Source organism: Simochromis diagramma, unplaced genomic scaffold (genome assembly GCF_900408965.1).
Source record: "Simochromis diagramma unplaced genomic scaffold, fSimDia1.1 OVJJ01000682.1, whole genome shotgun sequence".
Taxonomy (NCBI): domain Eukaryota; kingdom Metazoa; phylum Chordata; class Actinopteri; order Cichliformes; family Cichlidae; genus Simochromis; species Simochromis diagramma.
This window is the reverse complement of record NW_024387359.1, coordinates 2,228,561-2,300,649: the sequence shown is the minus strand read 5'-3', so window position 1 is coordinate 2,300,649 and position 72,089 is coordinate 2,228,561. Positions and strand designations below refer to the sequence as shown.

The following is a 72,089-nucleotide window of genomic DNA, read 5'->3' as shown; positions in this document are numbered from 1 at the left end:
TTACAATTTCCACCTCGCCTACCGCCCTGGTTCCAAGAACGCTAAGGCAGATGCTCTCTCCAGACAGTTTGCCCAGGACAGCCTCACGTCAGACCCCGGACCTATCCTACTTTCTCATCGCTTTGCTGCCCCCCTTCGGTGGCCCCTGGAGGACTCTATCCGGGATGCCCTGACCGCCGAACCACCTCCGCCTGACACCCCTGCTGGGAGGCTCTATGTACCATCCCTCTCCCAGCCTCTCATCCGGCTATCACCCTCAGACCAATGGGCAGGTTGAACGGACCAATCAACAGCTGGGGCGCTTTTTGAGGTGCTTCGTCTCCGCCCAACCGTCGCTCTGGCCTCATTACCTGCTGTGGGCTGAGCTGTCTCATAACCTTCACGTCTCTTCTGCCACCGGTCTCTCGCCCTTTGAAATCTGTCATGGTTTCCATCCTCCTATCTTCAGCCATCAGGAGGTGGAGGTTGACGTGCCTGCTGCTGAACGGATGGTCCGCCGCTGTCATCAGGCCTGGATCAAGGCACGGGCTGCCATTTCCCGGGCCAACGCTCTGTACACCAAGCAGCATCGTCGCCACCACCGCACGGGTCATCCTTTTCAGCCGGGGGATCGCGTCTGGCTCTCCACAAGGCACCTGAGGCTCCGCACCGAGTCCAAGAAGCTCGCTCCCAGGTTCGTTGGTCCGTACGAGATCACTGCCCAGCTCAACCCCGTGACTTATCGTCTCAGGCTTCCATCCGCCATGAAGGTCCATCCGGTTGTCCACGTCTCGCAGCTTAAACAGCACGTTACTTCCTCGCTGGCGCCTTCCCCCCCGCCCAGGTTCGTCAATGGGGATCCTGTCTACACTGTTCGGCGGATCTTGGACTCCCGTCCCCGGGGTCGAGGGGTCCAGTATCTTGTGGACTGGGCTGGCTACGGTCCTGAGGAGCGCTCCTGGGTGCCATCCCGCTTCATCTTGGATCCCTCCCTCATCTCGGATTTCCACCGCAGACATCGTTCTCTTCATGTCAGGAGCTCAGAAACCTTGCCGACGTCAGTCTCCGCCTGCCTCAGCAACTGTGAGTGTTTTCCCTCTTGATTCCTTTTCTCATCCAGGCTCCGCTCGCTCTCCGTCTGTAACGCCAGTTCCGAAGCCACGCTTCGTGCACTGATCGTTACTAGAATAACTGCGTGCCTGTTCCAACCCATCGCTAGCCTTCGCCGCGTTTGGGTCTAGCCAGCACAGGCACGCGGGCACGCCGAATTACTGTGTAATTCGCCCGATCGTGACAGAAATTTCATCACTTCAAAAAACTGTATCTAAATACAAAGTATTTGGTATTTATCATTTTGCCAAGATCTGGAAGAGGACCCAGATTCTCACCCTCAAATGAGACCCTGTTATGAAGTGGAAACTGCTAGAACACCAATGTCACCCTTAAAGAAAACAGACCCTCACTCCAAAATTGACATCTTCAAGTTTGACTGAAATTTGCACCATATGGTTTCTGGAGAAAAGTACTAGACAAAGATTTAGATATTAGCCAAAATTATAAGGTAGCCTAGAGGAGTAAATATTAAGTTTCCAAACCTATGAACACTGACCAACTGTTAAACATGGTAGAGGCATCATCACGCTCTGGGGCTGTTTTGCTTTCAGTGCTGCTTGTACATTGCAAGTACAAGTCGATTGAATAATGAAGAAGGAGGATTACCTCCAAGCTTCACTTCAAATCAACAACTAGAGGTTTGAAACTTGGACACTTGGGTGTTCAAACAGAACAATGATCCCAAACACATTAAAAAAAGGCTGATATTAAAGTTCTAGAATGGCCTTCCCAAAGCCTCGACCCTAAACCTATTGAAATTTGTGGACTATTCTTTAAAGCTGGGTCTGTGCCAGAAAGCCAGCCAGTTTAAATAAACTTTACAAATTATGCCAAGAAGAGCTGGTCTAATATCTATCCAGAGTTATGCCACAACCTTAGTGATATCTATCAAAGATCTGGTTGGGCTAAGTGATTTTAATCAAATATTAGTGAGGGTATATATTTGTTTTTTATGCTTTGTGGATGAGAGAAACTCCAAAATAAATCCAAACCAATTCTTGTTTTTTTGTTTTTAAAATAATTAATGTACAATCGTTCCACCCTAGAAATCATTTAACGCCCCAAATTACTATGATATTCATTCTAATTAAAAGTGTATGGAAACTTCTGACCACAACTAGCAAACAAAGTTTTTTCTGTGATGAACACCTGAACAAGTGCATTTTTAAAATAGACTTTAGCAAACAAATTATTAACTATACATATTGCATATTATTACTCTACCACACCACCACATGCAGTTTCATTGAATCTCTCCTTGATTAGCAGTTCTTGTTTTTTTTTTTATCTGTGACCACTGGTGAGTTATTTATTTCCACATCCTGATATCTTACAACTAGACTGTTCAGTAGCAGAAGGATAAACTGAGTCAGTGTTCATTTCTATCTTTATCGAAAATTCTACCTCTATTGTACCTTCAGCACATTTTTGTGAACAGTGCTCTTCATCTTATGGATCGTGAACCTTGAGGCTGCCACCCCCGTCTTCATTTCCAGCTGTTCTTGGAGTCTGAAGTCTTTTTTCTCCCATGTCTTTGGCGAGAACAGAAGATGCTTTTTTTGTTTGTAGTTTTATAAATAAGCATGTGTTTTTCTATTTGTTGGTCCAGGTGTCCTTGTCCTTAGGTTAACTTAATGTAATTAATGTAATGTAAACGTGATTACATGTTGCTTTGACTGATGTGCCCTTCCTATGCTTTCGCCCACACTTGTCTCAGTGCATTAAGTTTCAAATGACACTTACTCACACATCCACTCGACAGCATCTTTACACCTACACATGCGCACATGTCATTAGCAGTGCTTATAATTAGTACACAGGCAGGTTTGTGGAGAGTAGAGAGCTTCAAAGATGTTATTTTCCTCTTTGATAATCACTGGTCTTCCATTTATTCCTGTGATGGGAAGACATGAAAGAAGAGATGAAGGTGGAGCCCCAAAGCATTTTTCAGCATCATCATCATCAGATTCATGTTGCTTTGTGCTTCTAAGTTTTCAGTTCCTCTATGCAATCAATCTCCAATATAACAACACTTAAACAGCCAAGTGTCATAATGGATAAATACTGCTGTGAAGTTTGCTTGTAAACTCTGCATTAAAGGACCAGGTAATACGCACATGAAACAAAACATAATGTGAATTTGTTCCAATCAGATCATCTATGAAGCTAACATAAATAAATAAATAAAATATCAAACTCTCCTGCCTCAATATGAATGCGTGCGTCATTTTTTTTCCTCCAAGGGGCAAAGTGACTTGACACTTTGGCATTTACAGAAGGTTTGTAGACAAAAGTATCTGCTCTCCTTGGGGCTTGACCATGTGACGCACAAAAGATCACAGGGCCAAGGTAAATCAGGCTGTTGTCATGGAACTTTGCAGGTTAGGCAAAATGAATAGGTATCAAAAATAGCATTTTATCTGCCTCACTGACTGCATTTATATGATTATCTGTTTAACAACTGACAAAAGACATCTCACACTGCTGTTGCTGGGAACATCAAGAAATGCATATATTTCCAGTAATTATTTTTTTTCAGACATAGATTAAATCCTGGTGGGATTCACAACATTAAAAATACCTCGTAACCCCTCCTTTCTACCACTTTGAGCTTATTCCCTTCATCTCACAGTCTTTCAGTCACCTCCTTGTCTCCAACACTTTACCCCTGTGTGTTAAGAAATGTAATTAACCTTGTTTTAACCTATTATTCCACAGGCCCTTCCTCCTGTTCCTTAATATCCCTCAGCGATACCTTGAGCTTTTGATGCTGCTTGATGAGAAGATGGGGAAAAAAGTCAGAAATAACTCAAACAAAAAAAAGCTGTGTGTTGAAAATTCCAAAATTAAACCACGTTTTTAGATGGTGGCCAAATTCTTGGAATTTTTATCGGAAGGGAATTCTCCATTCACTCTCATTGGGTGCTAGAAATGATCTGACACTGCTTTTTTAGCAGGTTTGAAATCAGTAATAAGTTCTGTTAAAATTAATGTTTTAATTCTAATCTTAAAATCATAATCAAAACTAGTAAAATTTATAATTTTCAACAAATTTTAGTCATGTTAATTCCAAACTGCCATACAATTATTAGTTTTCATGAATCAATTGGTCTTGTTTCGAAGTACTTATTCAGTAGTTTGGAAGTTAAAGCAAAACCAAGCAATTATCTACCTCTCAAAATACATTTTTCAGAGGTGTGTATGTGTTAAGTAAGAGCAGGATTATGAGTGGAGTGTGTAATTACACGGAATACAAAGCAGTGCATCCTGATGCATTCTAAAGTAGACCTTGCTAACAACCTGCTTTGTTTTTTTACCTATAAAATTATGCACCCACCAGGGCGTATAATTAGAAATCAATTAAACTCCATATCACACATCCAACTAAATTACTCAGAACAATTTTGCAGTGTATTATCGAAGTGTACAGCCCAAGGGTGTAATATTGAGAGTTTTGGAAAAGATTGCAAAAAAGTGAAGTGCATTTAGAAGAGCCTTTGAGAACACTTATTTGCATATATTAAGCCCTATATAAATGAGAGTTTACAGTATTTCACTAAACCATTGTGGTTGTGCTGCCATACAGACGCATGTGAACGCACACAAACACACTTTTTAATACATGCTTACAGTGCAGCTAGTATACCGGTAGTTGTCATATTATGCGTCTGTCTATCTGCCATCATATGTGACCAACACCAACGTGCTGGTTTGTGTACTGTACTTTGGCTGGTACATGGATGCTTGTTTTATCAAGAAGATATTGCCAAGATGAAAGATACACTAAGGCGTGTGGAATTCAGAGTTTCAAGACCAGTTTGGTTTGAGCCATTAGCACTGAGTACTCAAGTGACACAGCATGTTGACATGGTGATACTGCTTGTTTGATCCTCTCAAAATTGTCTCTGGATTCATTTCTTTTAACGCTGAAGCAGCTAATTACAAGATTACATTGCACAGAATCTTGGGCTGACAGGGTGAGGTTATAAGTATGAGTTGAAATTGATATGATGAAAAATGAGTCTGCAATGTGGTGTATGATCCAAAAAGACCAAGGACACCTGATTTTAATTTTAATAATGCCGCTTCATAGATTTCTTTCTGGGCACCCAAATAATACCCAAATTGGATGATTCTTTGCATCTTTCACCAAATTTGCTATATAGAAGCTCTGACTTAGAATTTTGTCAAGTTTTACAAATAACTCATGTCATATGAATCTGTGAGAGCCCTGTAAGACTTTTGAATTCATACATATATTAACTAAGCTACATTTATTTGTGAACTGGAGGTGGTTAATCTGATTTTCTTGTAGGAGAATGTAGTTTTACACAGACTTGCTGTCCACATCTGCAATCTTGTTATTCTACCAGTACTTTATATTTAGTGGCATGGGACTGTTCTGTGACCATCCAGCTGTTGTGTGCTTGGCCATACAAGGAAATTGTTGACTTGGGCATTGAGATCTGCCCATTCGCTGGCTCCTAGTGACTCTCTGGAATCCTAGAACTTATACTAGCTTAGTGAAGCTATGTTCGTAGACTTCAGACACCTTTATATCTTCTCTGTAGTGTCAAGCGCTTTGGGGTCCTTAGGGACTAAGTAAAGTGCTATACAAATACAGGCCATTTACCATTTACCATCTCTAGATCTAAAAAAGAAATACAGTCATGTCAAAAAAGAAGCTTTATGGGGATTTTATGCAGTCCTGTGAAAAACTAAAAAGAAGTTCAGAGCTAAGCAAATGCACTTGACTAACTGATTATGAGCAAGTGTATAAAGAAGCCTTTATAAAGGCAGACATTTTGGCAATTTTCTGGAGAGAACATGCAGTGCATGACTGTGCAATGCTCAAGGAAACTGCTAAAAGGCTAACAGCTACATTTCAGCCTCTACAGGCCTCAGTCAGAAAGTTAAATCCTTGATGGTAAAGCCATAGTAGAGCACTTGAAAGGAGTCATGGTTGGTATTACAATCAGTTTATTATGCACGCAGTGGCACACAGGACAGAAATCTCTTCATCTGTCCTCTTACTATTTCTCCATTCACTGTTTCCACCCACTCACCTCTCACCCTGCATATTGTTTTTGATTGATCAATGACTTGGTGACGTTCATGAAAAGAAAAAGGGAACATAAGAGAAAAGGTGAGATGATAATCATGGTAAAATGTATGACTTTATATACCTACATGATGATTTCTGAACAGAGCTCATGATGTTACTACAGGTGACAGGTGTTGTGTGTCTTGATATTAGATTTTTTTTATTTTATTCACTTCAACCCTTACATTAAACAACAGCTGCTGGATAGAAATGCAAATGCATCTGCATTTTTATTTGACTAAGAGGGATGTCCTTCCAAGCTTCTTCCTTGCTCAATGAGATTTCTACCATAATGGTTATTTCTAAAAGCTGAGGAGAGGAGTGCTCATTCACTGAAGTTCATAATGGCCCTTCTCTAGCCGTGCAGAATAGGATGAGTTTTTGGGGATTGCTTATTCTCTCTGCCCAGACTTTTGCATTGAACTCTTTTACCCTCCAACGTTTTTTGGAGAATCATGAGTCACTGACACTTTTTAAAAGGAACAGATATAAAGACGCTGAGTGCAGACAGAGGAGGAGTGGCACTTTCTGAAGAAGTGGGTATGCTCTGAACTCAAACCATGAATATTTTTGTTTTAGACAGACCATCCAGGAAAGGATAAGTGTCCAGTGTTATAAACAGTGACACATAAGACTGCTCTTTCATTAAGTTCAATCAAGTTCCTCCAGTGAGGACATTTGTTGCATATTTTGCTCTCAGTGTATGAAAATTGGACCATTCTCTCACCATGCAAGTCTGTGGACCTTTTTTTTTTTTTTACAAGCTTTCTCTTTGTGGACCTGATTTGAAAATCACAGTATAACCATGAATATGTCACAATTATAAGATTAAAAACATTAGGAAATTGTATTAGTCCTATAATGTCAACACCTGGCATATGTTGGTAATTTATATTTTTATAATTTATGAAGTCCAGCCCTTAAAAAACGCTTTCAATATATTTTGAAGTTTTAGTTAAGGAGGAAAACTGGGTGGCTAACAGCATTGATTTACCTACATTGTTTGTCAACGTTCACGCTGATAATCAAATAAAAATGCATACATTCATGCTGTTATTTAAAGTAAACCAAAAGTATGGGTAGGCAGCAGAGAATATTTCTTTTTCATTGCATTGCCAAGTTGTGACCCACCGTCTCTTCTGCTTGGTTTATCCTGATAGTCATACACTGGTCCAGTCACTAGTCCTTATGGCTAAATCCAACCAACAAGCCACTCAGAGGCGTTGGGTTCTTCATGTGCATCAGATGGAAGAAAGATATATGTAATTCCTGGATATGTATGTCATATAATACTGAGTGTAGACATGCAAAAAAGCTGTGCAAGCACATATAGACAAGCACACAGTGTGATTAAAATGTAAAGTAATGGAAAGTCAAGCGGACAATTATCTTATTTTAGCTCATATTAATTATTTATTTCCCTTTTCCTGTTCCCTTACACATATGCCTTTGTTACTGTCTCTGTAATACAAAAAAAAATGAATAAACTAAAAATATAAGTTATTGATTGCCTTAAATCTGTGACTTGGATTATTATTACTTCAAAATGGCTCTTCTGCTTTATGCTGGGGCTAATGTAGCCAAGAGCCAACTCCCTAAAACAAACAAACAAACAAACAAACAAACAAATCCTTGCAGCCATAAACACATCTTCTTCATTAACCATTTGAACTGCAAAAGTTATTGATTACTCTAAATTATTCACCCAAGAAACACCAACATTTATTTAAATACACATTTTAAAAAATAAAGAACTTATATGATATATATGATATAAATACAGGCCATTTACCAGGCCATTTACCATGATAAATCATTTAAAAGTAATGTCTTTAATGATTTGAAAGAAAAAAACATAGTAATCAAAAAGTGCAGTCAGCTGTGAAATATAGAAGCAAAAAAGGAAGAGACAAAACAACTTTTGCTGGAATGAATAGATGTTATGCCGAAATCCAATATTCTTCTATTACATCTAAGATAAGACAGGAAACAACCAACATCTTTACCGTGTTGTCAAACGCATTTGCTTATCGATTTACTCTGATGAGAAAACTATACATGAACCTGTGATATAAAAAATACCACACTATGAGACTTGATTTGTCATGTACTCTGTGCAGCTAGCAATGCTGAACCCAAAAGTGCAGACTAATGGAGGCAAAAAAGGTGAACTCAAAATGCAGTTTTAATACTGGACACAAGGAAAACTAACTAAACTGAAGAATACAAATAAACTAAGGCAGGCAGATGGAACACACAGTGAGGTATGATGCAAATCACAACATAGACCAAGAAAAACACAGGGTTTAAATACACAGAGGGAGCAAACAGGGAATGGGGGACAGGAGGGAAACACAGCTGGGACAAATCAGGCCTAACAAGACAAGGGAAGCAAACTAGAAACACTGACATGAGACACAGACTTTCAAAGTAAAACAGGAAACATAACACAGAGACACGGACTTGACGAGCAGACAGGGGCAGATGGAGCAACTATGCAACACAGACAGAAACCAGAAGACTAAAAACTCTAACATTGAACCCAAAAGACTAGAAATGATAAATAATGACAAAATCAAAGTTAAATAATCATGCAAAACTTCAAAACTCTGGGTCAACGACCCAGGTATTCTAACATGATTAGCCTAACACATTCTGTTTGCAGGAGAAGCTTAATGTTCATCAATATAAGTGTAGTGTAGTGTACTTTAGTGTTGTAAGATAATTAGTGTTTAGTCTTTGAATTTTATTTGCTAGTATCAAGGTAGCAATGGTCCTAATCATATATAAACTCTGTGGTATAAAACATTTTTGAGTAACTGCTACGGGTGCTGACTATCTTCGGTTGCTTACTCTTGGCTTTGTGCAGGTATATGTTGGTAACATAAAACCAGTTCTGTGTTTGTGTGCTTTGGTGTCTCTGTGGGTGTGTTAAAAGCTTATCAAAGAAGAGGTGGTTTGTGTTGCCTCAACAGGAAGTTGTAAGTTTTGTTGTAGTCACCTGTTTTATATCGGCAAAAATTGAGAAGTTCTATGAAACTTTAACAACAGAATATTTTTTTTTGCTGAACCAAAGTACAGCTTGTGGCTTTGCAGAGCAATGCCACACTGAAACTGGTCTAGTTCTCATAGGAAAAATGAGATATGAATATAAATAGTCAGTCTGTTGAGAAGGTGAAATTGAGGTCTTTTATGTGATTTAATAGCAAGATGGAACAAACAAAGGTTCAAGCACCAGAAGATCTGTCCATGTGTTCACAAGATTTTTTTTGAAAAGGATGTGGAAAGATACTTTCCCATTTTGAGTGTGTAGCAAAACCTTTAGAATGGCCTAAATATGCTTGAACATCATTGTTGCTATGTGTCCAGGAAAAGAACACCCCAACAAGGCTGTTAAAACAGCCATTTGAATTCTTACTGAGGAATTTAGAAATTATGTTCCTGTGGCGGTTGATAAAGTAGCTCTCAGTGACAAACATGAAACTAAAAGCTATGTTTTCTCTCGTACTGTATTCTAAAATTAGCCAGAAAGGTTCTGTTTCTTCAAGGTCAATTATAAAAGCTCTGAATGCTAGCAGTGGGAACTCTGAATGATCTGTTTTTATGATAAAAAGCCAGGTGATTTCATAGCTGACTGTAATGCTCTTAATAAGAAACAAAATAAATGGCCTCTATTTTATATAGCGCTTTACTAGTCCTTAAGGACCCCAAAGCACTTTACATATCCAGTCATCCACACATTCACACACTGGTGATGGCAGCTACATTGTAGCCACAGCCACCCTGGGGAACACTGACAGAGGTGAGGCTGACGGACACTGGCGCCACCGGGCCCTCTGACCACCACCAGTAGGCAACGGGTGAAGTGTCTTGCCCAAGGACACAACGACCGAGACTGTCCAAGCCGGGGCTCGAACCGGCAACCTTCTGATTACAAGGCGAACTCCCAACTCTTGAGCCACGATCGACCCATACTGTTAAGTCTGTGGGATTGATGGCTCCAGTGCAATGTCAGACACCCATGGTAGAAAGTAGTTTCATTTGTTCACCTTAGGCTATCTCTGTTAACATAATAACTGATCTAGTACAGGAAAAACTAGCCTCAGGTCAAGTGCTGGTGAAGGTGCTTTCAGAGGCACCTCAAAAAGGAATGCCTCCATGGCTAAGTAAAATTTCAGTATGGACCTAAGACAAGTAATTAAAGCCATGCAGCAACATATTAAACACTAACCTTGTGTTGTGGATGAAGTTATTTTCACAATCAAGCCTCCATCACCATGGCAAGATCAAAAAGATGGTCTTGTGTAGGGATGGGTATCATTTAGGTTTTATCCGATACCGGTGCCAAACCAGAACTTTTGAAACGGTGCCGGTGCTTAAACGGTGCTCGAACCGGTGCTTAAAGAATGGAGAACACAAACTTTGTCCACAAACCTCTTATGTTTTTATTTGTAGCAGTCTCTTTTTTTCTGCAAAATGATAACCAAGTTAACCTTTTTTGTTGATACAACATACCTCCTTTGGTTGGAACCAACCGGTGCTTAAACAATGCAAAACACAAACTTTGTCATAAAACCTCTCATGTTTAGCTCATGTTTAGCTCATGTTTGGGGTGAGGATGATCATGAGAAAGGTGGTCGATCAGACTAAAAGGACACAAGAGGAGCTTGGTAATGATCTTAAGGCAGCTGGGACCACAAACACTAAGAACACCTTCTGTAAAACAACGCTGTGATGGACTGAAGCACCTGTTTGTCAGTGAACTTCTAAATTATTTAGCGAAGTTATTTTGGTCAGATGAAACCGAAATCAAGCTTTTTGGCATCAACTTAAGCCACCCTTTTGGGGAAAGAGAAATGGTGAGTATGAGCTAAAAAATACCATCCCCATGGTTAAGCACGGAGGTAGAAATATTATTCTTTGGTGCTGTCTCCAGACATCAGTCCAATAAAATAAATAAATAAATAAATGAAAATCGGTGGAGGGAGATGAGACCTGGAGGCTTCACAAAGTCATGTCAGAAAGGACCAAAAACTATCTGGAATTAAGGCAGTTATGTAGCCAAAACCAATAGTAACTATCAAGGTATAACTAATGAATTGGCTGGTGAGAGTATACTCATAATTTTCTCACATTTTACAGGTCAAGTCATGAAAATAATAAACCTGGGGTGTATTTTGCAGTCTTAACAGAAGCTGCTTTTGTACATTAGCACTTCAGAGGATTTAGGCACTGCACAACTGTTTTTTAGTGAAGTTGCAGCTTTAACCAGCAGCTTCTTTTCAAACTTCTCCCCGGGAGCCAAATTTCAGCCCTCCCTTACTCTCATCTTACGTCTAAACCCAGCAGCTTGCGATTGTAGCACGTCACGGAACCTTCGCCGGATACGTACCGTGGACTATTATACGGAAATGCTCACTATTGTCCGTAGGATGCAAAGCCACTATTGATCTCAGTCTGCCTATTGCTCCTGCACCCTCCCTCTCCCCCTCGCTCCCCATCACAGACACACACATACACTCACACACTCACTCACGCTTCCTACCTCCCATCAGCATCCCTGGGCTTTCTTGGACTGCAGCAGAGAAACCGCTGCATCGAAGAAGACAAGAGGAGAAAAAAAATAGAAAGAAGAAAAAAGAAAGAAAGAATTAATCTAGGCTCGTTGCTCACTACCTCCGTGGCCGTGTAGAACGCAAATCAAGGAACGGACACTTCAGAGTCTTCGAGTTCGTTTCGATGCACTAGAAATTGTAAGCATTTATTCATTTGTCTCACTGAATATCAGCAACTATAAGTTCATCTTCTCCATCACCCACGCTTTAGTCTGGATAACTGTCATTAACGGTAAGAGGAAATTTCGTATTCACCTGCTGCTTAAAAAAATTGCAGTAGAAAAAATAAAATGCTCCGCGCTCATGATTGACGGGAAAGTTGGGCAACTTTCGAAGTCGCCCAGCGCGAGCATCTTAAGCTGTGCTTAGAATTAGAAATCCACACCACAGAACTGTGTTTGATCAGAGTAGCTCCTCATTTTCTTGATGATCAGAGCAGATTCTGAGGCGTGTCAGCTTTTGCCTGCTGCCAAAGTTTTATTGATTATTATTATTATTTTTAAATATCTTTTTATGTCTAGTCTTTTTTCATCGTGGAGCAATGCTGCGACTTTTTGCTATGCGTGTGTGTGTCCATGGAAAGGGTGATGGGGTAGGGGGTGCTACCATCCTGACGCGATCATTGGTCATAGAAAAAGCGAGTCGGTGCACGCACGGCGAGGCAACCCCGAGCTTCCCCCTCCGCTTAGCGCGCACGAGCAGCCGGAGTGAAATCTGCAGTAAGATGCGCACAGAGAGAGAGACGACGAGGGGAGGGGGGGAGATAGGTTCATCCATTAATCAGGAGTCAGTGCTCGATGCGGTGTGAGGAGAGCAATCTAACTGTACAGCGTAGTGCGACGTCGTCTCGCAAGGGAGCATTGAAAGGACTGCCCGAAATCTAATTATGGGACGCCACTTGCGTCAGAGGGCCGCGCGGTGATTGATGTTCCTTCCCGCTCGTGCTCTGCGCTATACTCACCCGGTGGCGCCGCCGCGTAGAAGCCGCAGTAGTAAAAACGCTGCAAGTGGAACAAAGAGGAAAGTGACAGATGAGTTTTGCATAAAGCTTTCCCAAACTTCCCCATTCATCCTTCTGGAAATTGTGACCAGGTGTTCGCTTCGAGGCAGTTCTCTTGACCGGATAAATGTTCCATTTGAATAGATATTTGTCAAACACCCAAGTCAGTAAATTGATGTTTGCTTTAGGCCCGTGTGCCTCCGTGTTTGGTTTAGCACGCGAGATGGCAATGAAAACATCCATTCATCTATTCACATTAGTCGTTTTCACTTCTTTGTTAATCTCAATTTTCATCTCTGTTTGAGGACAGTACGCACAAAGGAGGGTTTGGCTTGCATGTCTGCGGCACACGTCTCACAGATGGTGGGGGCAGAAAGTCAGGATACAATCTGTCAGGCGGTCACCAGCCTGTAGAGAGCAGGGCAGGTAACATCAAGCGATTCATATGTGGACATAAGTGAAGAATGTCTCCCTCAATTATTTAGTAGCGCTTCATGATTATGTCTTCTTTTAACTGGATTCAGTGTTCAGTATGCCAACAAAGGTGGGAGAGTCCTTTGTAAAATTCGCTTCATTTGCTGAGATAAGTGATGTGAAGCCACCTTCATGTCTAATGCTTCAGCAGCTCATCGTTTTACTGTGTGGAGGTTAATTGAAATCATAATGAGTTAAAATGTTTCCACCTGACCAAATGTTTTCTAGTATCCCTGGCCTAATTAATGTGTCACGTATAGGACAATGAATTTGTTTCATATAGCACAAGAAGGTACAACAGCAAGATACCAGGAAGAACTGGAGTGACTATAGAGATCTGACTTTATTCAGAAGCTGAGCTGAACAAACACACTCACACCCGGTCTGTTGCTTTGAACTTCACTGGCTTGTTGAAAATGAATATTTAAGTTGGAAATTTTTTTCTGAGAGGCACTGTGCAATTTGCTGAGAACAAAATGATGCAACAGCAGTCATCATCCATCCACTGAGGGCTGGATTAAAAAATCCCACTAAAAAGTTAAAGGGTGTTCCAGTGTCCCCTTTTTGAGCAGCATAAGGAGAGAAACAAACAAATATAAAGTGGTGGATTCTGACATGTTGACAAAGCCTAAAAATACAGAAAGTTCAACTGAGCATTGCACTGATCATGACAACAGACACACACGATTCAAACTTCTACAGAGGGACCTCTACAGCAGCTGGCCAAGCTCCAGCAGTCAGTAAACCTTCACAACTGTCAACTGGCCTTTTGGGATTCTGATCAAAGGAGTCAAGTGGGGTTTGCTTGTAAGTTTTTAGTTATTTCCACTCCCTCTGTGTTCTGTGGCAAATACTCACTTGTGGCCTCTAAAATTTGCTATGTAGTGGTTTGATCACACTGCATCTTTTGTGTCAATTTTAGGGAAAACTACAACGGAGAGATATCCCTCTAACGTTCTATTAGAAAACAACCAGGTGTTAAATGTACACATAGATTAGAGGTGTGCTAGAACATGGCATAATGTTTCATAATTTTCTGAGGTCAATAGGGATTGAAACGGTTTATACCTTCTTCTTTTTTTGCTTTGGCGACAGTTGTGAGGTTTCCTTCAGGCTTTGCTAAGCTTCATACACCTTTCATGCAATACAGTTACAGTACTGTTAATGCTGGTAAAGCATGTAGTTTTTAGATGTCTCAGTGAGTCAGGAAAAAAAGTTACTGAGTGTAGAAAATTGAACAGTCTTCTATAGAAAGCACATTCTCCTGTTACATTTTTGTCCTGCTAATTTTAATAATATTCAGGAGAATTACCAACTCTGATCAGTGCTTTAAAATTTTTAATCTCTGTCTCCTACAGGCAGCAAATCCAAATTCAAGGCTTACTTTACCTACCCATCGTACCACTATAAAAGTACTCATATTGCATGTCTACATGTGGAACCACATGGGAGGTTCTGAAGTATTTCTGTCAAAATTCAAACTTCTCTTGTGAAGCATCTGCAGAGCTTGGCATGTTATTTTATTCACATGATGTGCATGAACAAATGTTCACTGCAGCCATCTGTGGGCACCGTAGAGAGCCTGTAGGGCTTTGCACATACCGCTTACACTCACATATTGTCAGCCAGCATGTCGCATGCACTCACTGGATCTTATGCTCAACAAAATGTTGCTGATTTTGATATTATCAACAATGAATTATAGTTTCAAATTGAATAATATACTGCTGAAAATTGCTTCTTCCTTTTACCTTGTGTCATAAGAATATCTCTTACTGAGTCTCATAGCAAGCACCTCCAAAGTGGACCTGTGTGTGCTTGCAGGCATCTAGTGTTTTCGTGTGTGTTTGCCAGTGATTAATGAATGTTGCTGGATGGCGTCAGCGGGCCATGACAGCTCGACTGCAAGGAAATCATTTCTTCACCCTCCGCGGACTGCTGATTCAGAACTTGCAGGAATTTTGCTGATTGCTAAAATCACAACATGAGAGTTGTTGTAATAATAACCCCAATAACTGCGTCACAGCAGAAGGCATGGGGAGTCGCCATCAGAAAGAAAATAGAAGTGGCCATAAGCGATTTTAGCTGTTTATTGGAGGAAATGCCAAGGTTGTTGGTTGAAGTGTGGTATAACCATGGGTAATTTCTGACATCAGCAATATGTGTATGTGAGGAAATGGATTAAAGATTGCTTCAAAAAGAGACTGGACATTTGGACCAGACTTTTAAGAATTATCTCTGTAGCCCAAACTATATTGAAAGACTTCTAAATGTCAGCATTAATGGCCATTTGCATAAGGAGGAGAACGGTTAGCCTATCATGAATAATGAAATGTCAACAGAAGAGGCATATCTTTCATATTCTGCATTACCATCAAGATGATGACTTTGAAATTCTTGGCGCACTTGGATAAGCGAGATGAGAGATGGAAGAGGGAAAGAGAGGGAGAAAAAAGGAGGAGGTGAAGAGAGATTGAGAGCCAGAGCGAAAGGAAAGTAGAGATTAGCATGGAGACCAGGGAGTACACGCAGACCCAGGTGTCTGTTATACAAAATTATCCATTTCCCTCTTATATAAAAAGTTCTCTGAGCATTGCTGGACAGTTAGTTGATTGGCTATTTTCTTCTTGACCATTTGGTGCGGAAACTCTCAGAGCATATCATGAGGTTTATCACACATTTCGACCTTTAGTCAGAGGCATCAAGTGCTCAGTTTGGAGGAGCAGTGTGGTTAAAAATGAGGGGAAGTTTGGAAGGAGGAATGTGCTTCTGTACTCACAGTGGTATGCTCAATGGAAGCTCTTTTGTGCATTATAAAAGCACAGAATGTCATAGTTGACCAATAATGTTTGATGTAAATCCGAGTGTTACTATGAGGTCCTTCACTATATAGTATCTTGTTTGATTTATATAGGGATCTTATATAAATAACTAAATATGTAGTTATTTAGTTATTAAACAGGATGCTAAGGTCTGACAAGATAATCTACATAATCTGTTTCAAACCACATTGTGATCTGCCCTTAGATATTTCTAGTTATGGCTAAAGTAGTTTTGTTATTTTGAAATGCACCCTGCATCTACTACTTCAGTAGCTAGGTACATTAGTTTAGCTTGCCACCATCTTTTACCTCAGAAGTCAAATGTTGGAGCTGAGAACAACGTCAAGCCTGAGTTCGCTGTGTTCCAATAATAATAGTAAGAAAAAAAGCCAATGTTTTGCTTGCATTACCAAGAGTACAATGCAGTATTTGTTTTTTGGGCTCAAAAAGAATGCTTCAGCAAGTTTATAGATAGAACCTGTCCAGTGCTCTGTATGTGGTGTGTTAAACAAGTTACTAATACACAGCAGTGGTAGTACAGTGTTTTGGTGGTAAGACCAACTTAATGGGGGCTTCTAGCTGAAAATTCTGACTGTGAATTTGGAATTTCCTGCTTCCCACCTCAAATGGGACAAATTACATTTACAAAAGTTCTCTCCAAAGACTAAAAATACATTGCTGATCCAGAGAGTAATGGATGTTTGGCCCAAACCAAATCGACTATCGATCTATAGGTTTGAATGACTATGTTGACTCAGGCTAAGTCTGGGTGATAGGTATGTTGGGACATTGAGTCCACATCTGGTCTACGTAATATTTGCCATAACACATGTCTACACAAAACAGTAACATACCTGAGCCTGAAACTGTGAGGACCGATTCATCAGATAGATTAGATATTCCAACATCTAACCTTGTAGAATTTTTCACTTCCCACTTCAGGTTGTAATCCATCTGTTTGTTTGTTTGTTTTTTACTGTAGGACACATGGAAGCAGTGTAAATTATGTAGTTGTCCTGTAGCCACAGAATTAGTGTTGTATCTTTGGGAATTGTTGGGGGGGGGGGTAATCACCTGCCTGTGCACAAAGTTAGTTAGGGCACTTTCGCCACATCATTTGACTGCTGCATTGCACCAAAATCTGCTTCACGTCGTTGTGGAGCTCCGGCGCTTGTGTTCAAATGACAGAGTCCGACTGATGCTTTATCTAATGCTGCAGAGCAAAGGTGGTAGAAGCACAATACATCAACCTGCCATGGTCAATAGGGTACTTCACCCAGTCTTAACACATCACTGTATGCTTTCCACCCAAGAGACTTCACACAGAAATGCAGAAGTGTGTTAAGGTTTTCATCTGCTCTTAGACAAAATCATTTCACATTACTGTGTGACTGCAATGTATTGTCTTACTGATATGGGTACTAGAATCTACAAGGAAGTACTTACAATTTGCTTCTAATGCTTCTAATTAAAATAAAAAGAGTGTAGCCAGATAAATTACTCTTTCAGGTTGTTTGCGATTACTAGTATTTTTGTTAAGTAGATGCCAGTGACTGCTCTTTTTCTCGAGGCCAGCATTGAAGTTAAGAAAAATAAAGCAGTATTTGATTAATCGAGGATTTATTTACCATTAAACAAACTCAGTCGACGAGCCTTCTTTCTCACATACCTGGCTTGTCAAACACCACTTGACCATTTGTTCAGTGTGGACTCTATAGCATATAGTGATGCTAAAGTGGCTTTGGAATGGAAAGTGATGGCCCAGAGGCTTTCTCGTGTTTCTCTTGCAGCAGTGTTTGGGTACAGTGACTGCTGGGTGCTCATATGGCTTGGCCTTGTGGGTTGACAGGTCTTCTGAAATGCCCCACCAGTGTCATAGTACAGAGTCCCCTAAGGAGAGTCAGTCATACTAGCTGACATGTAATCCCAGCCTAGAAACATGAGCCAGAAACAAATCACCTTTGACATAAAACAGAGCGACAAAAGCCACATTTTCAAGGATGTATTGTTTTTGAATGCATAACAGAAATACATATAGTTATGGATATCTTTTCAGAACAATAAAGTTTATTCTGATTAAACAAAAATGTAAACTGCATGTATAAAAACATATACTAAATACAAAGCAAACCTGACATACAGAACAGAAAACAATGCAACAGACGTGGTGCTGAAATGCAATATGCACTCAGCATTGTGAAATTATAATTCTAACATGTTAATGCCAACAAAACAAAACAGGCTTAAAAATAAATTTTGATCAATCAAATCACAGCGCCATGCAAAGAAAGTATCAATAATGCTCAAGATATACATTAATCAGCCACCGCATTAAAGCCACTGACAGGTGCAGTGAATGAAATTGACAGTCTCATTTCAGTGCAGTGTTCTGCAGTGGAAACCTTGAGCTCCTGGATGCATGTAGATGTGCCAAATTCCACTTTGTCATATCCACACCCACTGAAATATTGTCGCAAATCAAGCCCACACCCATATGGCAGTGAGACTCTTTGATGACAGTGGCCTCTGTAAGGAGGGCAGTGCATACCAGCAAACTGCGAAATCTGCTCATAAATGGCTTGAGGAAAATCACAAAGAGCCCAAGGCAATTACTTGGTGTTCAAATTCCCCCAGATTTCAGTCCACCCATGACATCCATGATGGAAAAGGCCTGCTGCTAGTAGCCAAGATTCTGACACACAAGGGAATCATTCCATCACAAATCATTTTTTTTTTCATATTTTAACAAGCCAATTATCAGATATTTTTTATATATCTGTCCCAAGTTACAAACCCTGATTCATTTTGACGGTAAGAGTGACCAGTGAAAATTGGGCTTTTATCTTTAATAGTTTTTTAGATATTCATTCACATTCAATCTGGCATCTGGCCATTTTTCAAAAAAGAAAAAAAATCTTAAAAACTATTTAATATATGAAAATAAAACTTCACATCAGTCATTTTATATAGTCAAACTTTGGGCCATAACATTTTTATGCAAATTGGAGATGTCTGAGCAATGCTGCATATAAATTTAATAAATTGTTTCACATTTTCTGAAATACGCAATATGGGCAAAAATATTGAGCCACATTTCTTAAGCTTTGAGTTCAGATGTATAAAATTAAGCACCCATAGACAGGCAGACTGCATGGCTTTGGTTTCAAAAAGCTCACCGAATTTGATTGTGGGATGCTGCCACTCCAACAAGTTAGTTTGTGACATGTCTTGGAAATATTTAGGAATTACATCAACATGGGCATGAAGTAGCAGGTCATGTAAAGTCACCAAGCACAGAGACATGCATAAATTCACCAACACAGCTGATTCACTCCAAAACTTCCTCTGGCATTAACGTCAGCACAACAGCTGTGTGCTGGAAACTTCAACATACTTTCTATGGCCAAGCAAATCCTACAGGTGTAATGTGTATGTGGCCCAGTACTTTGTCATTTAGTGTAAGTGCAGGGACCACAAACACCTAGTTACAGTTTTCTAGCCACTGTTGTCAACACATCATACTTCATGAGTTGGTCATTATGTTTAGAATACTGCTGTCATGCCATCAACAAACTAATAATGTGTGAACAGATCATGTCTGAGAACTGAGTACAAAGCACTATACAATATACTCTAGAAATACTTCAAGGACCTGAGTTGTAATTAAATGAAACTCTGACAGCAAGCACACCACTATACTTATTGTATTGCTTATTTGTGCACTTGCTTGGACATTGGTTTCTTGATGGGCTCATACAAATAGCTTTTTTTTTTTTTTGCTATGTAGTTCAAACCATAAATAGGAGCATATTTCAGCCAGATTGAGAGTACAACAGTAGTGTAGGTTTAGGATATTTTGTATTCAGGAATATCAGAAAATTTGGCCAGTAACACTTTTACTTTATATTTTATCCATAGCTAGTCTACTCACTAATATTTATTTTATGCCAGTAGATTTATATTACAGGTATGTTTATGAGCATAACAGAACATGTCTAAGTCATGGTATGTAGAGTTTCTTTAAATCATCAATGCTACTTTCAGCTAACAACTTCAAACCTGCAAAATTTGGCCTCTGTGACTTTTTCTTCCTAGTACATCATTTTCATCTCATTAGTAGACTGCGCTTTCTGTCAACATCAGTGGGGAGTGTGGCTGTCTCTGTGTAAAAATGTTCTTTTGGAGTGTGCCAAGAAATACTGCAGGCAGGTATTTGTGACTGGCAGTCTTTAATCAAGCTAAACTTGCTTTTTTCTGTCTGTCCCTGCAGGTTTCCTCTCCTGAGTGGTTACTGGACTTTGAATCTTGCCAGTCTGAGATCAACTGTCTTCTCTTCAGCACTGTCTAGTTACTGCAATCCAATGGAATTAGACACCATTACTTAATTGCTAGTCTTCTGGCAGTTGGGTGGTATTTCAGGGGTAATAAATTAGCATAAATCTTGCTCTGTCTGGGAATAGAAGATAGAAAAACAACTAAGTAACTTATATTTATTGCAGCTGGTGGAATAAAAGTGGACTAAAGCTGAATTTAGTGCTTGTTAACCTCGTGCCAAGATGGAGGAAACGCATAACAACAGGACTTCCTTGGTCAGAGGTGCCAAGGACATCGCTAAGGAAGCCAAAAGGCAAGCTGCCAAAAATTTCAGCAAAGCTGTTGATCGAGCCTCTGATGAATACTCAGCCCAGCGCAGCTACAATCGTTTCCAAAATGAGGATGAAGAAGAGAACAACTACAACAGTTATACTCAACAAGATGGTCTTTATGCCGACAATGCAACCAATGAAGAGGACGGGGCCTCTAGTGATGCCACGGAGGGTCACGATGATGAAGATGAGATCTATGAGGGGGAGTACCAAGGAGTGCCTGGATACAATGATGGGAAGCCACGGGATGGTCAGGTTGCTCTGGGCCAGCCAGTGTCTGACAGCCTAAAGAGCCGCAAGGAACTAGAAAATGAGAGACAAGCAGATGAGGAAGAGCTGGCCCAGCAGTACGAGTTGATCATGCAGGAGTGTGGCCATGGGAGATTCCAGTGGCAGCTGTTCTTTGTTCTAGGTCTGGCACTCATGTCCGATGGAGTGGAGGTGTTTGTAGTGGGCTTTGTCCTGCCCAGCGCTGAGACAGACATGTGTGTTCCCAACTCTGGTGCTGGATGGCTTGGTAAGGTTTTTTTCTTTGAAAAAGATGTTATATTAAGAAAAATATTACATTTTTGATATTATTCACTGAATGGTTTTGACGTCCAAAGAGTTTTCCTCTGTCTTCAAAGAAGTCTGCATTTTTACAAAATTACATTGCAGAGTAAGAATATTACTGTTTCACCACTGATATCACCCTACCATCAATGAGGAACATGAAAAAGAGTTACCACAAAATGGATATACTCAAATAAAATACATGTAAACATCAAGACTGAGCTTAAATATAGCTACACAATATGGACAAAGGTAATGGACAACTACAAAATGACAACTACAAGAGCTGCTCAGCCATGGAAACCCATGCCATGAAGCTCCGGTCATGCAGTGTTTGTGCTCATGCTAATGCCAGAGGAGGTTTGGGCCCATGCCGTTATTGAGTCAGCAGTGTTTTGAACAGTCGGGTTTACAGGAGCTCTGTTTATGTAGTCTGCCACTTCATGGCTGAGTTGCTGTAGGTGCTTCTCCTTACAGTTGATTGTAGAATATCTAATAGGGAAGAAATATCACGAGATAACTTGTTGCAATAGTGTCATCTTATTAGAGTACCACACTCAATTTTAATGAGCTCTTTAGAACCATGATTTCTTTCACAAATGTTTGTAAAAGTAAACTGCATGGCTAGGAACTGGATTTTATACACCTATGGAAGTGGGACTACCTGAAATACCTGAAATCAGAGATTTATACCTAAATATCTAATGTTACCTGACTGTGGCCTGCTGGAGGTGTTTTGAAAATAACAATTAAGAGCCAAACATCATTCCATGGAGTAGTCTGATATAGATGTGACCTTATCTATAAAACTTGACATAGACTTTTGCGGGAAATCTATGTCCTAATTGACATAACCAGAAACTCCTTTTATCCCTACATCTTCCCGTCACTCAAGTTGTTGTGGTATGTGTTGACCTGACATGTAGCTACATTTCTCAGGAGGTGCACATCAGGTAACGTAGAAGTTTGTGTTGCAGCTTAGCTCAGCGTGTGAGCAGGCGATGACATGGCTGCCAGAAAGCAGCAGGGGTTTGAGTCCTGCTTTCTTGTCCATCTCTATTGTCTCTATTCAATATAGGGCAAATGTCAGTCAAATATTTTTTTAAAAAAAGAAGGTTGCAGCATAGGGTTAAAATAGGGTTCGACATTTGCGTTATGGCATTAGTTACTACATAGATCTGACGATTCATCTGTTAATGCGACAGTCTTCAGAAGAGAGGTTTGTGAATTGCCAAGGAAAAGTAATACATCATCAGTAAAAGGCTTATCCTAAAGTACAGTGGAACCCCAACTTAAGAAATTAATTCGTTCCCGAGGGTCTTTCGTAAGTCGAAAATTTTTGTAAGTCGAAGCACCCATTGCGCCTTTTGAGTGAACGACAGGCTATAGGCTAATTGCTAACTGCAACAACAATACGTCGTTCAAGTGGAACAGCGAAGCGCAAGTACGAAAGCCAAGGGGGTTGTCACATGATTCGGAAGGAATTGTAGGCATTGTAGGCATTCTGGGCTCAGCCAATCAGAGCCAGCGGATTTCGTTACTCGGGCATTTTGCCGTTAAGTCCTTCGTAGCTTGAATTTTTTGTTAAATGGGGTATTCGTAAGTCGGGGTTCCACTTTATTAATATCTTTTTAATATCTTTATTTTTTTGGATTGCTACTGCTACTGGCTCAGTGAAGACAACAAGAAGTGAAGGGGAGAGTAGGCCACCGAGCTTGCTGCCCTTGTGCAGACTGAAGCTTTTGTCTTAACACGTGCATTTGGAGAGCTTTGTAGTGTTTTGTTCCAGTCTATGAAGGAAGAACCAAATCCAAACTTGCACAGAATTGCAACTCACTCTCTCTCACTTTTCTCCTACTCCTCCACACCTGTCAGCTCTGGCTATGCATATACTAATGTGAATAATACTATAAATAAATGAAATGAGAAAAAAAAGACAAATGAGGAACTTTATCGAAGTCCTCCTAGCAAAGAAAATGTGTTTAGTGTATGTCTAGTTCTCTGGCTATTAATTTTACTGCATACAATATACTTTTCACTGTTGGGTATGAAAACTGACTGGGCCATTCCGAGCCAATTAGAGACAGCTGTTAAATATCAGTTTGCTATTCCAGAAGAACTTTTTATAGCCATTTTTTAGTCAGATTGTTCAATTAAGTGACCAGGGTCCAGTTTTCATTATTCAACTTAACAGGTGTGTTTTTAATCTTGTTTTACTCATTATTTTGAAGTAAGATTCAGATTTTTAAAAAAAGTGATTTTTATTGCACTTTAGTTAAGCAACGGGATTGAGTTGCTTTACTTTAGTGCTTTGAGCTAATGGCAATGTTAGCATGGCAATAATTTATACACATAAAATAATAAAATGTCTTCATCTTTAAGACAACAATAGACAAACATTTCTTTCTTAACTTTTTTTAGATAAAACATATGATTTTTTTTTATAAAGTTAAGCAATTTTTTGCGATTTGTTTAATTCACCAATTTTTGTGTGTGACTTGTTTCATTTCAGCTCAGTGTGAGAGTTTTTACTGTTCTTTCTGTCATTGACATAGAGAGTATAAAGGACATAGCTAATGTGACATTCTTCAGCTCCTCCCATGCCATTCATGCTCTCCATATACAACACAGTTTCTGTCCCTCCATACATAGAACTCAGTTCTGTGTCTATGCGCCATCTTTGTTTACTCTTTCCTACCCAGACTTCTAGAGTTCTGATTGGCCAACACGGTTAGGAATATATCGCCACCTGTTGCTTTGGCATGTTCCTAGCAACATTTTCCTTCGTTTATGGGTTTACATGTGGACGGAATTTAAAAAAATAACGAAAATGGAAAATCTCCGTTTTCAAAAATACCCGTGTAGGTGTGGACGTAGCCTAAATGGAATTACATTGAATAGATTTGCCATGTAGATTAATTCATTGTCACCCATGCCTCATATAGCTGAGTCAGCATCTGAGCCATATTGAAATATTGAAATCGGTGTTTGGATAATTATTACTTTGTTGTAACAATTCATATTGGCAAAAAATAAACAAAAGAAATAAATGACCAAAAACAAATTGCCTTACTTTTTGTGTAAGGCAATTTGTTACAACAAGTTACAAGTAGACTCCGATTTTGAAGCGCTCTAATGAACCATCTAAAAGTCATCTAACATTGCTATCAGGAGACATTAATGCTTCTGTAAAGTCAGCTTTGTAGACATGGAGCATAATCTTATTGATGCTCCTAAATTAAGTTAAGCTTTATATGACACTTATAGACTGGTAGAAGTATTAGGGTGTTGACAGAATTAATCTCCTGATCCTAACCTTCACATGATTTGTGCTTTTAATGACATTTGATATGCAGAGAAACTAAGTGGTGTGTGACACTTTTAGCCATAATCTCATTGCTTTAGGAATTGCCAGTGGGTTGTCATGGCACCAGGTATTTGGATAGATGAGTAGGAGGTGTGTTAAGCTAGATGGATCTCTCCCACTCTAGGGAAAAGTTGTCTGTTTGTGTGCCAGTATGTATCTGTATGTTTAAATGTGGATGGTGTGTGATTTGGCTTTATCATTTCTAACACAACTATAAAAATACTAGCTTGGCACTGATATTTTTCTCAGTGTGTTTGTGCTAAATGAAAGTTTTTGTCACTTAATAAGATTCTGAGGCAAAAAGTCATCCTTGTCTCTTATTACATTATCTTAGTGTGGCTTTATTACCAGAAGTACATGTAGAAGAGAGTACTAACCTTATTTCATGTTTGGGGGAGCAAGATGGTTTATTATTCACCCAGATTTCTCCTGTATTCTGACTCATCCCTCAGTGGGAGACAGGAGGGAAAGAATAGAAAGAATGAGTCATTTCACCAACTTGTCACACGCTGCATAAATAGACGATGCGTATATGTGCTCACTTGCAGATATGCTTAAAAGAATAGTAGCACAGTAGCACTCATTAGTTATTTTTATCACAGATTCTCTGTGAAGGTGAGTGACTCTTGAAGTGGTCAGTAAGATAAGCTTCAGTGGACATCTTGTTAAAAGGAAAAACAATGTTAAAATGATAGAGACATCTGCTTATATTTGATTAAAACACTAATCCCAGCTCGTACATTAGTGTTTGTGAGGTCTGACTGAGTGAATACATATCTATATGTGATATGACTTAAAAAATCTTTGCCTCTCCCCTCACCAGCTTCAGATTAAAGATATCTCACAGCCTTATAATATTGGCAACTTCCTGGACACATTTAGTTTTAGGTTCACATCTTTGAGAACATGTTTCAGTAAATTTAGTCAAGAGACAAACAGATTAAAATTGGGTGGATAAAAGTCCAAAGGGGAAGGTGACCTCACTGAACTTGTTTTTGGCCATAACTCAGGAAATGAAGTTTATCATGCATAATTATGATATATTTAATTTTATCACAGTATTTTAGATAGAATAGCTTAATACAAACTAAATAACACCAATAATAAATACATATATAATCACTGCCAGGACACTGCTGTCGGAAGGAAAAACTCCCTTTCAACAGGAAGAAACCTGACTAAAGGAGGGGCAGCCTTCTGCCACGACTGGTTGGGGAGAGAGAAAGAAGACAGGATAAAACACATGCTGTATAAGAGAGCCAGAGATTAATAACAGGTATGATTAAATGCAGAGAGGTCTATTAACACATAGTGAGTGAGAAAGGTGACTGAAGAAGAAATACTCAATGCTTATGACTAAATAAGCAGCACATATATTATCATTGATTACTTGCTGCTATTCAATGCACACCTATGAAAAGTCTGGGTAGTCCCAGATCAAAGCCTTACTAACATGAATAGATTTATTATTTATATAAAGGAATTATCTCATTTTTATATTTCTGTCCCTGATCTACTCCAAATACTTTCTTTCCCTTTAATATAACGTAAAAGGTGAAATGCTATCTTGATGTGGGATGGTCCACTTTTTTTTAACTCCCTGTCTTTTCTGTTACCCTGCTGTAATCCTGCTCTTACGCTCTAACACAACCTCTTTGTGTTTCATAGCCTCACTGGCGATCTGAAGATATGGGCCAGAGTTAATCTCTGCAGCATTGTGCTTCACCGCAGTTTAGCTATGGTAGACTGGCTCACGTACCTCCCGGGAGAAAAGGAGAGAGGCTGAGATTTTACACACTTCCTCTAAATGTCCTCTTCTCCTTTTCTCCTCCACCACATATGGCTTTAATTTGTCTGCCGGTGTTTTCCTGCATCACAATCAGCCTTTTTGACTGTTTTAGTTCAAATGTGTGCTTGCTCAGATGAAACCATGCTGCAGGTGTAGAGTAGTAAGAAGACTTTAAAGGGGATTTTGGCCAGCTGATATTTGTTAAGCCTATCAGCTTTGCATGCTGTGGTTACGTACTTATAGAGTCACAATCACCACAGACACCTGAAGTTTATCAGCACAGCAGAGTGATAAATAGGCTCTGTGCAGCTTGAGGTTAGCTAATTAAAAACCTAGGCTAAACATGTCCTCTTCACAACCAAGGACAGCATTGTTAGCTAATCACCCACTTAAACGATGTGGGCTTCATAGATAATTGGCAAACTTTCTGGAGGAAACCTGGTCTTGTTAGGAGAGACGCCATCCATCCCACTTTGAATGGAGCAGCTCTCATTTCTAGAAATATGGACAAATTTATTAAACCCCCCAAAATATGACTATCCAGAGTTGGGACCAGGAAGCAGAGTTGCAGTCTTACACGCCTCTCTGCAGCTTCTCTCCTCCTGCTACCCCCCCCCCCCCCCCCCCAAAAAACAACAACAACCCATTTCCACTGAGACTGTGTCAGCTGCCAAACAGACAAAAAACAAACTAAAAACCAGCAATAGACAACTTAAACATAAAAAAAATCACAAAGAAAGAACAATACAGTATCCACATCTGAACCAAAGAGTAAAACAGTGAAATGTGGATTATTAAATATTAGGTCTCTCTCCTCCAAGTCTCTGTTAGTACATGACTTAATAATTGATCAACAAATCGATTTACTCTGCCTTACAGAAACCTGGTTGCAGCAGGATGATTATGTTAGTTTAAATGAATCAACACCCCCAAGTCATTCTAACTACCAGAAATCTCGAAGCACAGGCCGAGGGGGCGGTGTCGCAGCAATTTTTCACACCAGCCTATTAATCAACGAAAGACCAAGACAGACTTTTAATTCATTTGAAAGCCTGATGCTTAACCTCGTCTCCACCCCAGCTGTGAAACTCAGAAACCAGTCTTGCTTGTTATCATCTATCGTCCACCTGGGCCTTACACAGAGTTTCTGTCTGATTTCTCAGACATTTTATCTGATTTAGTTCTGAGCTCAGATAAAATAATTATTGTGGGTAATTTTAACATCCATGTAGATGCTAAAAATGACAGCCTCAACATGGCATTTAATCTGTTATTAGATTCAATTGGCTTGTCTCAAAATGTAAAAGAACCCACCCACCACTTTATTCACACTCTAGATCTTGTGTTAACATATGGCATAGAAACTGAACATTTACAGTGGGGCAAAAAAGTATTTAGTCAGCCACCGATTGTGCAAGTTCCCCCACCTAAAATGATGACAGAGGTCAGTAATTTGCACCAGAGGTACACTTCAACTGTGAGAGACAGAATGTGAAAAAAAATCCATGAATCCACATGGTAGGATTTGTAAAGAATTTATTCGTAAATCAGGGTGGAAAATAAGTATTTGGTCAATAACAACAATACAACTCAATACTTTGTAACATAACCTTTGTTGGCAATAACAGAGGTCAAACGTTTACTATAGGTCTTTACCAGGTTTGCACACACAGTAGCTGGTATTTTGGCCCATTCCTCCATGCAGATCTTCTCGAGAGCAGTGATGTTTTGGGGCTGTCGCCGAGCAACACGGACTTTCAACTCCTGCCACAGATTTTCTATGGGGTTGAGGTCTGGAGACTGGCTAGGCCACTCCAGGACTTTCAAATGCTTCTTACGGAGCCACTCCTTTGTTGCCCGGGCGGTGTGTTTTGGATCATTGTCATGTTGGAAGACCCAGCCTCGTTTCATCTTCAAAGTTCTCACTGATGGAAGGAGGTTTTGGCTCAAAATCTCACGATACATGGCCTCATTCATTCTGTCCTTAACACGGATCAGTCGTCCTGTCCCCTTGGCAGAAAAACAGCCCCATAGCATGATGTTTCCACCCCCATGCTTCACAGTAGGTATGGTGTTCTTGGGATGCAACTCAGTATTCTTCTTCCTCCAAACACGACGAGTTGAGTTTATACCAAAAAGTTCTACTTTGGTTTCATCTGACCACATGACATTCTCCCAATCCTCTGCTGTATCATCCATGTGCTCTCTGGCAAACTTCAGACGGGCCTGGACATGCACTGGCTTCAGCAGCGGAACACGTCTGGCACTGCGGGATTTGATTCCCTGCCGTTGTAGTGTGTTACTGATGGTGACCTTTGTTACTTTGGTCCCAGCTCTCTGCAGGTCATTCACCAGGTCCCCCCGTGTGGTTCTGGGATCTTTGCTCACCGTTCTCATGATCATTTTGACCCCACGGGATGAGATCTTGCGTGGAGCCCCAGATCGAGGGAGATTATCAGTGGTCTTGTATGTCTTCCATTTTCTGATGATTGCTCCCACAGTTGATTTTTTCACACCAAGCTGCTTGCCTATTGTAGATTCACTCTTCCCAGTCTGGTGCAGGTCTACAATACTTTTCCTGGTGTCCTTCGAAAGCTCTTTGGTCTTGGCCATGGCGGGGTTTGGAGTCTGACTGTTTGAGGCTGTGGACAGGTGTCTTTTATACAGATGATGAGTTCAAACAGGTGCCATTCATACAGGTAACGAGTGGGGGACAGAAAAGCGTCTTACAGAAGACGTTACAGGTCTGTGAGAGCCAGAGATTTTCCTTGTTTGAGGTGACCAAATACTTATTTTCCACCCTAATTTACGAATAAATTCTTTACAAATCCTACCATGTGAATTCATGGATTTTTTTTTCACATTCTGTCTCTCACAGTTGAAGTGTACCTCTGGTGCAAATTACTGACCTCTGTCATCATTTTAAGTGGGGGAACTTGCACAATCGGTGGCTGACTAAATACTTTTTTGCCCCACTGTAACTTTGTTTCCTGAAAACCCTCTCCTGTCTGATCATTTCCTGATAACATTTACATTTACAATAATTGATTACACAGCAGTGGAGAGTAAACTTTATCACAGTCGATGTCTTTCTGAAAGCGCTGTAACTAAGTTTAAGAATATAATCCACCCACTGTTATTATCTTCAATGCCCTGTACCAACATAGAGCAGAGCAGCTATCTGAACGCTACTCCAACAGAGGTCGATTATCTTGTTAATAATTTTACCTCCTCACTACGTACGACTCTGGATGCTGTAGCTCCAGTGAAAACTAAGGCCTCAAATCAGAAGTACCTGACTCTGTGGTATAATTCTCAAACACGTAGCCTAAAGCAGATGACTCGTAAGCTGGAGAAGAAATGGTGTGTCACAAATTTAGATGACACCCAGCTCTATCTGTCCATGAAGCCAGATAACACACACCAATTAGTTAAACTGCAGGAATGTCTTAAAGACATAAAGACCTGGATGGCCGCTAACTTTCTGCTTCTTAATTCAGATCAAACTGAGGTTATTGTACTCGGCCCTGAAAAGCTTAGAAATATGGTATCTAACCAGATTCTTACTCTGGATGGCATTACCTTGGCCTCCAGTAACACTGTGAGGAACCTTGGAGTCATTTTTGACCAAGACATATCCTTCAATGCACATATTAAACAAATATGTAAGACTGCTTTCTTCCATTTGCACAACATCTCTAAAGTTAGAAATATCCTGTCTCAGAGTGATGCTGAAAAACTAGTTCATGCATTTATTACTTCCAGGCTGGACTACTGTAATTCATTATTATCAGGATGTCCAAAAAACTCACTGAAAAGCCTTCAGCTAATTCAAAATGCTGCAGCAAGAGTCCTGACAGGGACTAGAAAGAGAGAGCATATTTCTCCTGTTTTGGCTTCCCTTCATTGGCTTCCTGTTAAATCCAGAATTGAATTCAAAATCCTGCTCCTCACATACAAGGTCTTAAATAATCAGGCCCCATCTTATCTTAATGACCTTGTAGTACCATATCACCCTATTAGAGCACTTCGCTCTCGCACTGCAGGCCTACTTGTTGTATTTAAAAGTAGAATGGGAGGCAGAGCCTTCAGTTTTCAGGCCCCTCTTCTGTGGAACCAGCTTCCAGTTTGGATTCGGGAGACAGACACTATCTCTACTTTTAAGATTAGGCTTAAAACTTTCCTTTTTGCTAAAGCATATAGTTAGGGCTGGACCAGGTGACCCTGAATCCTCCCTTAGTTATGCTGCAATAGACGTAGGCTGCCGGGGATTCCCATGATGCATTTAGTTTTCCCTTTCCAGTCAACTTTCTCACTCACTCTGTGTTAATAGACTTCTCTGCATTGAATCATATCTGTTATTAATCTCTGTCTTTCTTCCACAGCATGTCTTTTATCCTGTCTTCCTTCTCTCACCCCAACCGGTCGCAGCAGATGGCCGCCCCTCCCTGAGCCTGGCTCTGTCAGAGGTTTCTTCCTGTTAAAAGGGAGGTTTTCCTTCCCACTGTTGCCAAAGTGCTTGCTCATATGGGGTCATATGATTGTTGGGTTTTTCTCTGTATCTATTATTGTACGATCTACTGTACAATATAAAGCGCCTTGAGGCGACTGCTGTTGTGATTTGGCGCTATATAAATAAAATTGAATTGAATTGAATTGAATTGAATTGAATTTAATATCCAGGACAAAAGGTCACAATTTTTTGTTCAGTCTAAAACTTATTGACTGCATATATTGGCATCACAGCTGGTGCTGACGTTCTGGGAAAGCAACTGGAGCTCCTAGAACACATTGCTAAAACAACACTTATACCAAACCTGATCAGTACTTATGAAGCCTCAAAACATCTCATGTGCAGTGCCCTAGGAAGCATATTGAGGAAGCCAAAAGAGGAAATGAGCTAGGTACTAAGAACTGGTGGAAGAAGGGAGGAAGAGGGACTGGAAGACTTTCTATAAATCTATAAAAGTATGTTGGTAAGGCTTTGCAGGATTCTCATTCTGCAAAGTTCTTAAATGGTTGGACATTACAGGAATGGCTTAGAGGATGCCCATTCAATCTGTGAGCAAAGATACAGAGGGTCACCTGGGTGAGGATGTCTGCTGTTGAGAGACCCAAAACATCTGATGAACCCAGGAAACATCACTGATTATGCATCCTAGGAGATATTACTTAAATAGACGAGAGACTAAGAGCTTAGCATACTTTATTATTGAGAATATCTGAAGTGGAAAAAAGTCCATGTGTCACATGTGAATTGTTCCAGCTCGTACACTTAGCACTTGCACTGCTATGTGTGAGAAAATAAGGATCTGAGTGAAATCGTTGTTTTGACTGGAATTATAATCAGTCATCAGCTGACTGGGTAAACAATTTCACACAAGCAATTTGAAAACTTATGCAGTGCGAACCACAACCTGTTAAAGCTAGCAAGGCTAGAATTGTTGGTCAAAGCAGGATCAATAATCAAATTGCATATTTCCATACTTACACTTATTATTCTGAGTACATATAGCTACATGAAATGCTCCACAGGTACCCACATGGTGTATTCATAATGGCCCAAAGTCTCAGTGTGGAATGATGTATACTTCTTGCCTTCAGAGTTCATCATCACTACATGAAGAGAAGAGAGGAAACACTCAGACAGCATAAAAGATGAATTTAGCCTCCTGATCTGATAATTGAAGCCAACCTGAAGTGCCTTAAATCTGGAATCTTTTTAAAGGCCACCAATGAACGATAGCTGTGGTTGTTGAACGACGTCATATCCTATTAAAGCCCAGAGTGTACATAAAGTACATAAAGTGTTACTTTATACCTTGGCACATACCTTTGACGTTGCGTGATGAACTCTGTATTCCTCGTCCACAGGTAAACGCAAAAAAGGAGTTTTAAAAAAATCTCAGTTTTCGGTGATTCGAAACACAGTTTACGTGTGGACGAAACAGCTGCGTTTTCAAAAATACCCGTGTAGGTGTGGACTTAGCGTAAAAGAGTTAGTAGTTTATTTCCTTACTACCTGTAATTTATTGCAGATTACTTGTATTTGCTTAATTGCTTACTAAATGTTTGAGGTGTGAAATAAACCGCAATGGAGCAAAATATGGGTGTGTGTGGTTGGAGGATGTGTGGGTGCGTGTGCGCAAACATTTTTCTTGTAAAACAAAGGGGGGCCTACCAAAAAAAGTTTGGGAACCACTAATTAATGCCAGAATGTGTGTTGCTCCCAGGGGTCTTCTCCTCCTCCCTCCCTGAAACAAACTGTTTGTATGATTCCCTGCAGCAACCACCTGTCAATCACAGGTGGTCTTCAGGGAATCCCCTCATCTGTTGAAATCCTGAAGCTCTCCTCTCATCCATGCCAGGACATTGCATGGTGACAGGATGAGAAAACAGAGCAGAAATGTGTCAAGAGAGAATTACACTTGCACATAAGAGCTAATTACTGTGGAAAAGGAAGTGGCATGCATGCAGACTGCTGAGACTCCACTGCTGAAATAATCCCACTGGATGCAACAAAAGCTACACAGTGTAACATTAGAAGCAGACACTGTCTGGTCTTACTTAAGAAGAAGATTAACACTTCATACTTAACAGTTCAGGTGTTTTCAGAACAACTTTAGTAAGGTTTACTTTGCACTTCTGAGGTCCTGTGACTACAAGTGTTTGAGAAATGGAGGCAAGTCATAACCCTTATATGTGTTTAGGGTGGTTGACCATGGCTGTGATACTCTGTGAAAGACGTTGCTGTACAATGTCATCCTTTTAGAACTTTTTACGGACAATATATAATTTTGTCATTTAGATGTTTTTATCTAAACACACACTGAATAAACTTCCAAATCCATCTAGGTGGCTAAAAATGCAGTGGTATGGTGTACTTTACTACTCAAGCTTTTTTTTTTTTTTAATTTTTTTATTTATGAAATTCCACATTCACCAATATTCATCCAAGCTAATCCAGTCTACATCCAAATTTCTTAATTTTAATGTGAATATTTTAATATTCACATACTGATGAACACACCAGAGAGCAACTTGGGGTTCAGTATCTTGTCCAGGACTTTAAGGTCTTTGAGGAGAAAATGTTCACTTATTCCCTAATATATCCCACCCACTAACAGTGGCCGTGATGAAGAGATAATCAGTGTTATTTGCTACATTTCTAAGTGGTCGTAAGGTTATGCCTTATCAGTGTAAATATGGAACTATAAAATTTGAATACACTGTTGAATTGCAATATCTGACAAAAAAAATCACTCTGGTGCCAGGGCTGATTGACCATTGCATGTTTTGGGGGCTTAAATACAGGGAGTGCAGAATTATTAGGCAAGTTGTATTTTTGAGGAATAATTTTATTATTGAACAACAACCATGTTCTCAATGAACCCAAAAAACTCATTAATATCAAAGCTGAATGTTTGTGGAAGTAGTTTTTAGTTTTAGCTATTTTAGGGGGATATCTGTGTGTGCAGGTGACTATTACTGTGCATAATTATTAGGCAACTTAACAAAAAACAAATATATACCCATTTCAATTATTTATTTTTACCAGTGAAACCAATATAACATCTCCACATTCACAAATATACATTTCTGACATTCAAAAACAAAACAAAAACAAATCAGCGACCAATATAGCCACCTTTCTTTGCAAGGACACTCAAAAGCCTGCCATCCATGGATTCTGTCAGGGTTTTGATCTGTTCACCATCAACATTGCGTGCAGCAGCAACCACAGCCTCCCAGACACTGTTCAGAGAGGTGTACTGTTTTCCCTCCTTGTAAATCTCACATTTGATGATGGACCACAGGTTCTCAATGGGGTTCAGATCAGGTGAACAAGGAGGCCATGTCATTAGTTTTTCTTCTTTTATACCCTTTCTTGCCAGCCACGCTGTGGAGTACTTGGACGCGTGTGATGGAGCATTGTCCTGCATGAAAATCATGTTTTTCTTGAAGGATGCAGACTTCTTCCTGTACCACTGCTTGAAGAAGGTGTCTTCCAGAAACTGGCAGTAGGACTGGGAGTTGAGCTTGACTCCATCCTCAACCCGAAAAGGCCCCACAAGCTCATCTTTGATGATACCAGCCCAAACCAGTACTCCACCTCCACCTTGCTGGCGTCTGAGTCGGACTGGAGCTCTCTGCCCTTTACCAATCCAGCCACGGGCCCGTCCATCTGGCCCATCAAGACTCACTCTCATTTCATCAGTCCATAAAACCTTAGAAAAATCAGTCTTGAGATATTTCTCGGCCCAGTCTTGACGTTTCAGCTTGTGTGTCTTGTTCAGTGGTGGTCGTCTTTCAGCCTTTCTTACCTTGGCCATGTCTCTGAGTATTGCACACCTTGTGCTTTTGGGCACTCCAGTGATGTTGCAGCTCTGAAATATGGCCAAACTGGTGGCAAGTGGCATCTTGGCAGCTGCACGCTTGACTTTTCTCAGTTCATGGGCAGTTATTTTGCGCCTTGGTTTTTCCACACGCTTCTTGCGACCCTGTTGACTATTTTGAATGAAACGCTTGATTGTTCGATGGTCACGCTTCAGAAGCTTTGCAATTTTGAGACTGCTGCATCCCTCTGCAAGATATCTCACTATTTTTGACTTTTCTGAGCCTGTCAAGTCCTTCTTTTGACCCATTTTGCCAAAGGAAAGGAAGTTGCCTAATAATTATGCACACCTGATATAGGGTGTTGATGTCATTAGACCACACCCCTTCTCATTACAGAGATGCACATCACCTAATATGCTTAATTGGTAGTAGGCTTTTGAGCCTATACAGCTTGGAGTAAGACAACATGCATGAAGAGGATGATGTGGACAAAATACTCATTTGCCTAATAATTCTGCACTCCCTGTATCTATTTGTTTTAACCATTGAGTATGATTCATGCATAAATCACTTATTTATGATACTGTATTTGATTTTACTGCAATACCAATAGGTTTCTAATCTTGTAAACTATCTCAAATAACATCCATCAAGTGAACTATCACAATCATGTCATTTTATTTTCATATTCATGATCTAATAACTGATCAGGTTGTCATGCTGACAATGTGTACAGTCAAGTAACACTGATGAAATGGAAACTTTGTTGGTTTCTTCGGTAGTTGGTAATCAGGGTTGGAATTGTAACTCACAAAAAAGTAATGTGTTAGACTTATTGAGAAGACAGGCTTTTTGACAAGAGGGATCTGGTCAAAAAAGCAGTCCTTTATCTTTACATTTGTAAAAGTAACAAGTAATCTAAGGCTGTTTTATTTATGTATTTATTCATTTTACATTACATTCCTGGAGAAATATTAGATTACTTGTTACTTCTGTATTACTCAAGAACATGTGCCGAGATGCGCTGCCACACATTTATCATTTAAATCCATCCAAATCTAAATCCTTATTCTAATAAGCACAAGTGTGAACATAAAACTGAAAGAAAGCTTAAAACCATCTCAAAGAGAACTTTACAGTGATTGCCAAAGAGATTCTGTAGAAACGGGTATGGATAGAAGTTGAAAAAGACAATTTAGACTGCTATCTCTGCTTTTCTTAACCGTAAAGGTCAGGCTCTGGCTGCTTAACTGGGGTCAGCATGGAGTCAACTTTGTATTGCCATGCTGCCTTTGCAGGTACTGTGGCTTAGCAGTAGTGGATAGTTATGTCTATCCAGTGTCCAACCCAGTATCACGGCAAAGCAAGTATGTACATGCTGATCCACCGTGTCCATTTCACGCTTTGCCTATCCAAAACGTGAAATGGGAACGCATGCAGAAATAGCATTACCAGCAAGGGGAAATAATATAGCCACAAAGTCGGTAGTGAGCAAAAAACGTATGAAGTGCATTCCAGGATCCGTAATTGTCAGAAACGATTAAGCTAGGCGGCTGATATGTATGTACATGCAAATGTGTTAATAATGTCTATTTAAACCCTCCCATTATTTTCATGTTGGCTTGAAATAAAATATCTCACTCTGCTGTTACTGCAGTTTACTGCAACTTACTGCAAGCGTGTCCTTTTCACACTTTGGAGAGGCAAAGCGTGAAATAGACATAATCAAATGGCGTGTCTATTACATGTTTTTCTGTTTTCTTAGAATGAATGAATGATATTTAATGTCACTATTCATAGTACGGTGAAACTAGCAATTAGTGGCCTTCAGTTACAACGTCAGTATCTACATGAAGATTCATGGTGCTCTACTGCAAACACTACTGGATGGATGCACTGTTTTCAATATCCTTGGTCATGCTGTTGTTAAGCAGTCTCACTTACTAATTTCTTTTATATGGGAGTATTTATACCACTGGGATTTTAAAATGCATTTGTATGTATGGTTTCCTGCTTGAGAAAAGCACTTAAAACCTTTTTCCCCATGTGCTTCAGTGCCTTTAACTGACCCTTGCTAATTTGCATAAAGGCCCTTAAGGTCTGACCTGAGTTTGAACCCAGCAGGAAATCACAAATCCAATCTCAGAATGCCTCTCAGATGCCCCATCACCCTCCCCCTTTATTACAGATACAAACTCAGCGTGAGTGAAGCCATAAAACAAATGAGCTAGTGCTCCCAGATAGCATCTCCTTCAGTACACACGTTCAGATGTAGCTACACAAATCAAAAAGTGTCAACAGTTTGTGCAGAATGCAGCACTTTTGATATTCAGTTTGTAAGCCAGCTCGAGTGAAGCTTCACCTTTATATCCTACTACCTATAGGAGAGCCTTCTCTGCAGCTGAAGTGCATAGATCCAGGGGCTGTCACCTGTAATGAATCACTACCTCTCACCATCATGTCTGCCCAGCTTGATAAGGCCCTCCACTTTCAGCGTATCTGTCTCATCACCGCAAAAATTGGGGGGGGGGGGGGGGGGTGCTGCTGCTTCCTGTCATCTGCCAGGATTATTTCAGGTGCTGCCATGTCAAACGCCTTCCTCCTCAAATTACCATTTTTATTAGAACATAGGGAGAAAAGTGGGTTGTTTACAGGACAACCCTAACCCCTCTCCACCACTGCCACCCAATGTCTTTACTGCATGGGAAGAGAAATGACCCCAGCCTTGCACAGGTAAGCAGCAGTACAAAGACCTGGATTTAGAAACAGAGCCACAAAGTCAACTGCTGCTCTATTTTTCCTAGAGAAACTTTAAGAAATATCAGTTGTCAGACAGTGATTTGATTTGGAGAAATTTAATACATGGTCAAATCTTCATTACACCGCAAAATGTACAATATTAGGTTTTCAGCAAAAAAAGAAGAAAAAAAATCTTGAGTTACCACATTATGAGATCCCATTGAATAGATAAATATTCTAAGCCGAAGGTTTTGAACCACATTATTGTGTGTGAGCACTGAACAGTCTAACATGTTGTTAGGACACTGAGCAGCTCTTGTAATTTAATGCATTTAAGACTAGAAGTACCTAACATATGCCCATCTAGCTGGGCAGAGCGTAAGTGAGTAAAAACAAATAACTAGACATGAGAAATATCAAAGAAATCTGTTTTTGTTTTTTGTGCCTAAACAAAAACAAAATCTATTTTGTATTCAAATTTTTCTCGTTTTCTTCCATGTCTTATAGAAAAAAAAGTAAAGCAATAATTGGATGTTAGATTATGGGATTATTTAAAGTCTGTAGTTTAAGTACAGACTGTAAGTGTACATTAAGTCAGTTTTAGTGATGGAGTTTTTGTTATCTATGAACTCTAGCTTAAAAGCTGTGTGTGTTGTGAGGATGCATGAATAAATTGCTGAAACTGTCTTCTTATATTCCAAAATGTAAAATGGATTTTGTTTACTCAGCGGTTTCAGTAACAAACACTTGACTCCAGATGGTTGTGATCATTTATAGCTCTCCCTCTTTCTCTCTCTCTATCTACCACTGTCTTTCCCCCTGCCTCCCCTCCTCCAGGCAGCATTGTGTATCTGGGGATGATGTTTGGAGCCTTTTTCTGGGGTGGCCTCTCAGACAAAGTGGGCCGCAGACAGTGCCTGCTTATATCCATGTCAGTCAACGGCTTCTTTGCCTTCCTTTCCTCCTTTGTCCAGGGCTACAGTATGTTCCTCTTCTGCCGCATGGTGTCTGGCTTCGGGTAAGTTTGTTTAACTTTCCTCTTCTCACGCTCCTGCAGACCTTCTGATCTATCTTCCCACCACTTCCTCTGCTGTCTCTCCTCCTCCAAATTCAAAACACATGACAAGAGGTTATACTAACTGCCAGGCATCAGCTCTTCCTCATACCCAGGGGTATAGAAGAAATAAAGCAAAAGAGAAAGGTCTGCAGAAATCAGCTAGTAGTGTAAATGAACATCTGGGTGTTTTAATGCTAGCATGGTCTGCTTGGCTGCACAGATCCTTGACAGCCCTCCCATCTCAGTGACATGATATCCTTTTTAGATTGTATAGTGTATGAACATTTAGATCAAGTTATGATGGCTTAAGCTGGTGCTGCTTCATGACTAGACCAAAATGGATATTCAAATCAGAATGGGCCACAGTGCCTGAGGGCATTCATGATTGGTTTACCTGAGCTGCACTCAGCTCTTGTGCATTTAATTACAGTTCTGTAAGCAACCAGTAAACCTCACATCATCTGAAAAACAGCTTCTGCCTTAATGGCTTTAAAATTTCATTAGCAGCTTTAGCTTTTATGTCACCACTAGTTGTCAATCTTTATGCAGAAAGTAGTCTATGGTGTGGGATGGTATCTATGATTGTACATATACCTTTGGGAATAACAACAAAGAGGCACTGCTTTGTAAGGGGTCACTGAGATCTTCTGCTTTCTTTTCCATCCTCATTCTGGCAGAAATACGATCTGGCATCCAGTGCTGTGTGTTTCACTGTTCCTTTCATTGAGTTTTTCCTACCTTATTAGCGTTGCTATCAGAAGCTGTCTCAGCAAATAGGAAAAGACATTCACAGCACAGTGCCATAATGAAAAATAAATACAAGAATTCACACAGATTAAGTTTTAGTGCAATTTTACTTAATGTTCTAAACCAGTCTGTCATATCAGTCACTCCTCTGGCAAAACCTTAAACAGGTTTTGACATTTTTAGAATGAATATCATAGACAATTATTTTCATACATATATAACCTTTTACTGTAAGTTTCTCCCACGTAGACATAAAGGAAGCAGGACAAAAGGCACAACCCAATCTCATCAGATTCTCGGGTGTCACCACAATCTTGAATATTTACTGGATACTTTATACATGGTTGGTTTTTTTGTTTTTGAGAATTGAAAACAAGCCATATACATTTTCATTTGCTTTAAGCCTTTTTGCAGTTACGCAGTTTCTATGAATATGTAATGTTGATGATCTGAAAAGGTTTTGATTTTGTTTTATTTACTTTATCTTAAATGGAAAGGGGTGTACCCCACCTCTAATTAAGTGTTAGGACAGGCTCTATCACCTCATCTTAGATGTATAAGCACTTTGAAAAATTTATGAATAAATGGATGGATTATCTAATATTGGCATCTTTCAGGTAATACAAAGCATATGGCAATGCAGATTCTTTACTTGTTCCTCATGAGTTAGCGCTTAGTTTCTACATGTAGTGAAAAATTAAAATGTCACAGATGGCTGCTCAAGTGAGAAATTTGGGATATAACAGCTACAGCTCAGATCAGACTTTAAAGGAGAAGTTCAACATTTTCAATACACGCTATCTTTGTTTTTCTCCAAAGCCATCTATCCATATTAAATTCAGCTAATTAATGTTGAAATGAATCAGAAACAAATGTATAATAATAAAAGAAATGCTGATTGCTCTTTATCTGCCTCTCATTTGCAACACTGTAGTCAACCATAAAACTGACAGTAAAACCAGTGCATCTCAAAAAGTTGTGCATAGATGAACATACCTTTCAGAAGTTTTTGTATTGTTAAAGCTTTTTTAATTGATCTGTAGAAATAACTAATACATTATGAGATACTGTATTTTCATGAACTATGAGCCATTATCATCAAAATTAAAACAAAAAGGCTTTGTGTTGAATGATTACATGAAAATGTAACTTTCTGAAATAAATTATGAAAAAAAACCCTTTTTGATGATATTCTAATTTTAAGAGATACACTAGTAAGATTTGCCATTTGGTTTTTTTCCTCTTCAAATATGTACGACACTCTGAGGCTATGAAAAAAATGGGCACTGTCACTGCAGTCACAGATGGGCTCCTTCTGACTCTACTGACACCTCACTGAAAGGGTTCAGTTCAGTGCACCTATCCCTCACATCAACACAAGATACAACAACGTACTAATATGGAACTATGCAATTTGAGACATGTTCACTATGTTAAATTTAAAGGCCACACAACCTGTGATTCTGGAAAATGATATAATAAGCAAGTTTGATAGAAAGCAGCAAAGATGGCTCAAAGACCGTAATATCCTGTGTGCTACAGTGTGGTGATTTTTCATTTTCTTTGGTCAAGAAGATGACAGTACAGTTTGTGCAAATAAATACTAAGCTGCAGTGGATAGTGCCGTTGCCTCCTGATGATCTGGTAAGACTCAGAAAATAAGCCAGAATAGTGTAGAATCTGCTTTGTGACATGAATGAACAAAAAATGTGCGAAGACATGTTCTAAAAAAAAAGTTTCAGACGTTTGTACACTTCACAGTGACAAATGAAGAAATGTTTTCTGTAACAATAAATCAGTTTCATATTGTGATAAATGTTCATTGTTGCAAGCGCTGATGAGGCAAATGAGGATTGCCTTTTTGAGCATGCATAGCTAATTACAACAAGCTGTATTTACAGGATCGGTGGAGCAGTACCGATAGTATTCTCATACTTTGCGGAGGTGTTGGCTCGCGAGAAGAGAGGAGAGCATCTGAGCTGGCTGTGCATGTTCTGGATGATTGGAGGAATTTATGCCTCAGCCATGGCCTGGGCTATCATCCCACACTATGGTGAGTGACATGATGTACCACTTCTAAAAAAGGTTACATTAACATGACAGCAAAGCAGCACTAAAGGGAAATCATTAAAATGATCGAATAAATTTGTCATAAAAATGTTAAAGTGTATTATTACATTTTCCCACCTCATAATAGTCTGTGGATATTGCTCCTTTATTTTATATTTTTTGCTTATTTTTTTAATATTATCAAGTTAGTAGAGTTTACAATGAACAGATAACCCAACCAGATTTAGGAAGTCATTCCAATTCAATGCAATTCAATTCAGTTATCTCAAGGTCTTTTATATTGTAAGGTAGAGACTGTGTCAATAGTACAGAGAAAATCCCAACAATCAGACGACCCTCTGACCACTTAACGAAGGTTGGATGGAAAAACTCCCTTTTAACAGGAGGCAGTCATCGTGTGACTGGTTCTGGGAAGAGGGAAGGAGACAGGACAGAAGTTAGGTGAGATGATCGCAGTGAAGAAAGGCCAGATGTTTTAACATTGAGTCCAATGTGGAAATACCCTGAACTGGGATTTGTTTCAATGGCCAGCAGAGGGCGAATGCTCTGGTTGCCAAAATGAAACGATTGTACAGACGTAGAAAGAAAACAGCCCTTGTCTTCCTTAATCTACCTTAAATGAACACTTTCATAATGAGTTTATGGTCTCAATTGCTAGTTTACACTGTTACTGAATACAACATGACGTTATTACCTAAACCTACTCTGTGAATGAGAAGCCAGTAATGTATGAGCACGCAGTGCTTTATGATTCACTATTCTCTTATCACATCTATTTTCAAAACACCAATAAGGTGTTCAAGGCCTTAACATGAGACTTCAAAAACCAGGGGATGATGTAAAAGTGCTTCTATTTATCATCTATCTTTCACATTTAATGAATCAGTCTAATTCATCAGAACTAGTACTCTGAACTCTCTGCCTCTCTTCCACAGTTTTTCTTTAGCTCTGTCTCCTTCCCCTCACTCCTGGCTGATTGTGACTGCTGTTTCCTGAGCCTGTGAAAAATAATCCTGATGGTAGAAAAAGGACCAATAATGTTAAAAGTACTATGTCACCAAATGTATAATAAAAATGTTATTAAAAATCAGGGACAAGTGGTATAACCTATGTGGGTGTTCATCATGGACAGAATATATATTGAAATAATGCTGCCAAGGTGTGTTATGAGGAATACTCAATGAACTACGCACTGAAGTTTAATGGAGACTCATGCTAGGGACGAAACTACTCTGCTACCCTGTAACACAAGCATGTAATGCTAAATCACTGGAGTACATCAGTTTAAAGCCTGGCAGTAACTTTTTCTATGCAAGCTATAGTCTGTGGATGTTTTGTTCCACTGCTAAGAACAGAATAAAGTGTCTAATGCTCATCATATGAGGAGGGGATAAGGGTGTCGACGATCTTGGATTGAGAACACCAATTGATTGTGCCTCTGTTGAATGAAACAAGGCTGCACTGGAACTGGAACAGACAAGTGAGGTAATTATAGACATTTGCATCCTGACATGGCAGATTTCTTGTTATATAGGGCATCCTTTGAAGTCATCCTTGTAGCCCGCTACGGGCTAACTTTAGCCAATCAGATGTAGAGATTACAGCAAACAAAAGATAAGGTCTAAGGAGCTTGGAAAGAAAAGCATCTGGACTTCTTTAAGTTGCTTGAAGATGTTTCACCTCTCATCCGAGAAGCTTCTTCAGTTCTAAAGGTCAAATGGTGGAGAGACCCAGATTTAAACCCAGTGGGAGTTTCCCCCCAAAGAGGGACAAAGGACCCCCTGATGATCCTCTACCAAATCACATGAGCCAAGGTGTGAAAACGGGTGTGGGTCACAATCAGCCAGGGTTTCGGGTGAGCTCATTGTGAAACCTGGACCCACCCTATAGGGCTTTGGAGTGTGATGTCACAGGGGTGGGCGTGGAAAGGATTTTGGCCTGATGCACCATTTTCCGGGTCCAAACAAAGCGCAAGCGAAAAAGGAGCGAAGGCACACACAACAGGTTTGTCCTTGCTGTGTGGTCGGCTGCAATGTTCGATCGCATAACCGGCACGAGAATGAGCTTAAAAAGGGTTTGTCTTTTTATTCTTTCCCAACCTGAAAGCAACATGAGGGAGCTTATATGGCAGACCTTAGAAAATGAAGGCGTCTAGCCTGTATAGCAGCCGTGAGATGAGCTGATATCCAGTTTGCTTCCGTCTCCAGATATCTGTTGGTGTTCTCCAGACATTTTCACTCCGGTTCTACAGTATATATGTTCATATCACTCTTCATAGCTTAATAATATTATCGTTGGGGCTCTCGGAGGTTTTAGAAATTGCGAACAAACATAGAATTGAGTGACTGTGCAGACATACGTGCTATGAAACGATTTGCTAATTCTTTCGCACAACTGTAGGGAAGCCTGCCTATGAAATGGATCAAACAAATCCAGACTGGGTACCAACGTTACACATGGGGCACTCAGAAATCCGAATGTGATGGTTAGGGTTAACAAGATACGTGAAGATATCGGGGTAGGACAGTGGCAGTAAGTCGTCTGGGTCTTTACTCCACTGCCGTATTTCATATGGGTCCACATTTGCGATGCACTCTATTTTTTTTCAAGTACCGCCGCTTCGCCTCTGGACGCAATCGGGCTCTATACCATCCTTTTTCTTTTGAGCTGCTTTTAAGCATGTTTCTTGTCGTCGTCGTCCCAACACAGTGTGTTTGTTTTGATTTGTGGAACCGGAAAATGGCGCCGCGCTCCCACAATACATTGCAGCGTGACGTCAACTCCAAAGCCCTATCATGTGATTTCCTGAGGTCAGATGGCCCAGGGTGTGAGTGGGCATTAAGGCGTCTGGGAAGTGATCTCAAAACTGGATTATAGATGGCAGACAGTTGGTGTCATAAACCACCACCTCTGTTCAAAGATGGTCGCTCACAGTGGACATAGATGGCTTCTTTCACTCCTCTTTCAAACCATCTGTCCTCTCTGTCCAAAATGTGAACATTGGCATCCTCGAAAGAGTGACCTTTATCCTTAAGATGCAGATGGACTGCTGAGTCTTGTCCTGTGGAGGTGGCTCTTCTATGTTGTGCCATGCGCTTGTGAAGTGGCTGTTTGGTCTCTCCAATGTAGAGGTCTGGGCATTCCTCGCTGCACTGTACAGCATACACCACATTGTTAAGTTTGTGTTTTGGAGTTTTGTATTTTGGGTGAACCAGTTTCTGTCTGAGTGTGTTGCTGGGTCTGAAATACACTGGGATGTCGTGCTTGGAGAAAACTCTCCTGAGTTTCTCTGATACACCGGCTACATAGGGGATGACAATGTTGTTGCGTCTGTCTTTCTTATCCTCCCTCGCTGGTGTCTGATCTTCTTTTCTGTGCCTCTTTGCTGACTTTATAAATGCCCAATTAGGATAACCGCATGTTTTGAGTGCTTCCTTTACATGTGTGTGTTCCTTCTTTTTCCCTTCAGGCTTAGAGGGAACATTTTTCTGCCCGGTGGTGTAAGGCAAGGCAAGGCAAGTTTATTTGTATAGCACAATTCAACAACAAGGTGATTCAAAGTGCTTTACAGAGACAATAGAAACAAGAACAAATAAAAAGCATGATTTAAAATTGATTAAAACAAGCAAATAAACTAACTAACTAATTAACAAACAAACAAACAAACAAAACAGTATATAAAATCAAAACAGATAAAATCAGAACAGTAGATAAAATCAGTAGTTAAATGTAAGTTTTGAAATTTAAGCTTAAAAGTGTGGATTTGGTGCTTTATTCAAATGCAGCTGAGAACAGGTGAGTCTTCAACCTGGATTTAAATAAACTGAGTGTTTCAGCTGATCTGAGGCTTTCTGGGAGTTTGTTCCAGATATAAGGAGCATAAAAGCTGAATGCAGCTTCTCCTTGTCTGGTTCTGACTCTGGGAACTGATAAAAGACCGGATCCAGATGACCTGAGGGATCTGGAAGGTTCATACTGGGTCAGGAGGTCATTGATGTATTTTGGTCCTAAACCATTCAGAGCTTTATAGACCAGCATCAGAACTTTAAAGTCTATCCTCTGACGGACAGGCAGCCAGTGTAAAGACCTCAGAGCTGGACTGATGTGGTCCACTTTTTTGGTCTTAGTGAGGACTCGAGCAGCAGAGTTCTGAATGAGCTGTAGTTGTCTGACTGATTTTTTAGGTAGACCTGTAAAGATGCTGTTACAGTAATCAAGCCTACTAAAGATGAATGCATGGACTAGTTTTTCCAGGTCCTGTTGAGACATCAGATCTTTTATCCTTGAAATATTCTTGAGGTGATAGTAAGCTGACTTTGTTATTGTCTTAATGTGTTTTTCTAAGTTTAGGTCTGCATCCATCACTACACCCAAATTTCTCGCCTGGTTTGTGGTTTTTAGATGTATAGATTGAAGTTCTCTGGTGACCTGTAATCGTTTTTCTTTGGCGCCAAAGACTATTACCTCAGTTTTGTTTTTGTTTAGCTGGAGAAAATTGTGGCACAACCAGTCATTGATTTCCTCAATGCATTTACCAAGAGCCTGTACAGGGCCTCGGTCTCCTGGTGACATTGTGATATATATTTGTGTGTCATCTGCATAGCTGTGATAGTTTATTTTGTTGTTGTTTATAATCTGTGCCAGTGGGAGCATGTAGATGTTAAACAGAAGGGGTCCCAAGATGGAACCTTGGGGAACTCCACATGTGATACTTGTCTGCTCAGATGTGAAGTTACCTATTGATACAAAGTATTTCCTGTTTTCTAAGTATGTTTTGAACCAGTTTAGTACAGTTCCTGAAAGACCTGTCCAGTTCTCCAGTCGTTTGAGTAATATGTTGTGGTCAACTGTATCAAATGCTGCACTGAGATCCAGTAAAACTAGGACTGACATTTTTCCACTGTCTGTGTTCAGACATATGTCATTAAACACTTTTGTCAGAGCGGTTTCAGTGCTGTGGTTCTGTCTATAACCTGACTGGAAGGCATCGTAGCAGTTATTCTGTTTTAAGAAGTAATTGAGCTGTTGAGAAACTGCTTTTTCAATGATCTTACTTAAAAATGGGAGATTTGAGATCGGCCTGTAGTTGTTCATTTGTGTCTTGTCAAGATTGTCCTTTTTCAGTATAGGTTTGATTACAGCAGTTTTTAGTGATTCTGGAAACACACCTGATAATAAAGAAAAGTTCACGATCTGTAACAGGTCTGACTCTAAAGTCTTTGAGACCTTTTTGAAAAAACTTGTTGGCAGGACATCTAAACAGCAGGAGGAGGAGTTCAGTTTACCTAAGATGTCCTCCAGGTCTTTGCTGTTAATAGGTTGAAACTGTTTCATGGTGTTTAAACAGTTTTTTGGTGGACACAGTACATATCCTGGATCTGCTGTTGATGTACCAATTGCTTGTCTAATTTTTTGGATTTTTTCTGTGAAGAATTTGGCAAAGTCATTGCAGGCCATGGTTGAATGAAGTTCAGCTGCCACTGACACAGGAGGGTTTGTTAGCCTGTCAACTGTAGAAAATAAGACCCGAGCATTATGGCTGTTTTTAGTGATGATGTCAGAGAAGTAGGACCTCCTTGCATTCCTCAGTTGTAAATTATAATTGTGAAGTTTCTCTTTATAAATGTCATAATGAACCTGGAGGTTTGTTTTTCTCCATCTGCGCTCAGCTTTCCTATACTCTCTTTTTTCATTTTTCACCAGTGTGGAGTTTCTCCATGGAGACTTTTTCCTTCCAGAGATAACCTTCACCTTAATGGGAGCAATAGTGTCCATTACATTTAACATGTTAGCATTGAAGCTATTGACGAGCTCATTGACTGACCCTCTGGACAGGTCAGGTGTTAATGGGAAGACCTGGTTAAAAATTGCACTACTGTGTTCAGTTATACACCGCTTTGTGATCACTGTTGTTGATATATTTGTGTGGGCTGAGATTTTACTTTCAAAGAAAACACAGTAATGATCAGATAAGCCCACATCAGACACAGTAACCTTTGAAATGCTCAGGCCTTTGGAGATCAGTAGGTCAAGAGTGTGTCCTCTATTATGTGTGGCCTCTGTTACATGCTGAGTCAGCCCAAAGTTGCCCAGAGTGTTACTCAGGTCTTTAGTCCCTTTGTCCTGAGGGTTGTCCACATGAATGTTAAAATCCCCAACAATAATTACACAGTCAAAATCAACACAGATCACAGACAACAGTTCACTGAGGTCATTAAAAAAGTCTGTGCAGTATTTGGGAGGCCTGTAAACATTAAGAAACACAACTTTGGATGGGGCCTTCAGCTGTAAAGCCACATATTCAAAAGACTGAAAACTTCCAGGAGATAGCTGCTTACATTGAAATGATTCATTAAATAAGACAGCAACCCCTCCTCCTCTCCTGCTCACCCTGGCCTCACTGATAAAACTGTAGTTAGGAGGGGTCGTCTCGATGAGAACAGCTCCACTGTTACTTTGGTCCAACCAAGTTTCAGTTAAAAACATAAAATCAAGGCTGTGCTCAGTGATTAAATCATTAATTAAAAATGTTTTCCCAGCTAAAGATCTGACGTTTAATAAAGCCAACTTAAGTGTTTTAGAGGTATTACTTGTCCCCTCGTGTTTGGGAGCAGTCTGTGGCACACAAGGTATGTTTACTATGTTTAAAGATCTTTTAGAGTGCAGCTCTCTGTGTTTTGACCAGGCCACATGTCTCCTGTCACCTAAAAGTACAGAAATTTAAAACCTTCTAGTAAACAGGGTCCCAGCTTCTCCTGGGAAAAGTCACCACTGCCATAATCCTCACAGCCCGGACCCTTCACACATCACACATCAGACTGCGGAGACAGGGCATGAAGAGGAACTAAGGGGGGCGAGGCTGGGCAATGTGACTTCGATTGCTCTGTTGAGGGTGGGGCTCGATGGCGAACCTTTGGCCGCTCTGGTGGGGGGTTTATGGGGGACAAAAAGGGATTGGGACGGGGGGTAGATCTGAGCCCAGCATTGACCCGCTCCATCATCTCCTCAGTGAATTTCAGGTGTGGGGAGGAGGGAGAAAGGGAGGGGGAGGAGGGTGATGGCCTGTCAGGGGTTTGGGGGACTGGGGAAGGTCGTGGTCCCTTGTCCTGGTCGTTGGTGTTGTTGAGAGAGTTGGAGGCAAATAGGGACCCCTCTTCTTGCCTTAGATGTCTCTCCTTTCTGAGGCTCTTCCTCAGATGCCTTAGATGTCTCTCCTTTCTGAGGCTCTTCCCGGGTGGGGGCAAATGGAGCTCCTCCTCAAGGTTTCTGCTGGGCTTTGTCTGTTCTTGGAGTACTGTTTGTTCCTCTTTATGAGATAACTCCTCGTTTATCTCAGCCTTGGCACCAAGCACAGATGGATGACGTATGGAATAAAACAAGTTGGAGGTGAACAGTTTCACCCCTGGCTTGTTAAAATTAAATCCATTTGCTTTGAACAGATGCCTGCGTTCCCAAAAAATATTAAAGTTGTCGATAAAATGCACTGAGTGGTCAGCACATGCTGATATAAGCCATTTATTCAGTGTAAACAACCTGCTGAATCTCTCGTCTCCTTCTCTGACCGGCGGTACAGGTCCACTGATGAATACAGCTGCATTCAGAGAGTTTACAGTATTTAGTAATCCAGTAAAGTCCCGTTTCAGAACCTCCGACTGTTGTTTGGACACATCGTTTGACCCTGTATGCAGAACAATGTTTGTCACAGTTGGATATTCATCTGCAATTTGAAGAATTCTCTCCTTCAGGTTGTTGACCATATCCTTAGGAAAGCAGAGGACTTTAGTGTTCTTACCGCACATCCTTTGTACATCCTTTACGGCAGAGTCACCCACAATCAGAGTTTCAGGCCTAGCCTTTAGCTTTCCCTGTGGTCTTTTGCTATTCAACAGATTTTCAGACCTTACTTCGCTGCTTTTAGATGGATGGTTGTCCGATATAGATCCAGGGTCCTTTGATAGTGGAGCAAATCTGTTCTGCAGTTTCACATTCAGTTGTTTTGGAGATTTGTTGTTATTCTTCCTATTCACGGTTGTCCAGTCCTGTTTCCTCCCGTATACAGGGGTAGAAGAGCTTCTCTGTCTCGTAGGAAGTGAAAGCCAGTCGGTTTCAGAGATTTCAGCTCGCTGTGCCCTGCCTGTGGTACGTCCTTCCCCTTCCAGGAGACATGATTTATGTCTTGGTTTTGCACCAAGACAGTCCAAGGGGGGATTATCACTTGAGGATTTATAATAATGCACAGAGTCTACTTTCTTGGTCATGTTATCTGTGCTCCTTAGCTGTGTACTAGCTTGCTCATCGCCATTGTTTTGAATCAAAGGCAAGGTTGTTTCATTTCCACACAGTCTATTTACCTCCACGTTTACTTCTAAGCGATGAATTTTTGTCTCCAGTACTGCAATCTTCTGCAGGAGGCTGTGGTAGTCATCTGTGGAGAGGGAAGGCATCTTGTTGCTAGTTAGCCTAGCGGTTAGCCCCTTTCCAGGCTATTGAGGCTGCTCGGTGCCCAGACGCCGTAATCAGGATTCAGCTGTGTCTAGGCCACAGACACACGGAGCGCTGAGGATAAGGTAACTATAAAAATGTTGCTGTTTCTGTTAAGAACACTTTAGTCCTAATGATCTATGAGTGTCCAGAAGCTATCGCAGGTAAGCTCATAAGGAAAAAAGGGAAAAAATCAGCATAAAAATCAATAAAATCAATAAAAGAAGCAAAGCATTAAAGAGCAAAGAGATGAAGCGTCCACACTCACAAAAGGGGAGGAGAAAGTGTTCTAATTACTCCAAGTTTGTGTTCCAGAGGGTGATGGGAGTCAAAGAGGAGTTACTGGTCCGTGTGTGTGGGCTTCCGGTAAACTTCAATGTTGAGGTTGCCATTCTCTTCTATGAGCACAGCACAGTCCAGGAAAGGCGAACAGTTATCCTTTGTGTCTTCCCTGGTGAACTTACTGAAGTCCGGTAGAGGATCATCAGGGGGTCCTTTGTCCCTCTTTGGGGGGATACTCCCACTGGGTTTAAATCTGGGACTCTCCACCATTTGACCTTTAGAACAGAAGAAGCTTCTCAGATGAGAGGTGAAACATCTTCAAGCAACTTAAAGAAGTCCAGACGCTTTTCTTTCCAAGCTCCTTAGACAACGATGACCTGGATGACTGAGAACCTTCACAGACAAACAAAAGATAAGCAACCCTCTAACGGGCCTTGAGACTGGAAAATAGCCAGTAAGGTTAACTATGTAGATGCTTTGTAATATTTTGCATAATATTTCATATTTTTCACCAGCAGGCAATTACTTAAAACACATATTTTGCAGGTGGTTAAATGAAACCATCTGTTAACCTAAAACCTGCCAGTAACTACAATGTTATTGTCCAGGTATTCGTCATCAACTTCATTTCTGTTCAGTTCTGTTTTAACAATTCAGTTCAATTCAATTTTATTTATACCATGGCAAATCACAACAACATCGTCTCAAAGCACTTTATATTGCAACCTAGACCAAACAATAATACATAAAGAAAAAAAAAACCCCAACAATCATATGACACCCTATGAGCAAGCACTTTGGTAACAGCGGGAAGGAAAAACTTTAACAGGAAGAAACCTCCGGCAGAACCAGGCTCAGGGAGGGGCGGCCATCTTCTGCAACCAGCTGGGGAGAGAGAAGGAAGACAGGATAAAAGACATGCTGTGGAAGAGAGCCAGACATTAATAACAAGTATGATTCAGTGGAGAGAGGTCTATTAACACATAGCGAGTGAGAAAGGTGTCTGAAGAAGAAATACTCAGTGCATCATGGGATTAAAGCATAAAAGCATAACTAAGGGAGGATTCAGGGTCACCTGATCCAGCCAAAACTACATGCTTTAGCAAAAAGGAAAGTTTTAAGCCTAATCTTAAAAGTAGAGATAGTGTCTTCTCCTGAATCCAAACTGGAAGCTGGATCCATAGAAGTGGAGCCTGAAAACTGAAGGTTCTACTTTTAAATACTTTTAAATACTCTATGAACAACAAGTAGGCCTGCAGTGCGAGAGCAAAGTGCCCTAATGGGTGATATAGTACTATAAGGTCATTAAGATAAGATGGGGACTGATTATTCAGGGAAGCATGTATAATGTAAACAGAATTGGTCCTAGCACTGAACCCTGTGGAACTCCATAATTAACCTCAGTGTGTGAAGAGGACTCTCCATTTACATGAACAAAATGGAGTCTATTAGATAGATATGATACAAACCACTGCAGCACAGTACCTGTAATACCTACAGCATGCTCTAATCGCGCTAATAGGATATTATGGTCAACAGTATCGAACACTGTACTGAATTCTAGCAGGACAAGCACAGAGATGAGTCCACTGTGAGAGGGAATAAGAAGGTCATTTGTAACCTTCATTAAACATGTTTCTGTGCTGTGATGAGCTCTGAAACCTGACTGAAACTCTTCAAATAAGCCATTGTTTTGCAGATGATCTGTTAGTTGTTTGACAACTACTCTTTCAACTGAAAGAATAGTTTTTGATGTGGATAACACATTTTATGTGCTAGAATGTAACGTGCTGACATCACATTTAATTCAGTATATCCCACCACCACTTCCTCTGCCTACCCTCCTTTTTAATGGTGACCGGTCTGATTGCTTTTTTTTTTTTTTTAAATTTCAGGTTGTATACAAGTTTATGTATCAATTGCTAAATTAAATGAATATTGATTACATTCTTTTAGAAATTATTATAAGTATTAATTATTAGAGTCAGAGAGCAGGATAAAATAAAGATACACAGCTTCCTCAAAATTTGTCAGTTTCAACTTTCTAACCAATGGCTCCGTAGTATTTCTCAACTTAACAGTGAGTGTCATCCCTTGCTTATCACAAAATGGTGATGACGAAATACCTAGTTCAAGGTTTTCACTAACCAGCGTGAGACGTTGTAGTGGGCATATCCATCTTTTATATTCCACCTTGCATAACGAGGCGGCTGTGGCTCAAGAGGTAGGGCGAATCACCTATGAATCACCCACACATGCAGGGCCTTGGGGTAAAGGTGTGTCACCAGGGTGCAGGGGAGGCTTCCCCCCCTCTGTCCCCTTCTGGCTGCCTGTGCCTCAATTTTATCCCACAACTTAGACATTCACATTACTCACACTCTCATAACACATACATATAGGCACAGCTGGCTGCCGGCGGAGCTCACGGGCCCCAGATGAGTGACCCCTCATCTGGGGCTCTCCTCAGCTCTTTCTGGGACAGTGGCGCGGCTGCCCCTCTGTTGGTCTTCCTTGGTCTCTTGTGTTCTGAGGGCCTCTAGATGTCTGGAGTTTTGACCTCTTCCATACCTGCTTCATGCCCTGGAGGACGGGGCTGTGGCCCCCCCACACCCTCTAGCAGATCATTACATGAAGGAACCTTTTAAAAACAAGCGTGTTCATGCTCACAGGTGTACACACGGGTGCTCACACACACAAACTACACCCTTTTTTGGCTCCTACCTCAAAGCACACTGTGCGCTGTCGATCTTACGTGCTGCACAATAATGTTTAATATTTAGTATTTACTGTTATATTCCCATAGATCATCGTGATGTTGTTTATTATGTTGCTCTTTTTTTCTTCTGCTTGTTTTCTCTCTTTTTCTTTCTCAACAGGTGATCCAGGTGATTGATATATGTATTTTTTGTCTGCTTTTTTTGTTGGTTTTTGTTTTTTGCCCTTTATCCCCGTCCCTCTTCCCCGCTGTTTTTCTTTTCTTCTTTCTTTCTCCCCTTTCTTTTCCCCAGTCAAATCTGTCCCGTATTTAGCAAGTGAAAATAAAATAAAATAAACAATAAAAGGTGAATCAAATAGACCATTACGGCAAGGCTGGGATGGTCCATTTGGTAAAGTAAATCCGTTGGGCATCTTTCTTCGCCTTTAGACAATAATTCTGATGGCAAAAGAGCCAAACGGGACAGGCAAAAAAAATTAAAAATACATGACTGAATATAAAGTTTTAAATACCAAAAAAAAAAAAAAAAAGAATCAGAAGGTTGATGGATTGCGTGTCGAAGTATGCTAGATCACCTCCAAGTTCCCCCTGATGCATCCACTGGAGTGTGAGTATGTGTGTGAGTTGTAGATATGGTGTTTGTGTGAATGTGTGTGTGATTGGGAGAATGAGACTTTAAGTACTCAGAGTAAAAAAGTGCTACATACCTAAAAAACAATCTATATCATATATGTTATTTTTTGTTTTTTACATGAGGAACACACACATGCACACACACCCACACACACACACACACACACAGAGAGAGAGAGAGAGAGAGAGAGAGAGAGAGAAACACGAAGTGTAAGCAAAAGCTGACATTGCTGCGTTTAAAGTAAGGGCAAAGTGATGCCATGTGCTCGCAACTTTACTGGCCCAGGTTCCAAAGTGGAGAGGTTTCCCACTGTTAGGAGAGACTCACATCACCAGTTTGAACATTACTGCAAAAAGAAAGGGCATTAACGTCGGACTTGGCGGTACTGCTCCACTCTTGATGATACCCCCTGCAGTAGTAAGGCATGTACATCACAACACGATACATAACATCCAGTGAGCCTCACAAATAATTCCCCCATCGTGGGACTTAATTTAGAAATCAAGACCCATCAGGGGGGCACACAAACACATAGCAGGTGGTGATGTAGGTGGAAACCACAGCAATAACAGCAGCACAAAAAAGCAACAAAGTGTCTGTCAGTCTGCACAATAAATATATACATGAAGGGCACTAAAATGTACAGAGTTGTGTTAGGCAAGCAAGGTTCATCTGGACATACAGCATTTTTATTTTAAAAGAGCATTCTTTTTAATCAAATCCTTTTAGGAGACTATAATTGAAAACCAATGGTTTTGCTCATTTATTGGAATTTTATGACAAACTGTTTGAGGTTGTGAAAAAAATGCAAAAAGTTGACTCATATAGTTAATCTCATATAGTGAAGGAGAGGAGGTGTGTCAGAGCATATGAACAAAAAATGAGCTAACTGAAATCAATCAGGAATGGGGGGCTGCAGATAAAGAAAGAGGAGCAGAGAAATAGATTAGGAAGACATGGCAAAAGAGAAGCGAAGAGGGCTCTGATTTATGAGGCCTGCATCGGGGATAATCAAAAGGTGAAGGGATACAGGAGAGGGCTAAAGGGAGGCAAAACAAAGACAGAGTGAGAGAGTGAGACTGTTACACAACAGAGGAACAGAGGAGGAGAGGAGGAGGAGGAGGAAAGCTTCTTGTTTGCCATGGTCCTGGTGATCAGATATAATGAAGTTTGCTCTTGGACACTGGCCATCAGGACGTTGTCTCTGCTGGAGACTATTCTGTGACTGTGTGACACTATAGTGTGGGGGCACAGGGTTGATTAAGTTCCTACACCAAGTGGTGTTCTTATTTAGAATGAAGCTACAACACCGACTTTTTAAGCAGGTAAAGAAAACATGTTGAGGAAGTGCAAACTTCTTCAGTCTGTGCAGCTTCACATTTCACAAACACTACCTCTGATTTCATTTCACACTGAATGAACTTGGAGAAATTTAGAATTTTGGGCTCACACTTTTGAAAATAGTTCACATTGAGCTTTTTTCCCATTCAGCACCCATGCAGTAAAGTAAACTGACCAAACACACACATCCACACATGTGCAATAACACTAAGTGCAATACTTTTCTGGCATCGTTGTATTTTTACTCAGTTGTATATAGCATTTGTATTCTATTTTTATCTTATTGTATATTTTATTCTACTGTATATAGTATTTTATTTTATTCTATTCTGTACAGTTGTGTACTGTATTTTTTCTTATTGTATTCTAATTTTGCTTCATAACTTTTGCACTGTCCACTTCCTGCTGTGACAAAACAAATTTCCCACGTGTGGGACTAATAAAGGTTATCTTATCTTATCTTATCTTATCTTATCTTATCTTAAAGTAACAGTATCTACCTTTAGGAACTACTACTGTGAAACTAGAGAAAAGGCACCTAAACAACAGGAAATGGCAATAAGGAGGAAAGAAGTGGTAACAAAAATACAGAAAAGACAGATGGAAGTAACTATAAAGAAACACTGGACAACACAATATCAAAACAGGGACCAGGACTCAGCAAATAGAAATAGAAAATTGAAGACCATGACAGTACTGACTACACATGACAAGTAAGCACCTTAGCTTTCCTATTAAACTCTTAGTGATATCAAAATATCAGTAGAATGTGAAAAATAATCTGCAAATAAATTCATAACATAAATGTATTTTCTTTAATGTATGTATTCATTTATTTACTTTTAACTTAAAGTAGTTGTAGACACGCAGGCCATATACTATCCAGCAGTGGGTGCCGCAGAACCCTCTGCGACACATTTTTAAAGTGATACAGCAATAAATGGACATCTCCGTGACAAATACATGGGATTTCTCATAAATGCTTTACAACGATTTTGCCAGTAGAATACTGTTATTGTAAAACAGAGCTAAAATCAGTATGTCTCTGAGTCAGCGGGTAAAAATAGTTACATTGTGTTCTGTCCCTGCAAGTACTACTACTTATGTATAAGCACCAAAAATTAGAAGTAACTGTTTAATGAGAAAAAAAGAAGAAAAAATAGTGTGCGGTGAAGCTCACAAGCATACACAGAAAGATATTTCTGTCTTATAGGTCATAAGTGGTTCCTAAAAATCTAAAGATAGAAGCTTACATTCTAAAGCTCTCCAGTGGCCGTCAGAGTGCAGGAGCGACTGAGTGTGAGAGGGCTTATAATTGAGGTCAATTGATTAGACGCCAGTGTTGTAACACATTTTTTCTACAAGATGCAGCAGTGTGTGGGTAATAAGTTCTGCCGCAGTGCTTCCATTGACTTGTAGATAACTGTGTGTGTGTGTATGTGTGTGTGTGTGTGTGTGTGTGTGTGTGTGATTTTAGCTTTTTAAGGTGCTAAAAATGTGTTAAAGTAAAGAAGCACATAAATTACAATAAAAAATGGCCAGTTCAAGTGTGATGTGTGTCACAGTGCAACATGTGTCTCTTTAAGACTTTTCTGTCTGTGAGTCTTTGTGCATGCTTGTGTGTGTGCAAGTGTGTCTGTGTTTATGCACGTACCCTATGTACATGCTTTAAAATTTGTGTGATACCACTAAGCAATGGCCAAGGACAGTGTGTGTGCGTGTGTGCATGTGTGTGTGTGTCGGTGTACTGTATGTGTATTTCAGCAGTGTTCACTTACTGTAGAGGAGGGACATAAATCTTGCTGAGTGTCTGAATCAGTCAGCCATCTCCTCTAGTCCATTATAGCCATAATCCCCCTAATGAGGTTTGTACTGGTACAGGCTAGAGCAGCGCCACAGGCCACGCACACGCGCACACACACACACACACACACACACACACACACGCGCACACACACACACACACACACACACACACACACACACACACACACACACACACACACACACACACACACACACACACACACACTTGTATGTCCATCCTAATACACTTTTCTATTGTTAATTTTTGCATACAGACTTTGCTGTGTGAGTAGACAGGATGGCTTCCAAACATATAGGTACTCCATCATATATTGCTACAACTTGTTGATGGTCATTGCAGAATGTCCTTTCGAGCTTTTGAAACTTTTAGAGAAATCACAGAGTACTTTTGTATTTGATGTTTTTCAGATTTTAGTATTGGAATGGAGCCAGTGTCAAAAGATCTCTGTTCTTTTTCAGAACACATAGTGACCAACATATCGTTAGAAAGTGATAATTAAAGTATTTTTGTTTTTTCATTAGATCATTTTAAAGACATCATGTTTTGTCTCTTTTGTTTTTTCTATTATGGGACCAAATCCTAAGGGGACTCTTTGAATCTCTACTAGAATATTATTATAACATTTTGTAGAGGATTAAATCTTTCTTAATTGTGAATACAGTGCATTAGACACCACAAACTGTTTTTTTCAGGCACAGTTTTGTAAAAGCAGCTAAATCAGCTTAAATAACCAAACCTAAGAAATTTTCCAGTTGGATGTCGAAAAGAGTCATGTGGCCTGCCAGTGAGATCAGCTGATCTGACAGGAATGCTGCGAGACTTGACTTTATGGCCCACCTGAACTAATGCAATGCTCAGTTTTGGAGCCTATCACAGCTACAATAGGGTGGGAACCAGGGTACACCCTGGACAGGTTGCCAAGCTGATGCAGGGCTAACACAGAGAGACAGACTCACGCTCACATTCACACCTATGGGGAATTTAGCAGTTAACATAATCCCACTAACTGCATTTCTGTCCAACCTTGAGGGACGGAAAAAAAAACCTACAGCAAGTATACATGTGTGCTTGAATTTAAGTTTTATGTCTTCTTGTGCAACGGGGACTGAGCTCACAACGTGATGCTATGCCACATTATTTCTAACTGTCCTTGTGTGTGCATGGTTCTCTGTGCAGGCTGGAGTTTCAGCATGGGATCAGCCTACCAGTTCCACAGCTGGCGAGTGTTTGTGGTGGTGTGTGCGCTGCCCTGTGTCTCTGCTGTGGTAGCTCTCACTTTTATGCCTGAAAGCCCCCGTTTCTACCTGGAGGTAAAGGAGATGTTTAGTATATGAACTGTTCCTGCTTGCTTGCAACTTGTTTATTCTTCTTTGCCATAAGCTCAATTAAAATCACATTAGTGAGCCACACTGATGGACTGGGTAACATGTCTTCTTCATTATAAAGAAAAGACACTCTTACAGAGAACCATTAGCCTTATTATTTAAAGAAAAGAATAATTATGATTCTTGTGGATATCAGACAAAATCAGACCGTAGTGAAAAACAATCTTGATGTCACTTTTTAAGTCAACTTTTTTCTGGTTGGCTGCCCACTAAGATACATATTAAACTACAGGTAGGTGAGCTTTAGCGCCCTATTAGGCAAGCGATGAATTTAGTTAAAACTCAAAATCACAGTAATTACTTGTACATATGCTGACCTCGTTATTTGAAACTTAAACACTCACTACTGTAGCAGTGTATATAAAGAACATGAAAATGGAAAGTAAAACTGTAACAGGTAAATTTGAAACTTTATGAAGATGTATTTATCCTCTATTATTTCTGATCATTATTTATTATTACACATAAAATATTCATAGAGGGAGATGCAAAGTGTACTACTAAGACTTCCACTGGGGTGTAATAAAGTAAAAGAATTAGAATTTTAAACTTAAAAGCAGATGTTACAAAGAGTATGCATTTTTATGTGTTACCATTCAATGGAGAAGTCTAGTCTCCCTACACACAGTGGAATCCTAAACTCCAGATGACTATTGCAGTGAGCATTAAATGCTTCCCACTTTTAGACTTTTATACCACCTTGGAGGACTAAAAGTCTAAAGGAGCCTCTGACAGAGCCTGTTGTCCAACTAGTATGATGTGTAGCAAGAGTGTGTCGTGTTGTTCATTACATTGACCACTTTGTGGCGCTTCCCTCTCTACACAACACATATTAGGACAGCAGTGTGGAGATTCTGATGCTGGGGTTGGGGCATAGAGGTGAAGGTCACTGTGCAACACATGAAATAGACTTTACACACAGATATATAAATCGCATACATGTGCTATTTATTTTTTAATAAAAACAGACATTCAGTGCCCACTTCACTGTGTATGTGGAGTGTTAATATTGAAATCCAGCATATATATCCAAATTATGTTAACTATTCCCCAGATGGGTAAACATGACGAGGCCTGGATGGTGCTCAAACACATCCATGACACGAACATGCGTGCCCGCGGAGAGCCAGAGAGAGTCTTCACTGTGAGTACACCCCGGGCTTTGCTCTTCATCATTCCTGCTGCTGCAAAGCCATTGGCAGATGACTGATCAGTGTCTCCCCCTGCAGGTGAACAGGATAAAAATCCCCAAACAGCTGGATGAGCTGGTAGAGATGCAGAATGAGTCAGCCAACCCTGTACTCAAGGTCCTCTTCAAGATCAGGGCTGAACTCAGAGGAGTAGGAGACTCTTTATTTCCTGTTTGTTAACCTTCACTTTTGTTGCTGCATTTTCTTTTATAGTCAATATTTATGGTTGCTATGAATAAAATTCACCAAAACCTTTTTCTTTTATATCAGATCTGGTTGACATTCATGAAATGTTTCAACCACCCAGTGAAAGAAAACACTATGAAGCTGGCTGCAGTCTGGTTTACTTTGTCCTTTGGGTAAGACAGTTATTACACATCCCATATAGTTCTACTTCTGCACTTTGAATGTGTTGTTACTGTTGGCTTTGATCATGTTCAGATATGCTGTTTTTTTGCTCTGGATGATGCATAGCTAATATAGATTTCTGTTATGCCCTTGGCACCAAAGTAGATGTTCTCTCACTTATATCTGCCTGATGAGCCGTGGTCAGTTAGATTACATTTAATTTGTGTCTTTTATTGCTTTTATTTTACATCATATTTATGACAGTTTTTCTGTTACAAGCTTTCTATGATTGACTGGATTTTTTCCATTTGACACCCCAAGTCAAATGTTTTTTTTTGTTTGTTTGTTTGTTGTTGTTTTTAAAAAAAAAAAAAAAAAAAAAAACTGGTATTCAATTACACCTCATACTCTACCTCTGCAAGAAAACATCAACATCAGGGCAATGGCTTTGAACTTGTGGTCAGTTAACGCTGCACTGTCCTAATGACTTTGTGGCAATTTAGACAAAGCAGTATCATTTAAACAAAGACAGTTTCATGTCTTTTACCTTCCACCTAACCATCTGCATATATGTACACCCAGATAAATATTTCTCAGCAGATGTTGTGCAGTAGTGTTGCATCTGACTCATGGTCTTTTAATATAGATCCTTATGGAAAGACTAAAGCAACTCAAAGAAAGATGTTAGCAAAGAAAATAAAGAAAAAGACAGGAGCACTGGGAACCTGGCTGTACGGTAAAGACAGAAGCAAATGAAAAAAAGCATATATTTAGTTGCAGGTGAGTCTGGGCACTAAGGAAGGAGAAACTAACGCGTATCGATTGGCTAGACAGCGAGACAGAGCCAGAAAGGATGTGCAGCAGGTCAGGGTGATTAAAGATTGAGATCGAAATGTGCTAGCAAGTATAAAAAGTGTGTTAAGAAGATGGCAGAAGTACTATGAAGAGCTTATGACTGAAGAAAATGAGAGAGAGAGAGACAAGTGGAGATGGAGCAAAGATGGTGAATCAGCAAGTGTGGAGGATTAATAAAAAGAAAGTGTGGTCAGCTATGACGAGGATGCGGAATGGAAAAGCTGTTGGTCCAGACGGGATACCTGAGAAGGTATGGGGATGAGAGAGGGCAGTGGATCTTTTAACCAGTTTGTTTAATGCAATTCTGCAGAATAAGATGATGGAGAATAGAGAAAGTGACTATTACTAGAGGTTATTAAAAATGACCATATGTAACACAATTTAATACAGAATCTTTTGCTGTGTTCAGGTACTACGGGCTGTCTGTGTGGTTCCCAGATGTCATCAAGCACCTTCAAGCTGACGAGTACGCCTCCAGAGTGAAGATTCATAACAATGAACGCATTGAAGACTTCACTTTCAACTTCACCCTGGAGAACCAGATCCACAGAAATGGGGTCTTTGTAAATGACAGGTACGCCAGGCTTGGTGCACAAACTGACTTCTATTTGAATACTTTCCAGTGATCTTCAGCTTTCTCAGACACCGATATCAAGAGTGGGAGAAATTATTAAAACTAGCTACAGTGTAACACATTGTGATCTAAACCTGTAAGCCTCTTTTAGCACAATGTTGAGTTTAAAGCTGCTTGTCCTGTTGTGGGATAGCAGTACTATTTGTCATTCCCACAAACAACACACCACTGCAGGTAATATAAATCTTTCCTCTTTCTCGTCTGCCACCAGGAAATTAAAAAGCTTATCTCTCTTCTTTATTCTTTCTTACGGTCTCTCTTTCACCCATATACACACATCTGGTCCTCCTCCTCCTCCTGGTTACAATTCTCACAAACAGAGCCGAGCGAAGACACATTGATATGCTGTTTTTGTTCTTTTTGCCTTCTCACTGGAGACCAGAATGCATTTATTATAAGAGATTAAATCAAAAACAGTACCATGTACTGTGTATCGTGGTGTGAAATAGCACACATAGATAACTGACTGCTAAGGCCAGACATCCTGAAGGGAGGAGATGCTGGTGGTTTTCAAACTGTGGGACATATACCATTGGTGGGGAACAGATCCACTGTAGATGGGGTGCAGCTGACTATGGAAAAATATGGAGTGGAACTGAACAGAATAAATATGTTTTTTGAAGATAAAATAAACAAAAAAAAAAAAACAGTTTCCTGATGCTGTCATGCTGACCAGTACTTCAATAAAATTCAACTTGGGTTCTTTTTTTTTTAATTTTTATTATTATTATTTTTCCTGTTCCTGAATGATAAAAAAAAATGTGGAGAATGGAGGGTGAACTGAAGTGGGGAATTCCTGGTTCTGCTGGAGGACAGTGACCTTTTTTGTTTTTGTAATTTTGCCTCTTTTAGCACCACAGTGAATCTTAAATCAAACCAATACATCATGTGATTAAAGTGCTGGCTTTCAACTTTAAATTGAGGGGCTCAACAAAAGTATTGCATTAACTGTTGAATTGTTGTAGAATTACAGCTATTTGTATCCATAGTTCCCCAGTTTGAGACACTCAAACGGAAGTGGACAGTATTATTATTATATTAGTATTAGTATTATAAAGAATATCATACATTCTGGTTTTAAGTGCTTTATCTGTTCAGTTACAGATGTCCTCAATGCCTAATTAATTCAGTAAAAAGTAAAAGGCCTTGTATCTCCAAAAATAAAAAAATATTAGTAGAAATATTTCAAATTTCTGCTGAGGTTTTATATCAGGTTAAATGCAGCTATTCACTTCCATCTAGCAGCCTTTGTTACATCTAATTTCTAATATTCCATCTTAAGAAGTTTGAAATTGGACCGTTTGGTTTGCATTCAGCAATTCATCCCTGCCTTTGTTGTCTGTGCAGACACTGAAATAGTGACTCTGCATTTCACATTCCCTGGTTTGAAGGAAAATTATCTGCCATCACCCTAATTGTCAATAATATGTGTTGCATATCACTGTCAGTAGGTGCTTCTTTCTTGCAATAACTCCATCCTTGTCCACTTCCTATTTTTATTTTTATTTTTTAGGTTCATCAGTATGAGGTTTAAGGCAGTCACGTTCATCGACTCATCTTTTCTCAACTGCTACTTTGAAGATGTCTCCTCAGTAGGATCCCTTTTCAGGAACTGTACCTTTGTAGACTCCTTCTTTTACAACACAGGTAAACCACATCTGTAAAATGCACACTTATTCAGGGCACTTCTCTTCTGCCTTTCCAGAACAAAGGCACTTCCCTCCAACCCAGAAAATCCTATTAGGCTCTTGTTGCCTTATACATAAGTCTCACTCAGGCTCCCCGCCTCTGTCTGGCAGTTCATTATGGATCCAAACTTCTTGCTCAGAGAAGAAAGAATGGTTTTGAGCATTTTATACCTCTGCTTTATGCCTCTAAATTACTGCTTAACCTCTGTGCCCCCTGCACAGATTGCCTCTCTGAACTAACTGTGACTTTATTTAACAACAAAAAAGTGGGCCAAGCTGTGCTTGGGAGGACTGAAAATGGCAGTTTGTAACCACATGATGACTCCTGCAGAGATACATTTTCTTATGTGATTGTTCAGTCAGACAGTTATTTAGAAATATTTCTCTGTGCATGTGGATTTTTCTTTACTAAGGCGGTCTTGCTGATTACTGTTTTCTTTTTCAGGAACAAATTTAAAATTGCAGCAGCACCAAAAGTGTCAAACTGTACTGTTAATAAATCTAAGTTATGAAAGTGTAATCCAGTTATTTTAAGGGCGACAAAGAAACAAGTTGAACCAAAAGGCAAAGGCAGGAGAGGTGTTTTAAATGGTCTGAGAGAATTGGAGCTGAATCAGACCTTGAGGGAGCACATGGTAGAAAATCAGTCCCCTTCAGCACTCAGGAAAGCGCTGAATATAGCAACAGCATGGGCATGTCGGGTTTGCCAGTAATGCTCCATGAGATGTGAAATCTTTTTGCAATTGGAAATGTGTCTCTAGAGAGCAGAATTTCACGTATTGTGTGTTTGAGAGATGCTCTTCTGCATACCTTGGATTTAACGAGTGATTATTTGAGTTACTCCCCCCTTCCTGTCACCTTGAGATCGTCTAGCCACTCTCCTCTGGCATCAACAAAGCGTTTCTGTCCAGAGAACTGCCACACAATGGATATTTTACTCAAACAGCATGAACCAGCATCGTAGTTGTTTATATTTGTGCTGTTGTCTGTCTTTTAGTCTTTAGTCCTTTATCCTGCAGAGAAGACAAACAAAGAACTCTGGTAGTACTGCAGTACTTTGGCTCTCTGTAGTAATGTTAAATGGACTGTGGTGTCATTTCCTATCCTGTCCAAGCAAACTTTTTAGGCAGTCAGTATTCTAATGATGCATAGCATCATAGCCATCAAGCTAAGTGCTGTTAGCTTTTTAGAGGACTGTATGTAAAGGGTTGTTCAGACAGGAAGAAGCTAGCAGTTATTTAGCAACTTATAAACACATCATGGAATGTCAATGAAATTCAAAAATTTGCAATTAGCAAATTACATTAGCAATGACATGCAAATTAACTGTTAGCCACATAAACCAGGCAAATCCCAAATTATAGTTTTCTCAGCTAGCAGGCAAAAACATGCTACAGTAAGGAGCTAGTTAGTTTAAACTGGCATGACTGGAGTAAGAATGGCTTTGATCAAATGTGCCTATCAATACATCTGAATCTAACAAATAGCTAACATATTAATGAATCATGTCTTGTTTGTTACACTCATAATCTTCTTCTTTTTTTTTAACTTTCTTGTGTTCTTGGGTCATTTTTATGTTTACCCTTTTTGTCAGCTCCATGTTAACATTTATCTGTCTGCTTCTTCACGTCTTGCATCTGGTCTTAGGATATACATTGTTCACTTTTTTCAATTAGTTGTATTTTATGTAGTTTTGAGCCCAAGAGTCATGATCAGATTTGAGATTAAAGCTCATTCTTGTCTCGATATAACAAAGAAAACACTTTGTGTTTTTTTGTGCTTTTGTGCTTTTGAACATACTCTTTAGGTGTTGGTTTCCATGTTACAATGCATAATGTCTTGTCTGCCACTGTTCAAGTGGTAGCAAGTGGTAGTAGAAGGTGACAGTCAGATACAAACTTTTAATCCCCAGTCAACATGTAAAACCTTTCTTTTTATCTTCTACATTTACAGATATTGATGACACCAAGCTGACAAATTCAAGGGTGATCAACAGCTCTTTTCACCACAACAAGACAGGCTGTCAGATGACATTTGATGACGATTACAGTGCCTACTGGGTCTATTTTGTCAACTTCCTGGGAACGTTGGCTGTGCTTCCTGGAAACATTGTCTCTGCTCTCCTCATGGACAAAATAGGACGCCTAAGCATGTTAGGTAGGATTTCCTTTCGATGTGGGATATGAATAGCAATTTTTCCCCTTGTTGTTCTAGTGTCATGTGCAGTTGGCTTTTGTGCCTGCAGTGACCTCTAGTGACGTGAATGAAGTTATTTCAAGTTTAAGATGTAAAGCTCATGCTGTGCTCTGCAGGAGGTTCCATGGTGCTATCAGGCATCAGCTGCTTCTTCCTTTGGTTTGGCACCAGCGAGTCAATGATGATCTTCATGCTCTGTCTCTACAACGGCCTCAGTATCTCCGCCTGGAACTCCCTGGATGTGGTCACCACTGAACTATACCCAACAGACAGGAGGTGAGTGGTGCACTTACTGCATATACTAACTTAGAATACAGGAAATAGTGTGGCTCTGTGCTTTATCACTGAGCAAACCAATATTTGTGCAAAATTTTGTCTTGTCAGTTCCCCCATATGAAAGAAAGATAAAGAAGAACACGTCTTTATTATTTCTTGTTTTTCAAGACTTTTCAAGAACTAGTCTTGCAGAGGCCTAAGGCCAAGAAACATTACAACAACAAAACAAAAAATCTAGTTTTTCCTCATGCTTGGAAGTTTTGCTTTGATCTTTGAATAAAACTAAGCAGTGCTGTGCTATAGCACTGCTTCAAAGTTGGGAAGTTTTGGGAGTGATAAATAATTTCAAATTTACTTTGATAAGTAGCAACCTCAAACCTTTTATTAGTGCAACACTGAGGACATTCACAGCCAAAGTCTGACCCATTCACAGACTGTAATGTCACTTCACAGCACTGGAAGTTTTTTTTTTTTTTTGTCACGACAGTCGACTGTTTAATTCTAGACACAGGTTGGAGGTAAAGAAGTACAAATACTTTGTAATTTGTACTAAGTTGAATTTTCAGGCACCCTTATTTGAGCATTTATTTTTCTGACAACTTATCATTTGTACTCCCTACAGTTTAACATACAGTAAATACCTCTACTTTTTACTACTTAAATTTTCAAAACAGGTTCATTACTTTAGGTTGAAGATATCAGAAGGGAGTTATTATTTCCCGTCACTGCAAAAACCAACTAATGTGAGCCTGAATGGAGAGCCCATACTCAAGACGAAACTTGCAAATCTACAAGATGCACCATGATGTGTGTCAGAAGTGTCTCTCAACTTTCCATCCCTTGAAATAGCCATGCTTTTCATAGAAGCCACATCAAGCTGCATAGACCATATTTGGAGGTCAAGACGTTAGACACAGCAAAGGCATAGGGAAGCTGGTCAGTTTTTGTTATAAAACACCCGGTGCAGAAATTGCATCAGAAACTGTGTTTCAGGGCTCATGTCAGTTTTTATTATGAACTATAGTAAAAAACATGCCAAGGCTTCTGTATTATCTACAGCTTTTTCTGGCTCTCTAAACTGGTGGCAATCAGGAGATTTGATTTTGTATTAGTAATCAAAAGTTATTCTGGTGCCCTTGACTACAGCAAGAACTGAATAGAAATTAAATTTCTGCACATTTGGGACATTTGGAGCAGCATTTTTAAGAAAACATGGTGTTTCACGTTGTTAAGAAACAAATGAGACATACTTACTGTACATTTGTAACCCTCTTCTCCTCTTTGTCTGTAGGGGCACAGGATTTGGCTTCTGTAATGCTATGTGTAAGCTGGCAGCGGTGCTGGGCAACCTGATCTTTGGCTCTCTGGTTGGCATCACCAAGGCCATTCCCATTCTGCTGGCATCATCCGTGTTGGTTGGCGGCGGGCTAGTGGGGCTCCGACTGCCAGACACACGTGCCAATGTCCTCATGTAAACCTCACCACAGAACAGTATGTTGTTTACCAGGTATTTTCTCAGTTTACTGAATAGCAACATATTTACAGAAAGTGATTTGTTAAAATATTTTTGAAATGCGCTTTGCAGTTTGTTTTTTATTTACTTTTTTTCCATAAAATATGCGGAATATGTTCACAAACTCAGATTCATGATGAGTTTTATTATTCTGTTATTTCTGAGAGAAATACCTGGTAAATTAGGATAATGAAATGCAGTTTTGCAGAGCAGTAGGTGTACAGAGGAGCTTCATTTAGAATATCAAATGTTATGCCAGTGGCTTTTTACCAGAGCTATTGGCATTCTTGCAGGAATTTGGAGGAAAAAAAAGCTTTTCAGAAGCAAGCTAAATTTATCAGCGGTGATTAAAGTCTTTATAACAGCAGCTCATTGCAGCTCAGCACTACAATGGGCGGTTTCACACATGCAGCCCACAAATGCATGTGCCAAAGCTGCAAAAGGCTTGGGCTTCTAGCAACCTTCCCCTTCCGAGTTCCAATCAGTTGTATGCTGATTAAAGGAAATGTGTGACGTTTTTGTTTACATGTGCATTTGAAGCCACCAGCAGCAGCTCAGGTTTGCCAACTGTCAAGCTTTTGGCATGAGACACTTGCTTTGAGGCTCTACCTTGTGTGGCTCATGCTGGTCAATAATTTGCTTGCCCTTAGTCAGCAAAAGGACACACAGTCCAAAATAACTGAAGACCTTTCATGCACAATGACTGCACAAAATGCTGAGCACAGGAGTTCAGTTTATTGCTTTCAGCTGTTTATAGGAGTCTTCCCAGTGACTTTTTGCTTAAATTTGTAAATGTTATATAACCGAAGGATCCATATGAGCATGAACATTCATGAACATGACACACAAGTGATAAAGATCTGTCAGCAAATTATCCTCTACTTTTTTCAAGACAGGTAATGTCACACACAGTCACAGCTTTCATGCTGCAGTTTAATTACTTGTTTAGCCTTCTCTATTATAGCCATTAGGACATTTTTAATTTACTGTGTGTACAAGTCTCATCTGTTTTCTAAAGTTTTTATTTTTATTCGTTTATTTATTGTAGATATTGTCCACAGTTGCTTTCTGTAGCAGTAATCTTTTTCATGTATCAATGCGTGACTTAACTACATATAGGAGCTGTTACCCTCTTGTAAAGGGTTGAGTTTATAAAGATATAAAATTAAATTGTGAGCATAACTGAGTTCAGCTTATTTATGTAAGCCTCCAAAATAGTCCCCATTTATTTATTGGCCCCTTGGGATATTATTTGCTCATATCTCATGCTATAGTCATTACAGTAACTATGACCAGTAACAATGAAAACACTTTTAATGGTATAAGGTACAGTTATCATTGGACATGGTTAGGATCTTCAGTGTTCATTATAAAATCATTAAATTTCATAAATAAACCTAAAGCAAATTTGTGATCAACATATAGCACCAGGATGGGGAAAGAGGTATTGTTTTGAGTCAAAACTTGAAAGTTGGCAATGTTGGCTTGCTTAAAAATTATTTATTAAGTGTTTATAATTAGACAGGCTGTTTTATTATTTATTTATTAATTTATGTCTTATTCATTGCTTTACCAATGTGCTTTTCTGTTTTTTGGGTGGCGATTTACTGTGTTTGAACTTTGCTCCTACAATTTTCACTCCATTGATAAAATAGGTTGATGATACTTAAGCCTTTTGCTGCAATTTGCAAAAATGACAAGGCCATAAAAATCAATAATGATATACATAGCAGTTTAGTCCAAACTGGCAACTTCAGCAGCTACATTTCTAAAGTGAAAAGAAGTTTACATTTTCTGCTTTTTACAGTAAGAGACTTTTTTGGGCCTGGAATCCTTTTGTCTGAATGCTTCCTCTCTGCATCTCTCATGTTGGTATTGCTTAGTTCACCATGAAGGGCTTTGCTCTTTCTTTTAATTTCATCTGCCAAAAATAATTTATACTGTAGGAAACTTCTGTTGGTATCAAATTATGTTTTGAGTCTTTTTCCCCTCTCTATCTGTCTCATTGTCCTGGTTTCTTCATAGTGTCACTTTGTCTGTCTTGTCACTCTGTTCCTGCCTTGCTGCTGCTCCGTCTGAAACTCAAAGGCCTTTCTCAGATGTTGTGCCTCTCTTACCGTCAAGCCCACCTCTCCTTCCAAACCTTGCTGGAAGCTTTGCTGCTCTATCTTGCTTTTTTCATTCCTATCTCTTGATACTGCAGTGAGCACACCTGTGTGTGTATTTCTCTCTCTCTCTCTGTATGTACAGCTGTGATCAGAAGGTTGCATACACTCGTCATGGCCACGAATATCATGGTGAATTTGGGCTTTTAATGATTTCTTTGAATGGTTCTTTTTTCAGGGTGGAATGATTGTGCCGCACACATCTTTATTTACTTTAAAAATAAGAATTGGCTACACGAGGTGAATTTATTTTATTGTCAAATCCACACAGATTTATATACACCCCTGAAATTGGTTAAATGACTGTTAACAATTTGTAACTCAATCAACCACTTTAGTAACCATCAACAAGCTTCTGGCATAATTCTATTTGGACATTTGACCACTGTTCTTAGCAGAAGTGTCAGGGTTCATCTAAATTGGTTAGTTGGGAAGGCCATTTCAGAAGAATAATGTTAGCAAGCTTAAACTGTTCCAAAACCAGCTTTGATGTGTGTTTGGGGTCATTATGTTGTTGGAACACCTAGTTGTCCCCCAGTTTTAACCACCTAGCTATTGATCTCAGCTGTAGTTGAAGAATTTTGAGGTAATCTCTCTTTTTTATTATTTCATCCACCGCACACTCTATCAGTACACTGGCAGTAAAACCACCCCTGAGGATTATGATGCCACCACCATGCTTGCCATTTGGTACAGTGTTCATAGGTTTGAAAGCCTCATGTTTACTGCTCCAAACATACCTCTTGTCATTGTGGCAAAACAGCTCAGTCTTTGTCTCATCTGACCATAAAACCTTCAAGCTTGAAGGTGTCAGTTTTGGTTCAGGGGTTTTCTTTCTTGGTCCACAACCTCTCAGGCCATGGTGATATAAAACTGGCTTCAATGTGGACAGTGATGCTAGTGTTCCAGCAGTTTTGATTTCAGACTTCCTGAACATTCTAACTTATTTCTTAACCACAGAAGCTTGTTCATGGCTAACAAAGGCCTCTAGTCGAGGTATAACTTCCTAAAAAAACATTTGACCAAATATCCAAAACAAATTCTAACTTGTGCGCCCAATTTTTGTGTTTTAAAGGACTAAAGAATTGTATGCTGCACAATTATTACATCCTGGAAAAAAAGGACAGTTCAGAGAACTCATTAAAAGCCCACAAGATGACACTGATGCCTGTGATGACTATATAGAACTTTTTGACTACGACTGTAAGTTTATTGCATGTATATCTAGACTAACACTATGTGGACAGATATTTTTTTCTAATTTTTTTCTTAAACCAAGGAACTGAGGTTTTTACATTTTGATTTATATCATGAATTGAAACTAAAAGCCATGTGTAAAAGGCCAAGTCACTCAAATTCTAAAAAAACAAGAAAACAAAACAAAAAAACAAAAACATGGTAAGATTGCAAATTCAATTTGTTTGTGATGCTCACTTATTTAAGATTTTAAAGGCTCTTTAGCCTTTGCAGCCTTGCACTATCATGCTGGCTAAGCTAGCATGTGCGTTTCCTGTGCTAGCATAAATATTTTGTAGTGCAGTGCAGACAAGGGTGGTGTCTTTTGGAGGTGAATGTCATAAAAGACAAAAATTAAAGATATGGAGAAAAATAAATGAACTGCTTTATTAAGTAGGATATATCCTCTGGGGAACATGAACAATGAGATATTTCAGTCTGGACCAAAGAAGTCACTTTGATCCAAAGTGGACCAACTTTGGGCCTAACTTTGGTTCACCTTTGGTCATCCCAAAATCAAGCACTGGGGGGAGTCAACAGTAAAGTTTATCCTGAAATGCTAGTTATTTTTGAATAATCCATGGAAGTCGGATTCAACAGTATTTCTTTCCTAATTTGCAAAGGAAACACATGTTATATATATGGAAATATTTACAAATCACACTTTTCAGCACTGTGAGCACCACAAACAAAACTACAGTGACCTCAGAGAGGGATATCTAATAAAATAAATAAAAAAGTTATTTGTAGAACATTATTTTTTGTGACTTATATGCTTGAACAACCTCCTGCTTCAGTGCTAATGAGTTGATGTTAACACACATTAGGTCATTTGTAAAACATAAACTTGTAGTTTGTTCTGCATTAGTTCCATCATACAAAAAATCATTGGAATTTCATAATTTTTGTCAGCTTTGGTGATACTGTTATTGAATGTTATATTATGTTTCTCACATATATCTTAGTTTTGGTAGTAAAGGACCTATTATTGACCAATTATTTCCTTTTTCTACCAATATAAATGGACTGCAGCTGTTTCAAGATATGAATCTGCTTTCCTGTGTTTGATGCTTTATCTCTGTCTGTCCTTGGCCTTGCCTTGTGGCTTCTCCTTCGCTCTTCCACTTGTGCTGAACAAACTTGTTATACTGTACATCACAGTTTCCAGACTGAAATCCTGCATGTTTGTTAAGTCCCTCTGTTTTGTGTGCTATATGCCATTTTGGTGTCTTTGCTGTTCCTCTGTGGAGGTTAACAGATGTGATTCCCGGGTTAAAGGTGAATGTATCATTCTCGTGTGTTGTCAGGTTTGTTGTGGACAGGTGTTCCTTAAACTGAATTGTTCTTCTGCGTCATTGTGAAGGGGCATGCTAGTGATGAGATGACTGTATTTACTACAAACTGACCTCCAGCAGGGGTTGTCAGATCTGTTTTTCGGGTGATTTCGAGTTAGATTAGTCATTATTGTCACTGGAGCAGGAATTAAAGTGCCACCATTGAGACTTTCAGATTTGAAAAGCTCTGCTGTCAAACTACATGTGCAGGTGTGTGTGTAAAGATAAAAATCTGACCTTGACATGATTTATTTTGATAAGGCTGATAAAAAGCTCTAGTGAATACAGTGTAAAGGTGGATTCCTCTGGTATCTACATATTGAATAAAGAGTTTCATTTGAGCAGCTGTTGAACTTTCATTTTTACCAGCAGATGGTGCCATTCATACTAAATTTACCAAAACATGCAACTCTCTTTGCCTGCCCTTATTCAAAGACACAGTCAAAGAATCTTTAATAAAGAATAAAGATTAATCTCAGTAAACTGTCTTATCATTAATGTCAATTACAGCCAGAAGTGAGTCATAGACAAAATTTTAACATAGTGCTTTCTTTTTTTACTACCCCAGTGTGACGT

General features: G+C 39.8%; 1 protein-coding gene across 4 annotated transcripts; it reads left to right on the top strand.

Annotated features, from left to right (window-relative positions):
* Nucleotides 1-11,701: 11,701 nt before the first annotated feature.
* LOC120718629 (synaptic vesicle glycoprotein 2C-like) lies at nt 11,702-71,854 on the top strand. Of its 4 annotated transcripts, none has more exons than XM_040007196.1 (13): nt 11,702-11,949; nt 20,378-21,270; nt 38,375-38,555; nt 41,243-41,394; nt 57,870-58,003; nt 59,133-59,222; nt 59,308-59,439; nt 59,539-59,627; nt 60,881-61,045; nt 62,619-62,752; nt 64,747-64,950; nt 65,106-65,265; nt 66,557-71,854. In XM_040007196.1, the coding sequence occupies exons 2-13, from the start codon at nt 20,664-20,666 to the stop codon at nt 66,738-66,740; spliced, it is 2,232 nt and encodes a 743-aa protein (XP_039863130.1). In that variant the 5' UTR covers nt 11,702-11,949; nt 20,378-20,663; the 3' UTR covers nt 66,741-71,854. The 4 variants fall into 4 exon arrangements, with proteins under 4 accessions (XP_039863130.1, XP_039863132.1, XP_039863129.1 ...); XM_040007198.1 differs by having other exon boundaries at nt 59,308-59,418; nt 66,557-66,740; XM_040007195.1 differs by having other exon boundaries at nt 11,702-12,043; nt 66,557-66,740.
* The last annotated feature ends 235 nt before the right edge of the window (nt 71,855-72,089 follow it).

Bases quoted from the DNA above. Each gene is read 5' to 3' on its own strand.
- LOC120718629 (XM_040007196.1), top strand. From the start codon at position 20,664: ATGGAGGAAACGCATAACAACAGGACTTCCTTGGTCAGAGGTGCCAAG. The intron at 58,004-59,132 runs GTAAAGGAGATG...ACTATTCCCCAG, and splicing joins GCCCCCGTTTCTACCTGGAG to ATGGGTAAACATGACGAGGC. The intron at 62,753-64,746 runs GTAAACCACATC...CTACATTTACAG, and splicing joins CTCCTTCTTTTACAACACAG to ATATTGATGACACCAAGCTG.